The 72,089-nt window shown below is 39.6% G+C and overlaps 1 long non-coding RNA gene and 1 pseudogene across 1 annotated transcript; one reads left to right on the forward strand and one right to left on the reverse strand.

The window, feature by feature from the left end:
• The first annotated feature begins 13,950 nt into the window (after nt 1-13,950).
• Nucleotides 13,951-14,690, forward strand: LOC145535551 (uncharacterized). The gene is made up of 2 exons (XR_014075466.1): nt 13,951-14,093; nt 14,276-14,690. It is a non-coding gene; the product is annotated as an uncharacterized LOC145535551 (long non-coding RNA).
• A 33,963-nt stretch (nt 14,691-48,653) lies between these two features.
• Nucleotides 48,654-50,304, reverse strand: LOC145535853 (oxidative stress-induced growth inhibitor 2 pseudogene; annotated as a pseudogene).
• Nucleotides 50,305-72,089: the final 21,785 nt, after the last annotated feature.

Consider the following 72,089-nt stretch of genomic DNA (forward strand, 5'->3'; position numbering starts at 1 on the left):
ATCATGGTGTTATATTCAATATGTCAGCAAATCTGGAAGACCCAGAAGTGGCCACAGGACTGGAAAAGGTCAATCCTCATCCCAATTCCCAAGAAGGGTAGTACCAAAGAATGTTCTAACCATCAGAGAATTACACTCATCTCCCATGCTAGTAAGGTCACGCTTATAATCTTGCAAGCTAGGCTTTAGCATTATGCAAACTAAGAACTTCTAGATGTTCAAGCTGGGTTTAGAAAATAAAGAGGAACCAGAAATCAAATTGCCAACATTTGCTGGAGTATAGAGAAAGCTAGGGAGTTCCAGAAAAGCATCTATCTCTGTTTCATCAACTATGCCAAAGCCTTTGACTGTGTGGATCATTATAAACTGTGGAAAGCTCTTAGAGAGATGGGAATACCAGACCATTTACCTGTCTCCTGAGAAACCTGTATGCAGGTCAAGAAGCAACAGTTAGAACCCTGTATGGAACAACTGATTGGTTCAAGATTGAGAAAGGAATACAACAGGGTTGTCTGCTGCCACCTTGTTTGCTTAATCTATATACTGAGCACATCATGAGAAATGCCAGGCTGGATGAGTTACAAGCTGGAATCAAAATACGTGAGAGAAACGTCAGGAATCTCAGCTATGTGGATGATATCACTCTAATGGCAAAAACAAAGAACTAAAGAGCCTCTTGATGAGGGTGAAGGGGGAGAGTGAAAGAGCCAGTTTAAAACTAAATATTAAAAAACTAAGATCATGGCATCTGGCCCCATTACTTCATGGCAAATAGAGGGGGAAAAGGTGGACGTAGTGACAGATTTCCTCTTCTTGGGCCCCAAAATCACTGCGGATGGTGACTGCAGCCATGAAATCAGAAGACATTTGCTTCTTGGCAGGAAAGCTGTGACAAATCAAGACAGCGTGTTGAAAAGCAGAGACATTACTCTGCTGATGAAGGTCTGTATAGTCAAGGCTATGGGCTTCCCAATGGTCACATATGGTTATGAGAGCTGGACCATAAAGAAGACAGAGCGCCAAAGAATTGATGCCTTCAAACTGTGGTACTGGGGAAGACCCCTGAGAGTCCCTTGGACAGCAAGATCAAACCAGTCAATCTTAAGGGAAATCAACCCTGAATACTCATTGGAAGGACTGATGCTGAAGCTGAAACTCCAGTATTTTGGTCATCTGATGCGAACAGCTGACTCATTGGAAAAGTCCCTGATGCTGGGAAATATTGAGGGTAGAAGAAGAAGAGGGCATCAGAGGATGAGATGGCTGTATGGCATCACCAAGACAATGGACATGAGCTTGGGAAAATTTCAGGAGATGGTGAGGGACAGAGAAGCCTGGCGTGCTGCAGTCCATGAGGTCACAAAGAGTCAGACATGACTGGGCGACTGAACAACAACAATCCTAAAATTTGTTTGGAACCATAAGAGATTCCAAATAGCTAAAGCACTTTTGAGCAAGAAAAGCAAGGTTTGAGGCATCACACTTCAATTTCAAACTCTATTACGAAGCTGTAGTAATCAAAACAGCATATGGTATTGGCATAAAAACAGACACATAGGCCAACTGAACACAACAGAGAGCCCTCAAATAAACCCAGTTATATTAGATCAACTACTTTTTGAGAAAAATGCCAAAAATACACAGTGGGGAAAGGATAGTTTTTTCAATAAATGGTGTTGGGGAAAGTGGATATTCACATGCAAAAGAATGAAACTGGGCCCTTATCTTAAACTACATAAAGAATCAACTCAAAATTCATTAAAGAGTTTGAATAATACCTCAAACTACAAAACATCTAGAAGAAAGCATAGGGGAAAAGCTCCTTGACTTTGGTCTTGGCAATGATTTTTTTTTTTTTTTTTGATTTGATACCAAAAGCACAAACAGCAAAATAAAAAATAAACAAGTAAGACTACATAAAACTAGAAACATACTGCATAGCAAATGAAAGAATCAACAAATGAAAAGACAAAGAAAATATTTGCAAACTCCATATCTGATAAGAGGTTAATGTCCAAAATATCCAAGAATATCAGATTTCATATATTCTAGTGGTACAGACACTATGGTAGTAAGTGCTATGGGGGAAAATAAGGTTGAAAGGGGAACAGGAAATGCGTGTGTGTGTGTGTGTGTGTGTGTGTGTTTCTTGGAGAGGTTGCAGCTTAAAATTGGGTAGCCAGAGAAGCTCTTCGTGCCCTTTATTCTTGCCTTCCTTCATGATGTTCTTTCAATATAATATCTAAAGAGGAAGTCTTGTAATATATCAATGTCAACTTGCGTTTACTGTTTTGTAATTTATCAACATCAAGTTGCGTTTACTAAATTAACATTATCAACATAAGGAATTTGTCTTGAGATTAAATGTTTATAAATTCAAATAATTAGGCCTGATTGCTATCTTACAGTTTAAAACAAGCTGGAAAGAAAGTGACTCATTGGAATTACTATTTGCATTAGGTTCTTTGTACTGATACACGGCAATATGTTTGGTAGTTCAGAACATTCCAGATTAATACTTCTTTCCAGACTAATACATTTTGAAAGAGGAAAGTTTATTTAAGTGAAATCATTTTCTTTTTAAATATAAAATGTATTGCTTTTTATAATTATAGAAATATTTGACTTTTGGACAAAATAAAACAAATTAGAAAAAAATATACAAGGAACTCTTACAACTTAAGAGGAAAATGAACAAACAAAAAACCAAATAATCCCATTAAAAATAGTCAAAGGACTTGAATAGACATGTTCCCTATATATATAAGTGGCTAACAGGTATATTGAAAGGAACTTAACATCATTAATTATCAGAGAAATGTAAATGTAAATCAGAGACACAGTGAGATTCATCTTACACCTGTTAGGCTATCTACTACTGTGAAAAAGACAAGAGATAACAAATGTTGGTGAGGATGCAGATAAAAGGAAACTCTTGTATACCATTGGTAAAAATGTAAATGGTATAGCCATTATGGAAAGGTTATAAGATGAATGAGTTCTGAGGACCTACTGTACAGCATGGTGATTATAGTTAAAAATACTATATTATATATTTTAAATTTGCTAAGAGAGTGTATCTTCATTCTCAGCCCCCTCAAAATTGGTAACTGCACGAGGTGATGGTTGTTTTAATTAGCCTATTGTGCGAATCATTTCATGAGAGATATGTATATCAAATCATCACGCTGTACACTTTAAATGTATTACAATTTTGTGAACTATAGCTCAATAAAGCTGGAGAAAGTATTATAAGCAGTTGAAGCAGTTGAAAATTTGGTTCAAGTTTTGTTTTTTTTTCAGTTCTGTAGGTGTTAGACCAGTAGCTTGGTAAGTCTTAGATATTTGGAAAAGTAGGACACATGAGAGACTTAAAGTTGGATTAAATTCAATTTTGAAGTTGCTATGAGTCTTTGATGAAACATAGGCTAGGCTATATTCACTGAAGGATGAACCCAGACCAACCAGACATCTAAGTGAGACTATTCTTCATGGGTTCTATGCAGGTGATAAAATGGTGAATGTAAAGTTTAGGAGTTACTACTTCCCTCTGGGAGCAAAAGAAAGAAATCCACATTCCGTTAAAAGTAGAACAAGTTTTAATGTGCTATCAAATGAGCTTTTATTACTTCTTCAGACTCTTCACAACTTTCCTTGCAACAGAGTTTCTCTGATGGCTGGTGATGCTAGATCCTGGGGACTGATGGATTGGGGAGTAGAGCTTGAAATCATCCCATTTGCCAAAGTGTATTCTCAGGTGAATCCAGAGAGAAAGGCAAACAACATTCCTGATATACTGCCTGCTCCAAGTATGATGGTGCTGGGGCTGTGGGTCAGTTACTTGATTAGCATGACCTTGGATTGTCTATCTTGTCTGGGAGTGGGGGTGGAGATGTCAACATGAAAGGCTCTCTGCCCAAGCCCCTGTCACTTCCTCTCCACTGATTACTAAATGATTCCACACCACACATAGGAAAGGGCCTGAAGATATAACAAGTGACAGAAACATTTGAGAAAGGGTTAAGAGGACAGTGTGATTTTCACTTTTGTTACCAGGGACAGATGATAATGGGATTCTTGTCATTATGGCCCATAGAGGAGAAATGACAGAACTCCAACTACGTTGACTGCTTCATTACCAGCAAGAGTGGTGGAAAGAAGAGAAAGACAGCTTGAAGAATTCATTTCAATCAGCTCTTTCTTGGTTTGGCTGTCAGTTTTTGTGCCAATATAATCACATTTTTGAAGAATAGTTAATGACAACTGACAGTCTTGTGATATAATCTTAAATGTCAAAAAAGGATGCAAAATTTTATTCACAGTATGATCCCATGAAGAGGGAAAATCATTTAAGGAACTGTAAAATAATGGGATCTCTCTGTGATTAGAATATTTTTCCCTTTTTCTTATGTTGATATATTTTCCAAATCATCCATATCAAAACTTCTGTTTTTCAATCAGAAAAATAAAAACCATCATTTTTTAATGTCAGGTTTTTTTTTTTCCTTATTGAAACCACAGGGTTCACTTCCAGGAGTACCTGAAATTAGACAAGTAAAAGGTAAGAAAGGGAGGATGGGTGGATGGGTGGGGGGTGGTTTTCTCTTCTTGCTTTCCATTGAGCTCTTTTGGCAGTTCAATTTGAATGACTCAACTTGATGGATTTTATTTTAACCATGTCTAACAAACAGAGAAACACAAGGGATAAAATAAATGGAAGGGCAAAGTATAGGGTTGGCTTGAAATTCCATTATAATAAAGAATTAGAAAGAAAATGTCAGCATTGGAACAGATAGCGAAGTTTATTAATTCTTAGGAAAAGTGGAGCTTTTCATCCCTTTTTTGAAATTATCAAAAGTGTCCTGGCAATAAACAGTGCTCATAGCTAGTCTGTACCATGTAACAAAACAAGAAATAATGACAACAAAGAAAGCTATGAAATGAACAATATTTCATCAGCTCATTACTACATTTCCCTATGTCACTTTTATAGTTTGGTTACTCTTTCTCAAGTTTAAAACTTTAGATTTCAATTATTTTAGACTAAAATAATAATATAGCAGGAAAGAATTTCAAACCTCCTATGGTAAATTCAGGATTACTGAACCCAAATATTCATCTCCAGGGAGTTCCTGGTTTTCAAGGCTACAAATGCTGTCCTTAGCAGATAATTCTACATTGGAGGGATTTTTATGCCTACTGTTGGAGTTTCCCTGGTGGCTCAGATGTTAAAGAATCCACCTGCAATGCAGAAGAACCAGGTTTGATCCCTGAGTCAGGAAGATCCCCTGGAGAAGGGAATGAAAACCCACTCCAGTATTCTTGCCTGGAGAATTTCATGGACAGAGGAGTCTGGTAGCCTACAGTCCCTGGGGTCCCAAAGAGTCAGAAACAACTGAGCGACTTTCACTTCACTGTGTCTGTACAAATTTATTATGGAAAGAAAAGAAAATTCATTGAATCTTAGAGGCAGAAGTTATCTTATAAACATAACAAAAGCCAACCACCTCACTTTTCAGATTAGAAAATTGAGACTGAAGGGGAAAAGAATGTTTGTAACCTCAGACTGGTGTGCTGCAGTCCAGGGGGTCACAAAGAGTTGGACATGACTGAGTGACTGAACTGAACCTCAGACTAAATTCACCTGAAAGTGAAAGTGAAAGTCACTCAGTTGGGTCTGACTCTTTGTGATCCCATGGACTATAAGTCAATGGAATTCTCCACACCAGATACTGGAGTAGGTAACCTTTCCCTTCTCCAGGGGATCTTCCCAACCCAGGGACTGAACCCACATCTTCCACATTGCAGGCAGATTCTTTACCAGCTGAACCACAAGAGAAGCCCTTTGCTATTGCACTGTGTTGTCTATTCAACTGGTCAACCATCTGGGATTATCAATGCTTTTATCTAAAAGTTCATCAGAATCAAAATGGATCAACATGATATTTTAAATCTTAAAAATTTCCAGCTAACTCTGGGCTATGAAATTTCTTCTCCAGCATTCCTGACCAGGTGTCAGGAAGTTACTACTTATGAGTGGGAAGACAGGCTTAGAAGGCTTTAAAAAGTAAAATATGCTGTTTGTGAGTGTGGATAATAAAGAGATTGCCAGACAAAAAAGGATGCAATGCTTTTTTAAAATATTTCATTCAGTGAGTATAAATTTCACTGCCTCAAGAGTTAAGTTTCATTTACCTGAAAACTGATTTTTAAGATGATGGTGAATGAGTAAGTAGCTACAGTACTCATTTCTCTTTTTAATTTCATGACACATAATACTTCTCTCTCTCTTTGACTTGCTGATGGATTTAGTACTGCTTTCATGTTTCTATGTTTTTTTTTTTATTAAATAAATTTATTTATTTTAGTTGGGGGCTAATTACTTTACTATGTTTTGATTAATTTGTTATATATACTTTTCTTACTTTTAAAACCATGGTCATGAGATTTTTAGTTATTTTATTTTTGTCACTGTGTTCAATGATTGATATTTTTGGTTGCAATGGGAAACAAAATAACCATAAAATCTGTTCTTTTGACCAACAAATAAACGAACCCCTAAATGATCACTCTAAATCCAAATAAAGTTCAAATCCAAGGGCTTTGGTTGAACACAGACTTTCTAATAAAATTGTAAGGGAGGATTAAATTCTCTAATGCTATTTCAAGCTTCTAATTTGACATACGAGGCAGTACTAACTGAATTCATTAAACATATTATAGCGCATATGATACTTAAGAACTCCATACAAATATAATTCCACTTTCATTACCTACTTACTGCTCTAAAGGAAGCACATGTTTAAGGACCAGTTAATGTCTTATTTTTTATATGACTTCCACTTAATAGTTGTGTTTGTAATATACTTTTTTCATTTATTCCTTAAATATTAATATTTACTGAGTCCCTCTATGTGTCAGTCACTATTATAGATTCTAGGATATTGATATGAGATACTCTGTTTTCATTGAGTTTATATTCTAGTGGGGTGTGTGGGGCAGATCAGTTCAGTTCAGTTCACTTGCTTAGTCATGTCCAACTCTGCGACTCCATAGACTACAGCACCCCAGGCCTCCCTGTCCATCTCCAACTCCTGGAGTTTACTCAAACTCATGTCCACTGAGTCAGTGATACCATCCAACCATCTCATCCTCTGTTATCCCCTTCTCCTCCTGCCTTCAATCTTTCCCAGCATCAGGGTTTTTTCCAATGAGTCAGTTCTTCGCATCAGGTGGCCAAAGTATTGGAGTTTTAGCTTCAGCATCAGTCCTTCCAACGAGTATTCAGGACTGATTTCTTTTAGGATGGACTGGTTGGATCTCCTTGCTGTCCAAGGGACTCTCAAGAGTCTTCTACAACACCACAGTCCAAAAGCATCAATTCTATTTAAATAGATGCTGTAAAATCATTTGGCAAAATTCAATATTCATTCATTACAAAAAGTCTCATAATACTTGATATGGAGGGAATATATCTGAACATAATAAAGGTCATTTATAACAAACATAACTAATATCATGTTCAGTGGCAAAAAGCTGAAAGCTTTTCCTCTAAAATCAGGAACAAGGCAAGGATGCCCACTTTTGCCACTTTGAAAATAATGGAAGTCCTAGCCACAGTAATCATTCAAGGAAAAGAAATAAAAGCCATCCAAGTTGGAAGGAAGAAGTAAAACTGTCACTATTTGCAATTGACATGTTCCTATATACATAAAACTATAAACTATCACCAAAAAACTATTAGAATTAATAAATGAACTCAAAACGAATTAAAGCCCTAAATGAAAGACTGGAAACTATGAAACTCCTAGAAGAAAAATGTAGGGAGAACACTCTTTGACATAGTTCATAGCAATATTTTTTTCATTTGTCTCCTAAGGAAAAGAAAACAAAAGAAAAAAATGAGATCTAATTAAACTTAAAAGCTTTTGCACAGCAAGCAAAAACATTGACAAAATGAAAATACAATCTACTGAATGGGAGTAAATATTTGCAAATGACATGACAATAAGGGGTAAACATACAAAATATATAAACAGATTATACAACACAATATTTAAAGAAAAAAAAAAACCTAAACAATGGAAAGATCTGAATTTCGCCAAAGAAGATATGCAGATGACTAATAGGCACATGAAAAAATGCTGAACATCACTAAACATCAAAGAAATGGAAATCAAAATCACAAGGAGATATCACCTCACAGCCATCAGAATGGCTATCATCAAATCAAAATGGCTGAAAATACAAATGCTGGCAAGGATGCGGAGAATAGGAAGCTCTTGTACTTAATTGGTGGGAATGTAAATTTGTGCAGTCACTAGGAAAACATCATGGAAATTTCTCAAAAAACTCAAAATAGAACTACCATGTGACCCAGAAATCCCACTTCTAGGTAAATATAAGAAGAAAATGAACACTAATTTGAAAAGATACATGAACTCCAATGTTTATTACAGCCTTATTTACAGCAGAAAAGATATGGAAGCAACCAGTGAACAAGTCACACATGGTTCCTGTTTTAATAGCACTAATATGGGATAAGCAAGTATTTAAACACTATAGTAATCCTTAGAAATAATGGCAGATACATGTTCACTGAGATGGAAAAATTTTCCCAGAATATTATATAGAAAAGGATGTCTACAATATAGCATATAGTTTGATTCAATTTCTATAAATTAAAAAAAAAATCACTGATATATATGCTCACCCAAATATATGTGTATTATATATATATTAGCATTATACAACATACATAATATATATGTTATAAATATTTAGATAGAACAACAAAGACAAAATATTAACAATATATATTTCTATTGACACACTTATTGGTGCTCTCTAATTTCATTTTTATACTTTCTTTTGAATTTCTATATAGCTGTGCCTCGAGTATATATTTACAATTAGAAAACATTAATAATGCTCCTTCAAAGCAGAGTAACACAGACATTAAATTAACATATGCCCAGGTGTCCCTTCAAGTTCTTCTCTCTTCCTCCAAGGCCATGTTTCTTCACAATTTCCCCATCATACCTTAGATACCAGTCATAGTCAATGCATGTATAACCAGCTTTCTTGGGTCTTGGTGCCTTTGCAGGTTCTCCCCCACTGTCTGGGAAACACTTTCACAACTTTTCACCTGGTGATCTATCTACTTTAGGTGGCTCAGGATTCATCTCGGGTGTCTTTACTTAAAAGTACCCTTCCTCCACCTCCTTGCCATCAGACTATGACAAATGCCTCTCGTCTTTACCACCACAGCCCAGTGCGGTTTGTGTACTGTGAACCAATTCATCATATAAATGGAAAGATAAGTTTACTATTACATTCCTCCTTTTCCTGCCCTGCTCTCTCTCACCAGCAGCTTGTCACTTTCTAGTCTCGTCCTCACTCACCTGGTCCCACTTGCACCAGCCTCCTTGTTTTATTGAAAGGGCACAGACAATACCAATCGGGGGCTTTTGCCCTGGCTATTTCCTCTCCCCAGACTTTATTGCCCAAGATAGCCACAAGGTCAGTCCCTCGTGTCTTTAATTAAGTCTTTCCTCAAATGTCCTGGAATAAAAAGGCCTTCCCTTACTAACCATTGGGGAGGAAAAGCTCCCCATTTCTCATAACTCATAAGGTTCTCTCTATACTTTATAATTCACTATTTTGTTAATGTTAACCTTCCATCTTCCCTGACTATAATGTAAGCCCCATGAGAGCAGGATCATGGATATTGGTTAGCAATGTGCCCCTTGTACCCACAACAGTGCCTGAAACATTGCAGGGGGTTAATTAATACCTGTTAAGTTGGAAATGAACATCACAGCAAATAATTTATGTCCATTTTTACAATTTAATAGAACAAATCCAAACTAATATAAGAAGAAATTGATTTGAAATGACTATGGTGATAGGGTAATCTCTCATACTACCAAAGTAATGCTGCAAATTCTCCAAGACAAGCTTCAACAATACTTGAACCAAGAACTTTCAGGTGTTGAAGCTGGATTGAGAAAAGGCAGAGGAAGAAGAGGTCAAATTGTCAACATCCTTTGGAACATAGAAAAAGCAAGAGAATTCCAGAAAAATATCTCCTTTGCTGACTACGCTAAACCATCTGACTGTATGGATCACAAGAAATTGCAGAAAATTCTTAAAGAGACGGGAACACAAGACCATCTTACCTGCCTCTTGAGAAATCTGTATGCAGGGCAACAAGCAACAGTTAGAACCAGACATGAAACAACAGACTGGTTCCAAGTTGGGAAAGGAGTACATCAAGAACGTATATCGTCACCCTGTTTATTTAATTTACATGCAGAGTATATCCTGCAAAATGTTGGACTGGATGAAGCACAAGAAGGAATGAAGAGTGCTTGGAGAAATATCAATAAACTTAATGTGAAGATGACACCAATCTTAAGGCATAAAGCAAAGAGGAACTAAAGAGCCTCTTGATGAGGGTGAAAGAGGAGAGTGAAAAAGCTAGCTTACCTCAACACTCAAAAAACGAAGATCATGACATCCAGTCTCATCACTTCATGGCAAATAGATGGGGAAACAATGGGAAAAGTGGCGGACTTTCTTTTCTTGGGCTCCAAAATCACTGAAGATGGTGAGAGCAGCCTGGAAATTAAAAGACGTTTGCTCCATGGAAGAAAAGCTATGACCAACCAAGACAGCATATTAAAAAGCACAGACATTACTTTACCAACCAAGGTCTGTAGGTCAAAGCTAAGATTTTTTTAGTAGTCATGTATGGATGTGACAGTTGGACAATAAAGAAAGCTGAGTGCCAGATAATTGAGGCTTTTGAACTGGGCTGTTGGATAAGACACTTGGGAGTCCCTTGGACTGAAAGGAGATCAAACCAACCAATCCTAAAGGAAATCAGTCCTGAATATTCATTGGAAGGATTGATGCTGAAGCTGAACCTCAAGTAATTTGGCCACCTGATGTGAAAACTGACTCACTGGAAAAGATCCTGATGCTGGGAAAGATTGAAGGCCACAGGAGAAGGGGACGGCAGAGGATGAGATGGTTGGATGGCATCACCGATTCGATGGACTTCAGTTTGACCGAGCTCTGGGACTTGGTGATGGACAGGGAAGTCTGGTGTGCTGCAGTCCATGTTACACAGAGAGTCGGACATTACTGAGCGATTGAACTGAACTGATTGCAATAGGGAGAATGCTCTGACTACAAGTTCTTCACATGTCTCAAAATAAGACAGAAAAGGATGTTTAATTAACATGGAAGGATAAGCAGAGCAAGCAGCAACTCTGTGTGTGTGTGTGTGTGTGTGTGTGTGTGTGTGTGTGTGTGTGTGAGATGGAGCAAGTGGTGGGCATGGATGAGCAGACAGCATGATGGAGCAGTTTAACAGGAAGTGTTTCTCTCTGTAGTGAGTTGATTCCCAAAATGAGCTATTAAGGGAGACAGAAATGTCTGACTCTTAGGGCTTGCTCAAGCTTGGGGGAAAGCTGAAGTTCGGAGGAGAGAAGATTGGCTAAAGTTTAGCCAACCTAAGTCAGAGGTATGTTATGGATCATGGTGAGCACTTGGCCAGTCTCTGCTGTTGTTTAAGAGAAGCAAAATCTGTCCTTAGACTGTATTGTTGTTACTGAAATTGCAAGTCCATTGCCTGATACAAAATGAGGCCCTTCAAAACTAAACATTAGAGTTTGGAACAGAGAAAGGTTTATTACAAATTCATACAAGGAGATGGGTGGCTCATGCCCTAAGAACCCAAAGTTATTGAAAGTTTTCAGTAAGCCCATTCAAAAGCAAATGTTGGAGAGAGGTGTGGTTAGTTGTTGCCGACTTCTTGGTGTCAGACCCTTTGTTCTTAAGGTCAGGTCATAGTCAGGTAATGATGTTCCTGTAAATCTCTATCAGATGAATGTTATTCTCTGTCCTGACAAAAAAGGGCAAAGTCTCAAGGCACAGTTCTCACCCTGAAATGTCCCAGTCCTGGTTAAGGAGAAGCAGATCTCAGTCAGCAGCTCCATCAGGGCCAAGTTCTCACATTCTCTCCAGCTCTCATTCTTGATGGAGCCAGGCACCCAACCCAACAGGTCCTCAGTCTCCTCAGGCTGTCCAAATAGTGAGACCAGTTCTCACAGACTGAGACCCAGAAAGACGGCCTCTGCTAATAGGTCGCAGAGACAGGGATGGGGGAGAGGTTCATCGCTCCTCAAGGCCTGGGCCAAGGCTTGTGGAGGGCCTTAGTGAGGGCTCTGGAGCACTACAGGATGTAATCCCCAGTCTGTTCCCTGGGCACTCGAGCTCTCCTGCTGCCCCAAGGCTGGATGAGCTCCAGGGCCTCTAGAAGAAGGCCTGAATCTGCCTATCTTACTCTCCACCTGATAACAACCACACCACCCTTGACTCAATCACTTCACCACTGGTCCCTCATTGACAGTAATTTGTGGGTAGGGCCCAATGTGGTGCTGACCAACAGCTGAGCAGGACAACTAATGGCTACTCATTGACAATTGGCTGCTTGTGAGTGGGGCCCTCTGAGGCACCAAGCAAGGCTGAGCAACACCTGTTGCCTAGGAACAGTGTGGGTTGAAACGAAGCACATCAAAGGCTATCTTCTAAGGACTGTGCTCATCCTGCTCTGTACAACTGTGAATAGAGTAAGAATCACTGTGACGTTAAGGTTGGTCAAAATAGTTTTAAAGGTGGTCTGGCCTTCGCATTCTTGTTAGCTTTGAACTATTAGCTATACTGTATGCTGAGCATGTGGTCGAGTGACAGTTGTTGCAGGGGCATAGAGATAAGCCCTGGTGACAGGTATGCCTGGGAATACAATGAAAAGAATGAGGTGCAAAAGTTAAATTAGCATGTGAAATCAAAATCTGAGGCTGGAAAAGAGTCAATCAAAAAGATTCCAGCACACTGGACCCAAAGTGTCCTTATGTAAGAGAGTAGCATGAGCATAGCCCTTAGCAGGTACCCGTCCTGTGCCTTATTCACCGCATCCTGTTACTAGGCAATAGCCCTTGCTCAGCCATTAGTCAGTGTCTCACTGGGACCTGCCCACAAGCAACCAACTATCAATGAGGTGCCCCCTGGTACTTGTCCTGTTCAGCGATTGGTCAGCACTGCAGTGTGCCCTGCCTCCTGGTAACTGTCAATGAGGGACCACTGGGGAAGTGATTCAGTCAACAGCCAGTGGTGTGGTGGTGATTTGACTCTTGCCTTTGAGCACCTTACGTTTTGTTAAAAAAAATCAGGAATGTATTTCTGGTAGATGGGGCAAGTTGAGTTTCCCTACTCAATATGGGAGTTGAAGTGTCCCCAACAATATTAGTGGAAGAGACAGTTAACACTTTCTTTGCTCTGATGTATAATCTTATGGAGACTGTGTATTGACCTCAGGGCAACAGACTGAGGATTAACCAAGACTGGCGATCTCTAAAGCTCACTGGAGAAGAAAAAAACATCCAACCTCTTCTTAATTACCTTTTTCCACCTTAAGTGCTTGCTCTTAAGTTCCTTAAGCCCCTCGAGAACACCCAACAGGAAGAGGGTGGTCTAGAGATGAAGTGACTAGAGGATTCTGAAATGCTCCAATGGGATCAAAAGTGTTTGGCAGAGGTTCAAAGAGGGGTGGAGGAGGCAGGAGTGTTGACGTAGCACATATAAGTCAAAGAATAAAGGGTACTGAAGGAAAGCCTGAAGGTCATGGAAGAAACACCATGTCCCTGAATCACCACTCCCCAGAATCAGCTACACAGAGATTGTCAGGAGTGAGAAAGTTGTATCATGGCCTCCCTCAGCATCCGCTAGCCCGTGCTGATGGGCACAATGGTACAGTGTGACGTCTAAGACCCCAAAGCCACCATTGGCTGGGGGAGTGCCTAGCTGACCAATCAAATTGAAGGGTGTGGCTCCTCATTGTCCTGAGAGGGTATAAATAGGGAGGTCAGAGGCAAAGATTCTGCGTTAGGCCACTTGTTGGCATAATCATGACTAAGGGAACCAGGAAGCGACGGCAGTCAAGAAGAATCGCAATGCAGTCTGCTTCAAGGATGGAAGGAAGAAAGAAGGCCCCTTGTCATCCGATGTGCAGAGGCAGTGTGAAGGTAAGATGACTCCAACTAAGCTCCCCATGTACTCCATTGACTTTGTTGCCCAAGGCCTCTATGCCGCCCTTGCCTGGCACAAAAGCCCTCATCAGCCCACATCCCTTTTTCATGAAATCTCTCTTCCAACTCAGTTTTTATACTCTTTCCTCAAGACTAATACCCTTCTTTTGTCTTTCCAGCCACGAAAGGTGACCATGAGGGTCAGAAGATCTCTACAAGGCACCTTGAGAAAGAAAATCCAATCAGATGCCACTCAGTCGAAGATGGTGAAGAAAACAAGAGATCCAAACTCTTGTCTCTGTTCCTGTGCACGTAAGAAATTGAATCAAAGTGGAAAAAGATACCAAAATAGAGTCAGAGTCAAAGAAGGAGGCAGAATCAAGAGAAGATAAGCTCAGCCACCCCAGAATAAGAGACCCTGGAGAAGTGCAACCTGGCAGCCAGTAATGGAATAGAAAAGGCCAGACAGTTTAGAACTGTGTCTCCAGAGGTCTGCTTTCTTAGAAATGGCCAACCAGGAAAAGACTGACTCTCACTCTAACATAGTGAACTGATGGCTGCGATTAAAATAAACATCAAATGGTGAAAAGATGATATTTGTGTGTGTGCGAATTTTCTGATGGGAAGGGAGGGAAGGGAGAGAAGAGGCGGGCACCTGAAAAGGGAGGGACATAGGGTCCCGGGAGATTGGGGAACAGACCCTCAGGTCCCCAGTTAGCCAGAGAGTGGAGGGCTGGACTGGGTCAGGAGTCTGCACTTAAGATGGATAACCCTGCTTAACAATTGATCTCAGTGGCAAGGAGTAGTGGTGTGGTATTACTGCCTTTGTTTGGGGTGTGGAATGACATTAGGGTCTAGATTGCCAGAACCCAGATAGGAAGAGGGTATCTCATGGGGATGGCGAATGTCATACTTCCCCTGAGAATGGCAAGCAGAAACCACCTCCTGGCCACCTACCTCATAATGGGGTTTGTTGCATCACTCGCCTATGCTGTCAGCTAAAGGTGCTCAGGAGGCACAAAATGATGATACAACTAAAACCCTTAACTATCACTCCCAAGGATTAAAATAATGTTTGGAGGCAACAGATCAAATATCGCTCAGGCCACTGTTATGCTAAGAAATTGGCAGGAGCAGTGTGTTCCCAAGGGCAGGGCAGTGGAGGTGGCCCAATCCCAGTTGAGATGACAAACAGGATCACCACACACAGATTTCATCACCACACACATGGTGGCGGGGGCCACCATGCAGGTTGTGGGATCTTAGTTCCCTGACCAGGGATTGAACCGGTTCCCCTTCTAGTGAAAGCATGGAGTCCAAACCACTGGACAGCCAGAGAACTCAGGACAGAGACTTTTGATACAAGTATTAATATAAGACTGAGTAAAAGCTGGTCTTTTATTTATCACCATCCCCTAGCATTTCTAAATAACTAGAGTCGTAAAACATTCTTCCCCAATAAAGGCTTTTGTTCGTCCAAGGTCTACAAGTTTTCATGGTTTAAAAGTAAGAGTATGGAATACTTAATTTGGTGTTAAGTTTCATTTTGAAATGTTTAAAAGGGTACCAGGAGTAGTCACTCAAATATGGAGATATATAAGGCAAAGTCTCTGACCAGAGGCATCCTGTCTGTCTTCAGAAAACATTTTAGAAAAAAACTAAAACACAGAGTTTCACCATCAGCATCAAAAGAGTTGAGTTCAGATTTTAAGTCAATGATATGGTATCTTTTATTGGGACTGCAGCTCTCTAGTTAAATCTTTCTGGCACTTTAACTCCTGGGAGCCTCAGTTGATGATTCAAAGTCAGTCACTGAATGTGATTTAAAATCAATAAGAGTGTTATCGTTATCATCTTTCAAATTCCATATATATGCATTAGTATACAATTTGAAAGATGGTAATGATAACCCTATATGCGAGACAGAATAAGAGACACAGATGCATAAAACAGTCTTACGGACACTGAGGGAGAAGGTGAGGGTGGGACATTCTGAGAGAACAGCATTGAAACATGTATATTTTCATATGTGAAACAGAACGCCATTCCAGGTTCGATGCATGAGACAAATGCTCAGGGCTGGGGCAATGGGATGACCCAGAGGGATGGGATGGGGAGGGAGGTGGGAGGGGGGTTCAGCATGGGGAACACATGTAAACCCATGGCTGATTCATGTCAATGTTTGGCAAAAACCACTACAATATTGTAAAGTAATTAGCCCCCAACTTAAATAAATAAATTAAATTAAAATAATTTTAAAAAATCACTAAGAGTGAAAGACACTCTGGATGTGCTGTCTTTCAAAGGAAGTGGGAGCACTATCATGCCTTGCCTGCAGAAAATTAACTACCTAAAGCAGCTACCAGGATGATATGGACAGATAGACCTTATATCTACATATAGGTTGGTACTGTGATGTCAGATCTGCATATATAATCACCATTTAACACTATAACACTTTATCACCCTGCCATTGGACTTATTGAAATGCTTGCTGTTATAGGGGAAGGTAACAGATTGCTAGGCCTGAAGAGCTGAAAGTGAAAGTCGCTCAGTCCTGTCTGACTCTTTGTGAGCCCATGGACTATGCAGTTCATGGAATTTTCCAGGCCAGAACCCTGGTGTTGTCAGCCTTTCCCTTCTCCAGGGGATCTTCCAAACCCAGAGATCGAACCCAGGTCTCCCAAATTGCATTTGGATTCTTTACCAGCTGAGCCACAAGGCAAGCCAAAGAATACTGAAATGGGAAGCCTATCACTTCTCCAGCAGAACTTCCCAACCCAGTAATCGAACTGGGATCTCCAGAATTGCAGTTGGATTCTTTCCTAACTGAGCTATCAGGGAAGCCCTGAGGTGGACCAAAATCTGATGTTAGAAGGCCTTGTTTCCCCAAAGTAGCCCTGGTATATATTTAAAAATACACCAATACACTGTCACTTTCCAGAGAGAGGTGAGGATGCATAAAGTTTAAAAAGGACACATAGGGTTAAAAGAGAAAAACATAAATAATAAGTCATGAGTTGAGAAAGATATATCTAAGATGGATAACACAAAATATCAATATCGGTTGACTGTAGCTCTCCTGGAAAAGGATGGTATATTGTGATTCAGACATGTCACGTCCTATTGCAAATGCTGTTTGGGGTTTTGGGGTGGTGGTTTTGCTCATTAGCACTTATAAAGAGTAGTACAAACTCTTTAGACTTCCACTTTTACAGGTTCCCTATGAATAGATTCCAACTGACCTCTCTAGCTGTGTCCATAACAGCCTCTATTGACTAATAAAATGATTTCCCTAAGACCTCTGCTTTCCTCTTTGCCTGTGTCCATGTTATCTTCTGTAATCAGAAACTAGCAACAATCTGAGGCCAGCCTAATGATCACCTCCCAAAGAAATTTTCTCATTCTCTTGAGTATTAATTTCTTCATGTTTTCTAATCACTTAATGTTTATTACACACAGCTTTTATGATAGTTTTTGAGCATGTATCTTATCAGAAACATATGCCAGAGAGGTAAACAGATTAGAAATCAACAGTGTGGTGATATAAATATCATCAGAAGAGGAATTATCTAAGACTGTAAGGGAGAGAATCACTCTCTTCATCCAAGTATGTCTAAGAATCTGTTTGAAAATATAGTCAAAACCATAAACCAGAGAGTGGATCAGAAGTCAAAGGAATTTAAATGAGAAGCTTCTTTTATCAGTGGTCAGGAGGAACATCATTTCCTTGTATTAAGGACACCCATTTGAATGACACCGAAGGCAAAACCCAGAACAGTGCCCATGGACTCATGATAAGAGCACAATACTGCTGGCCCAGCGGCTTCTCTTGCTTGGCAGAGGTTTATGTTCTAAGAGTGAGAACACATCTATACAGGACCACATCCATATATCAGCAGGAATCAAGTGGGAGTCCCCAAACTTTACATGGTCCTGGCAGGTCCCTCACCCCATTACCTTTCCTTCAGGCTTGTCACCCATTTCTGCCTTGAGATGATCATGATTAAATTTCAACTTGCCATCTCTTCAATTAATCACAGTGGGCAAACTAGACATCTGAATGCAAAAGAATGAAGTTGGACCCTTACTTTATACCATGCACAAAACTAAACTCAAAGTTGATTAAAGATTTAAATGTAAGATCTGAAACTATAAAATTACTAGAAAAAAAATCTTAGAAATTGCTTATTGTATGTGACACCAGAACACAGGCAACAAAAGGAAAAGTAGAAGTAGGACTCAGGTTAGTTCCATCGCCCAGTCGTGTCTGACTGTTTGCAACCCCATTGACTGCAGCACGCCAGGCTTCCCTGTCCATCACCAACTCCTGGAGTTTACTCAAACTAATGTTCATTGAGTCTGTGATGCCATCCAGCCATCTCATTCTCTGCCGTCCCCTTTTCCTCCCGACTTCAATCTTTCCCAGCATCAGAGTCTTTTCAAATAGGTCAGTTATTCCCATCAGGTGGCCAAAGTATCAGAGTTTCAGCTTCAGCATCGGTCCTTCCAATGCATATTCAGGACTGATTTCCTTTAGAATGGACTGGTTGGATCTCCTTGCTGTCCAAGGGACTCTCAAAAGTGTTCTCCAACACCACAGTTCAAAAGCATCGATTCACTGGTGCTCAGCTTTCTTTGTAGTCCAACTCTCACATCTGTACATTACTACTAGAAAAAAACTGGGGCAGATAACAGAAAACAAATGAATAAATGAGATGAGTTTAATTAGAAATACTAGAAAGAAAATAAATTGGAAGAAGCCTGACAGAAGATAACTGGAGGAGGGGAGCAAATTTAGAGTGAGGGGTTAATACCCTCAAGGAGGGTATGTGATCTAAAATATGAATGACAGAAGATTCAAGGATGGTGAGTCACGTCAGGAGACATTGGATATGGTGAGGGAGCAAGTACTGTGAAGGTCCAGTGGAACAGTGTTCTAAGGAACAAGACAAACACCCTGAGGAGAGAACGGACTTGATACATTCAAGGATTAGAAAAGAATCCAGTGTGGCTGGAATGTATTTACTGATTAAGTTAATGGTGGAAGAGGGACTTCCTTGGTAGTCCAGTGGCTAAGACTGTGCTGTCAATGCAGGGGGCCTGGGTTCCATCCCTGGTTGGTAAATTAAGATCCTACATGCCGCACAGCATGGCCAAAAGATTTAAATAAATAAATAATTAAAATGAATATGAGGAGGAAAGCTTTTTTAAAAAGTATAAAAAATATTAATGGTGGAAGATAAGGTGGTCTAGTACTGAACTACAGGATACCTCCGCATTAAGAGTTAAAGCTGAGGAGGAAGAGACAAAACGAGAACTGAAAACAAATAGCCAGGGAGCTAGGGGGGAAAACATGTGATTTCATGGAAGCCAAGATATTTAAAGGGGTGCTGGGGGGAGGATCAGTTGCATGAAACGAGGCTGAGGGGTCCATCAATATTAGGGCAGAAGAATGATCATTGCCGTCACAGAATGGAGGCCATGGTGACTATGATCAGCGCAATTTTAGGGGAATGGTAGGAGCTGAAGGCAGGATTGGAAGGGTTGAAAAAAAGAAGAGCAGATGATGAACTGCTGACAAAGTGTACACAGAGCATTTTAGACAAGTTATTCCGTGAATACTGGGAGAGAGACGGGACAGTAGCTGGAAAGTAGGCAAAATGAGGTCGAGGGAGGTTTGGTTATTATTTTTTCAAGATGCAAGATATTTGAGCATGTACCACATTTACTTCATCCATTAACCTGTTGAAGGATATTTGGGTTGTTTCCAGTCCCTAGATGTTAAAAAATAATGCTGTTGCAAACATTTGTGGAAACATTTTTGTGTGAACATGAGTTTTCATTTTTCATGGGTAAATGCCCAGGACTGCAGATACTGGGTTATATGGCGGCTTTATGTTTAATTTTTAAAGAAAACTGCAACCCATTTTCCAGAATACTACTTCACACTCCAACCAGCAACGTATGAGTGGTCTAGTTTCTCCACATGCTCACCAACATTTGGGGTCGTCACTTTATTTCAGTCATTCTGACAGATGTACAATGATATTTCATTGTGGTTTTACTTTGAAAAAGTGAAAGTGTGAAAGTGTTGGTTGCTCAGTCATGTATGACTCTTTGCAACTCCATGGACTGTAACTTGCCAGGCTCCTCTGTCCATGGAATTCTCCAGGCAAGAATATTGGAGTGAGTTGCCATATCCTCCTCCAGGTGATCTTCCCAACCTAGGGATTAAACCCAGGTCTCCTGCATTGCAGGCAGATTCTTTATCATCTCAGCCACCAGGGAAGATTTGCATTTCTATAAATGGCTAATGAAGTTGTATGTCTTTTAATGTGCTTATAGCCACCTATATATCCTCTTTGGTGAAATATGGATTTTGCCCATTTTAAAATTAGATTGCTTGCTTTTCTTCTGTTGAGTTTTGGGAAATGTGATATAGTCTAGATCCTAGTCTCTTGATATATGGCTTGCAAATATTTTCTCCCACTTGCTAGCTTGTCTTTTCAGTATTTCACAGAGGAAATGTTTTAAATTTTCATGAGGTAAAATTTATCAATCTTTCTTTTTCTGGATCATATCCCTGGCTTCAAGTCTAAGCCCTTTTTGCATAGCCCTAGGCCCTGAAGCCCTAGGTCTCTTACGTTGTTATCTAAAAGTTTTATAGTTCTACGTTTTACATTTAAGACCATGATCCATTTTGAGTTAATTTTTCTATAAGGTGTGAGGTTTAGGTTTAGAAAACATTCTTTTTTTTCCCATAGATGCACAATACATGATATTCACTTAATCCTTGAACAACATGGGGTTTAAGGCCTCAGACCCTCTGCACTGTTGGAAATCCATGCATAACTTATGGTTGGCCCTTTGTGTCTGGTTCTTCTATTTCCTCAGATTCAACCAACTGTGGATCATGCAGTACTTACTTACTATCAAAAAAAATTCGAGTCTAGGTAGACCTGCTTGGTTCAAGCCTATGTTGTTCAGGGGTCAACTGCATTCTAATTAAAATATTTACTTTATATTGCAAGTGGAATAATAATTGATACATTTAATTTCCTCCATTAATTTTGATATTTTCTATTATAAATGGGAGATACTCCTAGAAAAGCCATTTGACATAGCAGTATAAAGCAAATGTTTTCATGAGCAACATTCAGTTCCATTCAGCCACTCAGTCATGCCCGACTCTTTGCGACCCCATGAACCACAACACCCCAGGCCTCTCTGTTCATCACCAACTCCCGGAATCCACCCAAACCCATGTCCATTGAGTCGGTGATGCCATCCAACTATCTCATCCTCTGTCGTCCCCTTCTCCTCCTGCCTTCAATCTTTCCCAGCATCAGGGTCTTTTCAAATAAGTCAGCTCTTCACATCAGGTGGCCAAAGTATTGGAGATTCAGCTTCAACATCAGTCCTACCAATGAAAACCCAGAACTGATCTCTTTTAGGATGAACTGGTTTGATCTCCTTGCAGTCCAAGGGACTCTCAAGAGTCTTCTCCAACACCACAGTTCAAAAGCATCAATTCTTCTGCGCTCAGCTTTCTTTATAGTCCAACTCTCATATCCATACATGACTACAGGAAAAACCATAGGCTTGACTAGACGGACCTTTGTCAACAAAGTAATGTCTCTGCTTTTTAATATGCTGTCCAGGTTGGTCATAAGCTTCCTTCCAAGGAGGAAGCATCTTTTAATTGCATGGCTGCAATCACCATCTGCAGTGATTTTGGAGCCCTAAAAATAAAGTCAGCCACTGTTTCCACTGTTTCCCCATCTATTTCCCATGAAGTGATGGGACCAGATGCCATGATCTTAGTTTTCTGAATGTTGAGCTTTAAGCCAACTTTTTCACTTTCCTCTTTCACTTTCATCAAGAGCCTCTTCAGTTCTTCTTCACTTTCTACCATAAGGGTGGTGTCATCTGCATATCTCAGGTTATTGATATTTCTCCCGGCAATCTTGATTCTAGCTTGTGCTTCATCCAGCCCAGCATTTCTCATGATGTACTCTGCATAGAAGTTAAATAAGCAGGGTGACAATATACAGCCTTGACGTACTCCTTTTACTATTTGGAACCAGTCTGTTGTTCCATGTCCAGTTTTAACTGTTGCTTCCTGACCTGCATACAGGGTTCTCAAGAGGCAGGTCAGGTGGTCTGGTATTCCCATTTCTTTCAGAATTTTCCACAGTTTATTGTGATCCACACAGCCAAAGGCTTTGGCATAGTCAATAAAGCAGAAATAGATGTTTTTCTGGAACTCTCTTGCTTTTGCAAAGATCCAGTGGATGTTGGCAATTTGATCTCTGGTTCCTCTGCCTTTTCTAAAACAAGGTTGAACATCTGGAAGTTCACGGTTCACATATTGCTGAAGCCTGGCTTGGAGAATTTTGACCATTACTTTACTAGCGTGTGAGATGAGTGCAATTGTGCAGTAGTCTGAGCACTCTTTGGCATTGCCTTTCTTTGGGATTGCAATGAAAACTGACCTTTTCCAGTCCTGTGGCCACTGCTGAGTTCTCCAGATTTGCTGACATATCGAGTGCAGCACTTTCACAGCATCATCTTTCAGGATTTGAAATAGCTCAACTGGAATTCCATCACCTCCACTAGCTTTGTTCTTAGTGATGCTTTCTAAGGCCCACTTGACTTCACATTCCAGGATGTCTGGCTCTAGGTGAGTGATCACACCATCGTGAATTATCTGGGTCTTGAAGATTTTTGTTGTTGTTGTTGTTGTTCAGTTCTTCTGTGTATTCTCGCCACTTCTTCTTAATATCTTCTGCTTCTGTTAGGTCCCTACCATTTCTGTCCCTTATTGAGCCCATCTTTGCATGAAATGTTCCCTTAGTATCTCTAATTTTCTTGAATAGATCTCTAATCTTTTCCATTCTATTGTTTTCCTCTATTTCTTTGCATTGATCGCTGAGGAAGGCTTTCTTATCTCTCCTTGCTATTCTTTGAAACTCTGCATTCAAATGGATATATCTTTCCTTTTCACCTTTCCTTTTTGCTTCCCTTCTTTTCACAGCTATTTGTAAGGCCTTCTCAGACAGCCATTTTGATTTGTTTTACATTTCTTTTCCTTGGGGATGGTCTTTATTCCTGTCTCCTGTACAATGTCACAAACCTCCGTCCATAGTTCATCAGGCACTCTGTCTATCAAATCTCGTCCCTTAAATCTATTTCTCACTTCCACTGTATAGTCAAAAGGGATTTGATTTAGGTCATACCTGAATGGTCTAGTGGTTTTCTCCACTTTCTTCAATTTCAGTCTGAATTTGGCAATAAGGAGTTCATGATCTGAGCCACAGTCAGCTCCCAGTCTTGTTTTTGCTGACTGTGTAGAGCTTCTCCATCTTTGGCTGCAAAGAATATAATCAATCTGATTTTGGTGTCGACCATCTGGTGATGTCTATGTGTAGAGTCTTCTCTTGTGTTGTTGGGAGAGGGTGTTTGCTATGACGAGTACATTTTTTTGGCAAAACTCTGTTAGGCTTTGTCCTGCTTCATTCCTTACTCCAAGCCCAAATTTGCCTGTTACTCTAGGTGTTTCTTGACTTCCTACTTTTGCATTCCAAGCCCCTATGATGAAATGGACATCTTTTTTTGGGTGCTAGTTCTAGAAGGTCTTGTAGGTCTTCATATAACTGTTCAAATTCAAGTTCTTCAGCATTACTTGTCTGGGCATAGACTTGGATTACAGTGATATTGAATGGTTTGCCTTGGAAACGAACGGAGAGCATTCTGTCGTTTTTGAGATTGCATCCAAGTACTGCATTCCGGACTCTTTTGTTGAGTATAATGGCTACTCCATTTCTTCTAAGGGATCCCTGCCCACAGTAATAGATATAATGGTCATCTGAGTTAAATTCACCCATTCCAGTCCATCTTAGTTCACTGATTCCTAGAATGTCGATGTTCACTCTTGTCATCTCCTGTTTGACCACTTCCAATTTGCCTTGATTCATGGACCTAACATTCCAGGTTCCTATGCAATATTGTTCTTTACAGCTTCGAACCTTGCTTCTATCACCAGTCACATCCACAACTGGGTGTTGTTTTTGCTTTGGCTCCATCCCTTCATTCTTTCTGGAGTTATTTCTCCACTAATCTGCCATAGCATATTGGGCACCTACCGACCTGGGGAGTTCATCTTTCAGTGTCCTATCTTTTTGCCTTTTCATACTGTTCATGGGGTTCTCAAGGCAAGAATACTGAAGTGGTTTGCCATTCTCTTCTCCAGTGGACCACATTCTGTCAGACCTCTCCACCATGACCCATCCGTCTTGGGTGGCCCCACATGGCATGGCTTAGTTACACTGAGTTAGACAAGGCTATGGTCCGTGTGATCAGATTGCCTAGTTGTCTGTGATTGTGGTTTCAGTCGAGCAACATTATTTGTTCAGTTGAACATCAATTGTTCAGTTGAGCAACATTAACAATTGTTATTTCCAAAATGGGGTTATCTTAAGCAACAGTGAAGGTACTTTTAACTTAAATGTGTGACCAGTGATCATTTGGGGGTTTCACATTAAAAACTAGAGTTTCTAAATTTCATTTTAAGGGGAAAAAAACAAAACAATGTGTTCTTTTGGTTGCCTTGAAATGCAAAGATAAAATGGAAGAACGCCATCAGTACAGGTGTTCAATAAACTTTTTAGAATTAACAGTACCGTGTTTTCCCCTCAAATTATCTGGAAAATAACCTTAACCTTGCACTCAATTTCATATGCACTATAGTCACAGGTTTCTAAACTCCATCCCCTGAATCCAGTTTCATATAAATTGAGCTCATAATATACCAGCAAAATCTTCTTTAAAACTTATTTGATCATATTTCTTTCTGCTCCCCACTCTCACAGTCAGCATCTCCTCATTTACTCATAAATAGCCCAGATTTCTTACCTTTGTATCGCAGGCTCTCCCACTCTGGCCTCTACCATACATCATCATGTAAACTAGTCTAATTCTATCTTTGTACCTTCCATGAACTGCCTGCAACCACGCTTTTACTCATGTTATCCTATTATATCTGACGTTCTATCTGCTGAGTACCCTCTTTTTTTTTTTTAATGAAAATGAAAGTGAAAGTCACTCAGTCCTGTCTTACTCTTGGTGAGCCCATGGACTATACAGACCATGGAATTCTCCAGGCCAGAATACTGGAGTGGGTAGCCTTTCCCTTCTCCAGGGGATCTTCCCAACCCAGGTATTGAACCCAGGTCTCTTGCATTGCAGGCAGATTCTTTACCAGCTGAACTATCAGGGAAGCCCTGATTTTTTCTAGTCAGCAAGAATGCTAACTTCAATCAACCAACACTGCTCATTCCAGCTCAAATATTCCAAGCATCCCCTTTATCATCCAGAATAAAGTGCAGGAGCCTTTCCATCACCTAAGAGATGCTACCTGATCTGGCCAGTGTTCTCTTTCTGACCTTATCTCTTATGATGATTTCCCTGCTCACAATGGCGTCTTTCTCCATCTTCAAAGTCAGGAGCCTCACATCTTCAAAGCTCTCTCTGACCAACGGTTCTGTCTCCCTCTTTCACTTACAAGGACACTTTTGATAACATTGGGCTCACCGGGATAACCCAGAATAATCTCCTTATCTCAAGATTCTTAATCATAGCTACAAAATTCCTTCTGTCAAGCGAGATACCATGTTCACACCTTCCAGAGAGTGGGACACTGACACCCTTGGGGGTCATTATTCTGCAAACTATGCCTCCCAAATCTTCGTGTGTTATTTCCTCGTTTCATCCAATTTCCTCATCGAATTTCACCTAATCATTGATATCTCCTCCGAGTGCCCTAAGTAAAATATCATACCTTCATGTCCCTATATATTCCTATTCCTTACGTTCCTTTCCTTAATAATATTATTACCTCAGTTCAGTTCAGTCGCTCAGTCATGTCCAACTCTTTGCGACCCTGATGTATAATTTTCTTTTTGTTTATTGTTTGTCTCAACTAAAATACAACTTCCATGAAAGTAGACTTTTTGTCTGTTTTCTTCACTGCTGTATCCCTGCCCCCCACTCCATCTAGAATAATGCCTGCCATAGAGAAAGTGCTCAAAGAATGGTTATGGAAACAATGAATACTGAATTTCTGAATGTATTACTTTTCTACTCCAGTTACTTTCCTGGAGGTTAAGAACTCTGTTTTGTGTCAAATTCATAAAGTCTATGTATGAAGAAATCTAATTTCATTATTAGGATTCTATCTTGCCCAGCAAGAAGTGAGAATCATCACATTCCTATTCTGACCCTGCTATCTCTACTCATTTTAGAAAATTCCATTCAGTTATCTTCTATACTAGAGCTTTCTCTCACTCTTCTCATGAGATGGAACAGGCAGGCAACAAAGTTTTCTTAAAGGTAGTGGGCTCTAGCTTTTCTACACAGGTAGGGAAAAAAAAAACCCTTGGAAACAGTAGTAAATTAGACATCATATTACATAATTGGAAATACATTTTATTTTATTATTTAAAAAAAATTTGGCCCCACTGCACCACATAGCATGTGGCATCTTAGTCCTCTGACCACGGATTGAACCTATGCCCCTTACATTGAAAGCACAGAGTCTTAACCACTGGACCACCAAGGAAGTCCAAGAAATATATTTTAAATAAACATTTGCTTAGAAGCATATTTTTAAAATAAATAAAGTTTTTTTTCCTGTGGTCTTAAAAGTCAAAATAAGCTTAATACATTCCACAAAAATGAGTGAAAGCATATGGTATTTGTCTGTCTCCATATGATCTATTTCACTTAGCATAATAGCCTGAGTTCATCCACATGAGCCCTCTGTAGTGTACACAAAAGTAGAAATATAATGCTGCATTCATGAAATTTATAATAGTATAAATCCATGTTATATCTTTAAAATGTTTTAAAAACTTAATACACATTTGACTTTTATGGATATTCTAAATAAAAAAATAGAAACATCAGTATCTGATACAATAGGGTTAAAGGAAGAAACATAGGAGAGAATCCTACTGTATCATCAACTTATTATGTATTATTATATCATTTTTTTTCTTAGAGTTTCATTTTCCTTATTTACAAAACAGTGATAATAGAAACAGCATTATTTACCTAATATCACTTGAAAGAAAAAGATGATGATATGGTGAACAAGTCAGATATGGTTCCTAAAAAGAAGTTGTTATAAACCATGACTCAATACTGGTCACATCAAATGCTTGGAGGAGGATGGAATTGGGATCGGGAGGAGGGTGGAAGAGAATGGAGGCAGACCCAGGGGAAGAAGCCAGAGAGCTCCCTCCACTGGTGGAATAAACAATCTTCTTTTCTCTTGGAAGTCAAAGGCCAGAAAATCTTATTAATAACACAATAATCTTCCAGAATATTAAACTTGAGTAGCATCCTGAGGAGAGGTCAGAAGCTAAGGGAGTTGAAAGTCTAGAAAAAAATATTGGGAATAAAGTTTCAAGACTGGGAACAAAGATGGCAGTGGCAGGAGAGCTCCTGGAGGGAAAGCTGACAGTAAGGAAGGGATGGAGAGAATCAGGCACAGCCTCTACCACAGGCTAGCAAACAGGAGGAGGCAACAAGCAGGCCTAGGTAGTCTGGTGTATCAGACACCATGTGATAGGTAAGGAACCGGTCTGCTGACGTCCTGGGCAGTCATGAGGACCACCGACTTCCCAAGGGCTAAGCCTGCTCCTACTCCTGCAGCCTGAGCTTCTAGGCCTTTGCTGCATCACACAACAGTACATGATAATATTCTCTCGGCAGGTGAATCATTCTAATAACTTGTCAGGCTAGGCTCCTAATCCTGCTTTTCCAAAGCACAACAATGTCTGGGGCTAGGCCTGGGTAGAGACTGACAGATTCATGACAGCTGATGATCATAAAGTGACTGATCACTTCTAACACATACAACAATAAGCACGGTAATGGTATTTTTGAAAGTCACATACAAACAAGACCCAAATAAATGTGTATTTTACATTGAGGTGTTTTTTTTTTTTTCCCAAAAATACCCAAATAATTACACAGGGACAGAAGAGAGACTCCATAGCTATCCAATGGCTACTCTGATTTGTCCCTGAGAAACAGCATGATGCTAACACTCTAGCTTTAACAATGCTAAAAATAAGACTGTTCTATGCATCTGTGTCTCTTATTCTGTCTCACATATAGGGTTATTGTTACCATCTTTCAAATTCCATATATATGCATTAGTATACTGTATTGGTGTTTTTCTTTCTGGCTTACTTCACCGTGTATAATGGGCTCCAGTTTCATCCATCTCAATAGAACTGATTCAAATGCATCCTTTTTAATGGCTGAGTAATAGTCCATTGTGTATATGTACCACAGCTTCCTTATCCATTCGTCTGATGATGGACATCTAGGTTGCTTCCATGTCCTGGCTATTATAAACAGTGACTCTGAGGGAGAAGATGAGGGTGGGACATTCTGAGAGAACAGCATTGAAACATGTATATTATCATATGTGAAACAGAACACCATTCCAGGTTCGATGCTTGAGACAAATGCTCAGGACTGGGGCAATGGGATGACCCAGAGGGATGGATGGGGAGAGAGGTGGGAGGGGGGGTTCAGGATGGGGAACACATGTAAACCCATGGCTGATTCATGTCAATGTATGGCAAAAACCACTACAATATTGTAAAGTAATTAGCCTCCAACTAAAATAAATAAATTAAAAAAAAACAATGCTAAAAATACCGTCACCATCCATTTCAAGAGTACAGAAGGAAAAATGAAGAAGATTAACCGATGATGTGTTAGCAGTGATTGAAAAGAATACAGACGAATCATTTGGAACTGTCACTTATGAGAAGCAGGCTTTCTGATATTTTGGCCTGTTTCATAAAGGCCTCTATCATACATACACCTACATATATATCAAATATTTTTGGTATTATGAAGCCAGCTTGAGATGCTAAAACAACTGGTATTTTGGGGCACATTGAAGAATGAATTCATTTGTTGAAAATAGAAATGTAAATTGTTTACTAGTGTGGCTATAAAAGCCTTAAACCTTCCACTCACAACTCATGCCATCAAATGCTTATTTGACTAATTTTTTCCTTTTTTTCACTAGTGGGTTGTCTCATTATAGATCTAGTGCAAAAAGATGCCACAATTAGCTTATCTCCATGGATTAATTCACTTATTCAATAAATTGTTGAGTCTTTACTAAGTGATGAATAATCTGCTAAGCCCTCAAATACATATGTGAACAAAAACTCCTGCCCTCAAGGAATTTAGAATCTAGCTCCCAGACTGCACCCAACTGCCACCTCCTAATACAGACCCAGGTACTGAGGACAAGGAAATCAGTCCCCGCTGTTTTATCTCTGCCAGTAGGCCTTGTAGAAATCCATGGTGCCAGTTGGCATAACAAGTTGGGCTGTCTGTTAACTAGGGGTATCCCATTAGGCTTTGAGCACTTTGGGACAAGCTGGGGTGCTGTCTAAAGAGAATCCTCTATGTCTGTGTTGGTATTCCTGCCCTGCAAATAGGTTCTTCTGCATCATTTTTATAGATTCCACATAGATACATTCATAGATACCTAGTGGGAGCCCAGAGTATAGCACAGGGAGCTCATCTCTGTGCTCTGTGATGACCTAGAGGGGTAGGGCGGGAGGGTGGTGGGAGGGAGGCTCAAGAGGAAGGAGATAGATGTTTACATATGGCTGAAATTAAAAGACGCTTACTCCTTGGAAGAAAAGCAATGCCAAACTTAGACAAAGTATTAAAAAGAAGAGACATTACTTTGCCAACAAAGGTCCATCGAGTCAAAGCTATGGTTTTTCCAGTAGTCATATATGGATGTGAGAATTGGACCATAAAGAAGGCTGAGTGCCAAAGAATTGATGCTTTTGAACTGTGGTGTTGGAGAAGGCTCTTGAAAGTCCCTTGGGCTGCAAGGAGACCCAACCAGTCAATCCTAAAGGAGATCAGTCCTGAATATTCATTGGAGGGACTGATGCTGAGACTGAAGCTCCAAAACTTTGGTCACCTGATGTGAAGAGCTGACCCATTGGAAACCACCCTTATGCTGGGAACGTTTGAAGGCAGGAGAAGGGGACTACAGAGAATGAAACGATTGGATGGCATCACTGACTCAATGGGCAGGAGTTTGAGCAAACTTGGGAAATGGTGAAGGACAGGGAAGCCTGCTGTGCTGCAGTCCATGGGGTCGCAGAGTTGGACGTGACTGAGTGACTGAACAACGATAACAAATGGCTGATTCACTTTGTTGTACAGCAGAAACTAACACAATATTGTAAAGCAATTATCCTCCAACTAAAAAAAAAATACATAATCCTTCTTCAACTGAGATCCTGGGGAGGTATTAATAACTGGATGTATCGCTTACTCACCTGGAATCTAAGCTATAAGGGCAGGAGCCTTGTCTGGTCCATGGCTGTATCACCAGCCCTGAGGACAGCATAAATAAATATAAAAGGCACTCAATAAACATCTGTTGCATTAATAAATAAACAAAAGTTAGCTTTTCTGATTTCTAGATTCTGATTCTTTTTACTACACCATACTACTTTGTGCCCTAAGGAACTGTGTTATAATCATTTCAGAGGGTAGGTGGCAAAATTCCCAAAAGGGAGGCTATTGCTGCTTCCCCTGCCAGAACCTTGGCACCAGCATGGTTAGTAAAACCAGATTTGATGCTGGCCCATTGTCTGCTCAGGGCTCTGACTCTGATTCATCCCTGTACAGTCAGCACCCAGCAAGAGAGAGTTCCAAACCCCTGAGCCCTATTCATGACTAACGTCCTTGACCCTTTCTCCTGATGTCACTCTGTCTCCTGACTTGTCCCTCCTTTCCCCCAGTTTCTTATTTCCTACATGAGTTCTCATTTTGGACCTTGAATTCACCCTCTTGGATCTGCAATTGCTGTTCCATCTTTGAAACTCATATGACAGTGCTGAAATTGCCTTGTGGCCTGCCCAGTCTTTTCTGGCCACCCTTATTAGCTATGTTTCTTGATCAGGCTACCAAATGCCATAATCCTCTTCAGAGTTTGCTCCCATGGCTGGCATCTACTCATACTGGCTGAATCCAATTCCTCCAAGAGGAGGAATCAGACACAGTTCAGGTCTGTTCAGCTTAGTCGTTCAGTTGTGTCCGATTCTTTACAACCCTATGGACTGCAGTATGCCAGGCCTCCCTGTCCATCACCAACTCCGGAGTTTACTCAAACTCATGTTCATTGAGTCGTTGATGCCATCCGACCATCTCATCCTCTGTTGTCCTCTTCTCCTCCTGCCTTCAATCATGCCCAGCATCAGGGTCTTTTCAAATGAATCAGGTCTTTGCATCAGGTGGCCAAAATATTGGAGTTTCAGCTTCAACATCAGTCCTTCCAATGAATATTCAGGACTGATTTCTTTTGGGATGGACTGGTTGGATCTCCTTGCAGTCCAAGGGACTCTCAAGAGTCTTCTCCAAAATCACAGTTCAATAGTATCAATTCTTTGGCACTCAGCTTTCTTTATAGTCCAACTCTGACATCCATACATGACTACTGGAAAAACCATAGCTTTGACTAGACAGCAAGTATTCAATAAATGTTTGTTCATTTGAGTTCATTCATAATAGTAGAGGATGTAAAATGGGGTCACATCCTGGCTCACAACAATCCTCAGACTGTGTTGTCCTCCCTTTGGATGAATTCTCCTTTGCCCCTAAACACATAATGTACACGGAATGTACTACAGTTGACCCTTGAACAGCATGACTTTGAACTGTGCCAGTTCACTAATAGGCAGATTTTTTTTCAATAGTAAATGCTACATGTATGCATGCTAAGTTGCTTCAGTTGGTTAGTCAGACTCTTTGAGACCCCATGGACTGTAGCCCGCTAGGCTTCTCTGTCCATGGAATTCTCCAGGCAAGAATGCTGGAGTGGGTTGCCATGCCCTCCCACAGGGGATCTTCCAGAGCCAGGGATCATCTAATCAGTGTCTCTTACGTCTCCTGCATTGGCAAATAGGTTCTTTACCACTAGGGCTGTCTGGGAAGCCCTGTAAATACTACAGTACTACACAATCTGCCATTAGTTGAATCCACAGATGCAGAACATCAGGAATGGATAAGGAGGTCCAACTCTAAGTGGCATGTGGATTTTTGACTGCAGGGAGGGTCTGTGCCCCTAACCTCTGTGTTGTTCAAGGGCCAACTGTATTTTCTTATATCACATACCTCCTAATCACAGTTTATGATCAATGAAGGGAGAAATTGACCAAACCTTAAAAAAAGCATGTGGCCTAGAATTAACCCTAATTCTTTTTATCAGGAACATCCTTGGAAGACTTGGAAAATGGGAGCAGAACCAAGAACCATGAGGTTGCCTGATGAAATAATTTCTTTTCCAGTCAAAAAATTGATCAGCAAAGGAATGTTTCTGACTCAATTTATTTTCAGTGTCCATCAAGGTAAAGTATGTACACCCTTTGTGTAGTAATTATATATGTTATCTTGTGATGGTTAAGTGTATCATTGAATCATACAGTATATGACTGTAAAGAACCACATTTGAACCTGGTCCAGAGGAACAGGTGTCATTTTGAGATCCTAGACTTGAAGATGATGCTGTGACCATGTCTAACCTGGATTGTGTCCCATTGCAGAGACTGAGGCAAGATTATGGTTGCATGTGGGAAAATTGCATTATTCTTGGTGCTAATGATACTGGGAAGAGGAATACTTTTAAAAGAGCGTTCTAGAAAGAAGGTATATCTACGCTAGGCAACTGAGGAGTGTGATGCGTTTTTTTCCTAAGCAGACATTTTTATCTGGCTTCCAGTGACTCTCTTCATTGTGACATTTCTGCTATCATCTCTTTGGCACAGAAACTACTTCTTGCACCCTGAGTACTGTCCACGGTTTAGACAACTGCTTCTGTATCCTTACAGGACCTTACCAAGACAGCCACAAGGATCAGTGGTCAGTTTGGGGAGAGGGCAGATGTCCCAGAGTGCTTTGGTTATTGCCTTCTTGAAGCTTGGTTGTTCACTTCATCATTCATTTTTACGAACACTTTTCAGCCCTCTAAAACATACTCCCTTTACCCAGGCTATGTTAAATGAGATTTCTCTTGCCTAATGATAACAGGCCACAGTCACCGATACCATGCGTTTGTAATCCACTCTTCAGTGATGAAATAAAAAAAAAATTAAAAATAATTAATGGAACAAAATAAATATAATAGTTTTGAGTGTGTCACATGAAGTGAAGGTAAGCATTAGTCTGATGTTTTGGTGTGTGTATGTGTGTGTGCAGTCATGTGCAGGCACACACACTGGGTCACTGGAGAGTTATGCCCCAAAAGTGTGAAAGCCAAAGCATTCAAATCTGTGACTCAGTGAGACTGCTCTAAGAGTGTAAGAAATCAGTCCAGATGGGTTCATTTTTAATGAGCAGCCCAGGATGTAGGAGGTGAAAAAACCTCGAGAAAGGTGAGTCATTAAAGAAGCTTCTCTGTACACGAAGGAAAATACTCTCCCCTAAGTGATACTCTGTGGAATAATTCACACTTATGAATTTGGTGAGGACTGTAAACCAAAAGGCTAGAAAGAAGTTCGTTTCAGTACCTGCAGCCTCATAAGCTGTAGAAGAGTTTCAGTTACCCAGGAGATTGGCTTAGTGTGAAATCTCCATATTATGCAAAATCTGATGGAGGATCAGAGAAAGTTCTAGAATCAAGGCCATGATGATGGCACGATCATAGCAGGATAGTAGGTGTGCATTTTGAGGAAGAAAGCAACATATCAAGATGACTGAGTTCTGACTGGACACCTAGGCTCATTTTTGTCAGTGTGGCTGGAATGACAAGAGCCTCCTGTTCTGCGTAATTCCCCTCGAAAGGAAGGATTCAGTCCTCAATAGAACCTGCTGTGAGATAACAGCCTTATTACTGAAGTGGATAACTTTAGTTGAGTGACAGTTACAGTTGCTCTCTGGTGAAGGGATAGAAAATGAATCAGTTCCAAGTTGAGGCCAGAATACAGACACACGGAGGGCTGTCTCCCCTGGAGGGGGAAGTGATTCCTGGCACCGGTCAAATTATCTGGAGGGAAAACCCAATCTTCATAATAGAAACTAGAATTGTTGGAGGGATTTTGGCACGCTTGAGGGTGGAAACAAACTCTTGGTCAAGACCCTAGAACAGTGAGACGTGCCTAGATAGCATTGGGATGTGGTTGCCAGAAAGACCAAAATATGATTATAAGGTTGGGAGGGGAGAAGGGCTGCAGATTGTGTTAATCAACAATGACCGGTGATTTGATCAATTAGATCCGCATAATAGAACATCCATGAAAAATTCTAAATGACAGGGTAGACAAAGCTTCTGGGTCAGTGGTCACAGTGAGTTGCTGGGAGGGTAGTGCACTCATGGACGACACAGATGCTCAGTATCCTTTCATTCCACACTTTCCCCCGTACAACTCTTTCATTTGACTATTTCTGAGTTGTATCCTTTGTCTAGTAGTAAATAAGCTGTTTTTCTGGATTCTGTGGACGATTCTAGCAAGTCATAAAACCTAAGAAGTCATGATAGTAGCTGGTCCATCAGACGTATGGGAGGCCTGAGAGACTTGTGAACTGGTGTCTAAAGTAAGAGGTAGTCTCATGGGGCTGAACCCTTCACCTGTGGAGTCTGATGCTAACTCCAGGTAGTTATTGTCAGAGTTGAGTTGAATTGTCGGATACACATGTGGTATCTGGAGAGTCAGAGAACTGGTTAGTGTGGGGAAAAACCTCACACATTTGCTGTCAGAAGTGTTTTCAGGTAGAAAAACAGACCAGAGTATTTGCTAAATGACATTGGCTCCTGAGCTATGAAAGATGCCAGCAATGGGGGGGCACTGAGGTTGCTCTCAAAAGGCAATAAAATGTGTACATGTAAGGACTGACTCATATAAAAATTCTCTAGTTTTATATGAGAGATTGGATTATTTTTCTCAGTTTATATTACTATCTTGTGCTCTCCCTAATGGCTAAAAATCAAAATCAGCTAAAACTTATACATGACTACAGTGAATCAGAGAAGTCAAGTTTTTATCAGCACTGTAAATGCTCAAAGATACTTAAGAAATAGTATAAGTGGAATTCAGAAAAATGGTGGCCAGAGGGATATCATGTGGGCATGTCTATTTTTCAATTCTGTTCTTACGCCCTGCTTATTTTAATTAGCAATTGAATCAAATACTGACATATGTGAGACTATCCATTGTGTTTGCCTTTCCATTTGGAAATGCAGGCGTATCTGCTGAGAAATCTCTGGTGTGACAGTGCAATCGGGACTTTAGAAAAGCGTAGCCACCTGCAATTTATACCAGTGCTCAGAGAAAATTGATTGTGACATCACTTACATCATTTTCTCTGCATTCATTTCTCAATCCATGCCTATAAAAATGTTACTTTCTAATGCATGTACCATCGACACCATAGATTATACGAAATTGGCCATACATTTAAGATGTTAGAATCTTCGGGGGGAAAAAAACATGTTCTACATAGTAATCCATCTTAAATAAAAATATCCATATAAAGAGAATTGATGCCTGTTGGTGCTCCCACTAGGCAAAAAGGAGCCTGCCCTGTACCCTGCTACACTAGCAGGGAATGCTTGCTGCACTCCAGTATGGTGGGCGGCCAGCAATGGTAGCTGCGGCTGTTGGAGGGACTAAGCTGCGGGTGAAATCTGCATCTGTACTTCTCAATCAGCCCCTCGGCTTCCTATCTCTATACGGCCAACGTGGTCGCAGAATGGGATTCTGACCTCTGTCTGGAAGAAGGAAATGGCAACCCACTCCAGTATTCTTGCCTGGATAATCCCACAGACAGAGGAGCCTGGCGGCTATAGTCATGGGGTTGCAAGTGTCGGACAGGACTTAGCGACTAAACCACCACCATCTTTGTCTGGGAAGGGTCCCCAAAGGCAGAGAAAGGTCTTGCAAGAGATCATGTTAATACAAATAATCAGCTTTCATCAGTTCATATCCTCATAAATGAATTCAGTTTTTATAACATGATATTTCTGTGGCAAAAATCTCCTCATTGCTGCATAGAGAAACAGGGCCTAAGAGAACCATCTATGGTCATTAAATCCAAAAGGTGCCAGACATTGAAAAAATGAGCCTCAAGATATGAAAGAATCCAGTCTGATCCCTGACCTCAGGGTTCCCAGGGATGGAATGTCTTTTTTTCTTTCTAACAACTTTATAGAGATACAATTAATATACCTTACAATTCATTCATTTAAAGTGCATGATTCAATGGTTGTGAGTATACACAACAAAACAAGAGACGACTCTACAGAAGGACATCACCAGATAGTCAACACCGAAATCAGATTGATTATATCTTTGCAGCCAAAGATGGAGAAGCTCTATACAGTCAGCAAAAACAGGACCAGAAGCTGACTGTGGCTCAGATTATGAACTCCTTATTGCAAATTTCAGACTGAAATTGAAGAAAGTAGGGAAAACCACTAGGCCATTTAGGTACAACCTAAGTAAAATCCCTTATGATTCTACAGTGTAAGTAACAAATAGATTCAAGGGACTAGATCTGATAGAGAGAGTGCCTGAAAAACTATGGATGGAGGCTCAACACATTGTACAGGAGGCAATGATCAAAACCATCCCCAAGAAAAAGAAATGCAAAAAGGCAAAATGGTTGTCTGAGAAGGCCTTACAAATGGCTGAGACAAGAAGAGAAGTGAAAGGCAAAGAAGAAAAGGAAAGATAAATCCATCTGAATGCAGAGTTCCAAAGAATAGCAAGGAGAAATAAGAAAACCTTCTTAACTGAACCATGCAAAGAAATAGAGGAAAACAATAGAATTGGAAAGACTAGAGATCTCTTCAAGAAAATTAGAGATACCAAGGGAACATTTCATGGAAATATGAGCACAATAAAGGACAGAAATGGTATGAACCTAACAGAAGCAGAAGATATTAAGAAGAGGTGGCAAGAATACACAGAAGAACTATACAAAAGAGATCTTGATGACCCAGATAACCATGGTGGTATGGTCACTCACCGAGAGCCAGACATCCTGAACTGTGAAGTCAAGTGGGTCTCAGGAAGCATTACAACAAACAAAGCTAGTGGAGATGATGGAATTCCAGCTGAGCTATTTCAAATCCTCAAAGATGATGCTGTTATAGTGCTGCACTCAATATGCCAGCAAATTTTGAACACTCAGCAGTGACCACAGGACTGGAAAATGTCAATTTTCATTCCAATCCCAAAGAACAGCAATTCCAAAGAATGTTCAAAATACCACTCAATTACACTCATTTCACATGCTAGCAAGGAAATGCTCAAAATTCTTCAAGCTAGGCCTCAACAATACATGAGCCAAGAAGTTCCCAGATGTACAAGTTTGATTTAGAAAAGGCAGAGGAACCAGTGATCAAATTGCCAACATCCATTGGATCATAGAAAAAGCAAGGGAATTCCAGGAAAACATCTACTTCTGCTTTATTGACTATGCTAAAACCTTTGACTGTTTAGATCACAACAAACTGTGGAAAATTCTTAAAGAGATGGGAATACCAGACCATCTTACCTGTCTCCTGAGAAACCTGTCTGCAGGTCAAGAAGTAACTGTTATAACTGGACATGGAACAACAGACTGGTTCAGAATTGGGAAAGGACTACGTCAAGGCTGTATATTTTCAACTTGCTTATTTAACTTATATGCATAATACATCATGTAAAATGCCAGCTGGATGAAGCTCAAGCTGGAATCAAGATTGCCAGGAGAAATATCAATAACTTCAGATATCAGATGATACCACCCTAATGGCAGAAAGTGAAGAAGATCTAAAGAACCTCTTGATAAAGATGAAAGAGGAGAGTGAAAAATCTGGCTTAAAACTCAACATTCAAAAAACTGAGCTCATGGCACCTGATCTCATCACTTCACGGCAAATATATGGGGAAACAATGGAAACAGTGACAGACTTTATTTTCTTGGGCTCCAAAATCACTGTGGACAGTAACTGCAGCCATGAAATTAAAAGATACTTGCTCTTTGGAAGAAAAGCTATGACAAACCTAGAGAGCAAATTAAAAGGCAGGACATTATTTTGCCAAAAAAGGTCCACATCTTCAAAGCTATGGTATTTCCAGTAATCATGTATGGATGTGAGAGTTGAAGAATAAAGAAGTTCTGTGCACCAAATAATTATTGTTCTCAAACTGTGGTGCTAGAAGAGATTCTTGAACATCCCTTGGACTGCAAGGAGATCAAACTAGGCAATCCCAAAGTAAATAAGTCCTGAATATTCATTGGAAGGACCAATGCTGAAGCTGAAACTCCAATACTTTGGCCACCTGATGCGAGAGCCGACTCATTAGAAAAGACCCTGATGTTGGAAAGGATTGAAGGCAGGAGGAGAAGGGGACTACAGAGGACGAGATTGTTGGATGGCATCACCGATACAATGGACATGAGTTTGAGCAAACTCCAGGAGATAGTGAAGGACAGGGAAGGCTGGGGTGTGTTGCAGTTCATGGGGTCGCAAAGAGTCAGACACGACTGAGCAGCTAACACATACGTAAAAAATAGATAAATAGTGAGAACCTACTGTATAGCACAGGGATCTCTAGTCAATGTTCTGTAGTGACCTAAATGGGAAAGAAAACTAAAAAAGAGGGGATATATGCAGATGTATAACTGATTCACTTTGCTGTACAGCAGAAATTATGGGCCAAAAAATGGGCCAAAGAACTAAACAGACATTCCTCCAAAGAAGACATACAGATGGCTAACAAACACATGAAAAGATGCTCAACATCACTCATTATTAGAGAAATGCAAATCAAAACCACAATGAGGTATCATTTCACACCAGTCAGAATGGCTGCTATCCAAAAGTCTACAAGCAATAAATGCTGGAGAGGGTGTAGAGAAAAGGGAACCCTCTTACACTGTTGGTGGGAATGCAAACTAGTACAGCCACTATGGAGAACAGTGTGGAGATTCCTCAAAAAACTGGGAATAGAACTGCCATATGACCCAGCAATCCCACTGCTGGGCATATACACCGAGGAAACCAGAATTGAAAGAGACGCGTGTACCCCAATGTTCATCGCAGCACTGTTTACAATAGCCAGGACATGGAAGCAACCTAGATGTCCATCAGCAGACGAATGGATAAGGAAGCTGTGGTACATATACACAATGGAATATTACTCAGCCATTAAAAAAAATACATTTGAATCGGTTCTACTGAGATGGATGAAACTGGAGCCCATTATACAGAGTGAAGTAAGCCAGAAAGAAAAACAACAATACAGTATACTAATGCATATATATGGAATTTGAAAGATGGTAACGATAACCCTATATGCGAGACAGAATAAGAGACACAGATGCATGGAACAATTTTATGGACTCTGAGGGAGAAGGTGAGGGTGGGACGTTCTGGGAGAATAGCATTGAAACATGTATATTATCATATGTGAAACAGAACACCATTCCATGTTCGATGCATGTGACAAGGGCTCAGGGCCGGGGCAATGGGATGATCCAGAAGGATGGGATGGGGAGGGAGGTGGGTGGGGGGTCCAGGAAGGGGAACACATGTAAACCCATGGTTGATTCATGTCAATGTATGGCAAAAACTATTACAATATTGTAAAGTAATTAGCCCCCAACTAAAATAAATAAATGTATAAAAAAATAAAATAAAATAAAATCAACTAAAAAAAAAAAGGAATGGAATTGGGTCATTTGTCAAGATGTGGATGGATCCACTTTGCTTTTTAACTAATAGGCTTATATTTACTTCAGCTTTCCAACATAGCCTGGCATCAATGCAATACTCATTCACATGGGGCTGGAAAAGACAGGTTTTGTTGATAATACTGTATTTGGGGGATTCCATTTGATAATATTAGCTGACAATTGAAATTATTCAAAACCATTGCTGTCAATCTAAATAGAAGTTAAATAAATAGCAAAGTACACTATTTCCTTAATTTTTCTCATATTTTAGCAACTTTTCTTTTTAACAAAAATAATGTAAAAACATCTGTCTCAAAGGCAAGATTTATACTTATTTACCATTCCTTTTCTATTAGAAAACTCAGTTTCAATAGTTATATTAAGTCAGCAGTTTCAGGATGTATCTTTATTTTACAATAAAATTAATAATTTAACAAAATATCCAGCCTTTTTCACATAAAATAAAATATTTAACAAAATGCCCTGAAATTGCTTAAGCAACAATTACTTCCAAGTAATTTAGAAATGTGATCTATGGAATTAGCAAATAATGAAAGATACAAGTTTATAGCAAGGCATTTCTAGGTCGAAATTAAGTAAATTTCAACTGGAAATTCTCTTTGTATATTTCAGTTGGAAACTATTTCTCTAATAACTCAATTTTCCTTAAAGACTTAGCTAGAAATTTCCTTTGGCCATTGTGCTGTTCTTAATACACTGGGCTGTGCCACTACAGAGTTGTTTGCATAACAGTTACAGAACTGAGTTTTGTAGAATCACAAAAACTTCCTCTTTTATCTTTTTAATACATTAGGATCCTGGGTAAGACTCCAGTGGAAAATAAGGTACTACTACTTGAACAAAAGTTTACAGCTGCTCCGTTCTGCCTTTTCACTACCTACCTACACCTTTGAAGGAGGTGTCACACTTTTCAGCACTCACCTTTCTCTCTCTTTCCCACAGCTTCTCTTGTAACCCACTGAAACTTCTAATTTTGAACCTTTAATCCTTCTGTCCTGTCTCCTCCAAGACCAGTTGAGAAGAAACACAAATAAAGGAAACAAACTCCATTTCCCCATGAGAAGTCCCTCCAACTGTGTGGGTGTCCTTTTGTAATCAGCGTTTCCCTGACAACTCGAGCATCTCAATAAATGGATAAAAGAAGGAACTAATATTGACAAAATGTCTCCTGTAGGAATTTGCGTGATATTTATTCTCATCGTGCTAGGCACTTCCTATACGTTCCCTCATTTCCAAGTACTACCTTTCTCTCCACTCCAATAGGTGGACTAAAGGAATTCTGTCTTTTTATTTGCTTCTTGGAATGTTGAAAATAACTGTGTCACTGACTAAATTAACTCAGCAAAATTCTAAGGTACTTCCCTCACATATATTCCCTATCACCTGTGTGGAAACAGCCTTTATAAGGGATGCAGCAATGGGGCTGAACTCATGTCTCCCCGAACATAGCTAAGCCAATTACAAAAATATTCTGCCTTCCAGAACTTCACGGACCACATCAAACACGTGGTTTATATTTATGTGTTTAGAATGGTCTCTTAGGAAGCACATAGCATTGCTCCTGATATGACAATTTTCCTCTGTGAAATCCAGACCATTTACTTGGAATAATTTTAAATATTATGCATTCATGCTCACACCTTTTCCCTGACAACTGCATTCTTTTTCATGACCAGGAAAATGTGAGTTTTATAGGAAGAAAAATTCAAGCTAGTAAAAAGCTGTTTTTTAAACATAGTTTTCGGAGAACCATATTTTTCATTTCTTAGGCAGAAACACAATTTCTGTGATGCATGAATAATACTACCAAAGACTTTTAGCTCAGGCATTTCAAGGGCATAACCTAAAAATACAATTCTAAAAAAATTTGCTCTACCTGTAAAATGCATGAAAAGCCAATATAAACTAAGAGTTGGTTGTTGTATGTTTTTCTGCATGGGGAACTAAATAATAAATTCATAAGTGATCAAGTACCCAGACATATTGATGCATGTGTCTTATCTCATGTTAACATCCTAAACTACACTGGAGGGACATAATATGTCTTTCAACATTGTTTATGACTATTTGTTTAAAGCTTACTGTGTGCAGGTGCTGAGTTAGCACCTGCAGTGCTCCATATGATCTGGTCCCAATCTCATACTTTAATTGCATCTTGCTCCATTCTCTCCCTTGTTCAGCTCATTCCAGCGTTACTCACTTTCTTTGCTTTCTGCCTAAGTCAGAACCTTTGAAACATTGTTCTATCTTCCAGGAACGTTTTTCCTGCTTTCCCCACTGTTTTAGTTAATGTTTCTGCATCTCTCCGATCTCATCTCAAAAGTCACTTCTTCATGGAAACCTTTGCATAACTCCCAGATCCACAGGCCCTGGGGGGATTTCAGTTTCTGTCCTAAAAGCAGTGGAATCCATTGAAGGGTTAAATGTTGAGAGGTGAGTGGGCAGCAGAGGACAGGGTGTGGCAGATTTGTTTTGAACTGATTTTTCAGGCATCAGCGGTCCTCTGATTAGATGGAGGCAAGTGTGCATGTAGGAGCCTGGTTAGGATAGAACTGGAGTTGTCCAGCCATAACGTGGTGGCAGCGTGGGATAGTCTCAAGTGCTTTGATTCCTGCCTCATGCCTCTATGCAAAAACAGTGACCTCTCACTGGATGCTAATTCATCCCCCAATCCACTTTACACCTTTTTCTGCTTGTGTTGTGTACTGGGTATGGAAACTTGCTCCCTTGCTGCCTCTTTGGGATGGGTTTTAGCCCATTGGAGGCACCAATTGGACACTGGGGGATGGGAGGTGAGAAAGGTAAGAGTCATGTTTCTTCGCAACCTCTTCTTGGCTTCTGCACTGCTTCACTTGCAGCAGTTGCCTTCCTTCACAATGACAGCTACTGGGGGAGCTCCAGGAGCTCCCCTCCCTTAGCCCTTTCAGCCCTAAAAAAGGTAATGGCTTCCTGTTATTGCTAGTCTCTGGATGTCTCAACCTCCATCATTGGTTCTCGTAACCCTGCTTCTCATCTCTAAGAAATATTTCCATTAAAGTGGGTTCATTTGAACCACGATAGGTGGAAGATTATTCCCTGCTGGAGCCATGATTATATAAAATGAAATCAAAATAATCATTTTAGAAAGAAATTTCTGAGCATTGGAATAGACCATAACCACAGAATGCCACATGTCTCTATAAAATGTGAATGTGTTCTCCTAAACCACCTGGAAGTGAATCCATACACAGTGAAGATGGAATTAAGTAGAAATGTAATTTTATACAGCACATACCAGGGATAGAACACGGGGCTGCTTAAATCCCATAGGAATATCTAGGTGCTTGGGACCATCTAGAAATGGCGTATCTGGTTTAGTCCCTGAGTCCCACCTCCTCCTATACAGATTTTGGCCATGTAAATAAAATGTCCATTTGATCAATTATTTCCTCAGATTGACACATCCCCAGGCTGCTGAATAGGAATAGAATCTTTTTTTTTCAGTTTATGCAGGGTGATGATAGGTAATAAAGGAGTAGCGTCTGCTATAGGCAGTGGTGTAACATTAGAAACATAATGACCCCAGGTCAGCCTTATAGACAAAGAGAAATAAATGGGCCAATTGTATGTGAATGATCTCAGAGTTCAGTTTCTATGTGCATGCCATTCACATTGCTCAGTCCCCCCATAAATGAGTACATTTCTTTTCTAATTCAGTGTATGGATATTCTCTTGGCACACACATTCCCAGATACTATACTAATTCCTTCCAAGACCTCACTAATTATCCAAAGCAAGACATAAACTGTTGATGAGAAAATGAACTGCTTTAATAATATATGCTCTATCTATGGCAGTTCCTTTTGCTTGTCAATAGCTATACTATATTTCAACAGTAAACAGAACATGAGACTGAAGTACTGACAAAAGGTCAATACATGCTGTTCTCAGCATAGACTGTAAAGCACTGTTCTTGCATTCCATTATAAAGTGGTAATGAAGGAAGAATACAACATTGGCAGAAGACCTCAGTCTCCATTTCACTACCAGTTGCCTATATTTTTTCAGGAGACTTGATTTCATGCAAAGAAAGCTTTCTAGGGTCCCAAATTCCCGAGTGAGTACTTCAGGACAATACAATAGTGACAATGTCCTTGACAATTGTGCACCTCAGAAAAAAGATTAGCCTTAGTACAAATCAAAAAGCTATTGTTAAAGGCCACTATTCTTCCCTGTGACAAAAATATGCTTACTTACCCTTCAATTTTATGGAAGAAAATCAAAAGGCAACTATTAAGATGAACCTTCTAATGCGATCTATATAAATGCTATTGAATATACATGGACACTTTCTAAGGCCTCTCCCTACACATGCACTCTCAATCTAGAGAAAATTTACCTCTTTAGGAGATTTGCTCATTTGAACTTGCACCGTGGAACCTTGGATATGCTAAACGGAGGCTGTGCTTTGTTTTTATCTGTTTACAGTCACAGTACTAGTCATTTATCTCCACATACAAAGTCATCTTCCAAGAGCAGAAGTCCCTAGAAATATCTGTTATCCCAAAGGAAGATTTACATACAACCAAAACCAGCATTCTAATATACTCTGGGTATACTCTGGGTCTGTGAGTTGAGGCATATGAGCATAATGCAGAGGGGGCCATTTAGTCCACTCAATTCTTTGGCCACAACCTGAAACCACTGGCCCAGCCAAACAATTAAACAGAAACCAAGTGGGTTAAACACATCTTCTTCTGCTGCACATACTCAATAAGAGGCTATGAGCTGTGTCAAGTTTAAAGCAATAAGAAACTACTTTATCTAAAGGAGGAAATTTTCAGTTTACTGAAGTCTTTTTTTAATTAATTAATTTTAATTGGAGGCTAATTACTTTACAATATTGTGGTGGTTTTTGCCATACATTCACATGAATTAGCTACAGGTGTACATGTATCCCACCATCCTGAACCCCCCTCCCTCCTCCCTCCCCACCCCATCCCTCTGGATTGTCCCAGAGGACCGGCTTTGAGTGCCAGCTTCATGCTTTGAACTTGCACTGGTCATCTATTTTACATATGGTAATATACATGTTTCAATGCTATTCTCTCACATCGCCCCACCCTCACCTTCTCCCATATAGTCCAAAAGTCTATACTTTACATCTCTGTCTCTTTTGCTGTCTTGCATATAGGGTAATTGTTACCATCTTTCTAAATTCCATATATATGCGTTAATATACTGTATTGGTGTTTATATTTCTGGCTTACTTCAATCTGTATAATAGGCTCCAGTTTCATCCACCGCATTAAAACTGACTCAAATGTGTTCTTTTTTATAGCTGAGTAACATTCCACTGTGTATATGTACCACAATTTCCTTATCCGTTTGTCTACTGATGAACATCTAGGTTGCTTCCATGTCCTAGCAATTGTAAACAGTGCTGCAATGAACACTGGCGTACATGTGTCTCTTTCAGCTCTGGCTTCCTCGGTGTTTATGCCCAGCAGTGGGGTTGCTGAGAAGTCTACTGAATTATTTATGTTGTATCTTAAGTGGGATATAGCATGGAACACTCTATGTCAGTAAGGAAGAGAAGGAAACTTAAACTCATTAATGTTTAGAAACACACTGCTGTGGGACAAGGCTCAGAAGGAGTGAGTTGGAGATTAGCATACCTGGGAGAGTAATATACAGTTTGTGAAAAAGAGATGATGAAGGGAGAACTATACAAATTCATAATCACATTGGATATTTAAACTCCTTTGTTAGTAACTGATCAAATACATAGAGCAAAAAAAAGAAGATTTAGTTTTTTAATCAAAGATTTGAGCAGCCAATATGACGTATTTGATATGCATTGAACAGTATATATCCAAAACTGCAACATACATTCTGTACCATACAATCAGTTCCAATACATTTAAGAGAATTGAGATCATCCAAAATGTGTTCTCTAACCAAAATGGAATTAAATTAGAAATCATTAAGGTATTTTTAGTGCCTAAATATTCGGAAATTCACCAATATTATTCTGAATAACCCATACATCAAGGAAGAAATCACAAGAAAAATTATAAAATATTTGGAACTGAGCAATAATAAAATCCTTGCACATCAGAATTTGTAGGATACAGCTGAAGCAAAGATAAGAGGAAAACATATCTTTAAATGACTATACTATAAAAAGGAAGAAAAGTTCCCATTTTAGTGATCTGAGTTTCCACCATAAAGAGCTAGAAAAAGAGAAAATTGATCCTAAAGTAAGTAGAAGGGAGGAAATGCAAAGTTAAGAGTGAAAAATCAATGCTAGACAAAAATGGAGTCAAGAAATCAAAAATTTGTTCTTGGAAAAGTTGATTAAAAATTGATAAACAACTAGCAATATTAACCCAGAATAAAAGACGGAAAACAAAAACCAATATTAAGAATGAAAGAGGGGAAATTATTATAGATCACACAGATGTTAAAATAAAAATAAGGAAATATAAACAATTTTATGCCACTAAATTCAGTAACTTAAATGGACAATATTCCTTTTGGAATACCACTTGCCAAAATTAATAAAGTAGAAATAAAAATCTACATAGCACTATATCTGTTAAAAAAGTGGGGGGGGGCTTTCCTGGTGGCTCAGTGAAGAGTCCACCTGCCAATGCAGGAGACATGGGTTCAATCCCTGCTCCAGGGGGATCCCACATACCACAGAGCAACTAAGCCCATGCACCAGAGCTATTGAGCCTGTACTCTAGACCCTAGGAACCGCAGCTACTGAGCCCAGGCAGTGCAACTACTGAAGCTCACATGCCCTAAAGCCCGTGTTCCGTAACAATAGAAGCCACTGCAATGTTAAGCCCACACACCCACCATAACTAGAGAGTAGCCTCCCGTTCCCAGCAACTAGAGAAAACCCCGCACAGCAATGCAAATCCAGTTCAGTTCAGTTCAGTCACTCAGCTGTGTCCAACTCTTTGTGACCCTATGGACTGCAGCACGCCAGACCTCCTTGTCCATCACCAGCTCCCAGAGCTTACTCAAACTCATGTCCATTGAGTCAGTGATGCCATCCAACCATCTCACCCCCTGTCATCCCCTTCTCTTCCCACCTTCAATCTTTCCCAGCATCAGGGTCTTTTCCAATGAGTCCATTCTTTGCATCAGGTGGCCAAAGTATTGGACTTTCAGCTTCAGCATCAGTCCTTCCAATGAATATTCAGTACTGATTTCCTTTAGGATGGACTGGTTGGATCTCCTTGCTGTTCAAGGAACTCTCAAGAGTCTTCTCCAACACCACAGTTCAGCCATAAATAAATAAATAAAATTTTAAAAATACGTGACAGTACTTCTGGCCAAGATAGAGTAACAGAGACTGGATTTACCTTGCCACTTGAAACAGCAAACGAAAAACCTCAAAATTATACAAAATGATGGTTTTCAAGAGGATGACTATAACCGATGAAAGACAATGATCCCTGAGATACAGGAAACAATTGGGCTGAGTGCTATGATTGCCCCAGCTTAATACCTTGAGAACATTTTCAGGCCACAATGTAGGGAGAGGAAATAGAGGCAGAACCTAGAGAAACCTCTGAGTGGAGGAGCTAGAACTGAGTGCAAGTAGACCAAGACAAGGGCTTCCCTGATTGCTCAGTTGGTAAAGAAACTGCCTGCAATGTGGGAGACCTGGGTTCGATCCCCAGGTTGGGAAGATCCCCTGGAGAAGGGAAAGGCTACCCACTCCAGTATTCTGGCCTGGAGAATTCCATGGACTCTATAGTGAATGGAGTTGCAAAGAGTTGGACAGGACTAAGCGACTTTCACTTTCACTTTATTAGACCAAGACAGCTATAGTCCAGAGGACAGAGTCCTGGAGAGGAGAGAGCTACACAGAAAGAGAAAGGTAATACCTGCAGCTTACACCACGGAATACTCATCACATGTACGTGTGAAGGAATTCCCCAAGGGCAGGGAAAAACTCATATTGAAAGGATTAATGGTGCTAGTGCTCACTTTCACTCTTTTCAGTGCTCAGGATCAGGAATAGTTCAGTACCCACCAGCCAGCCTGGGAAACAGTCATGGTTCACAGGGCACTAAGTACTCAAAGACTTGCCCTAGGTAGTGAGGGAAAAATGAGCCCTATACAATAGAAAGTTAGAAAAACAAGACCTTGATGGATCAAACCATTTCTCAGAAACAAATATTTCAGAATACAAAAATAGTCATGCAAGTAAGTAAAATCCACCATGTCTGGCGTTCAATCACAGATTACCAGGCAGGAAAACATGGCTTACAGTAAGAACAATCAGTCATTTGAAACCAACATATAACTGACGCCAAGGTTAGAAATAGCAGAGAAGGACATTAAAACAGTTGCAACTGTGTTCCATAGGTTCTAAAAGTTAAGTATGTACATGAAATATGAAGAAAAACTTAATCAGAGATGAAAAATGAAAAGAATAAAGATGAAAAAAGTACAAATTTTCCATTACCAATTAATATTCCCACCAACAGTACATAAGTGTTCCTTTTCTTTATATACTTGCTGACACTTATCTCTTGTTTTCTTGATGATAGCCCTTCTAACAGGTATAAAGCATAGATTCAATTGGAATTTCCTTTATGATTAACAATGTTGAACATGTTTTCATGTACGTATTGTTCATTTGTATGTCTTCTTTGGAGAAATTTCTATTCAGTTCCTCTGCTCATTTTTTTTCTCTATTAAAAATCTTTAATGGTAAAGTGTCCATATAAATGTAAACCTGCTCTACGCTATGCCATCTCCTCCTCCTCTTTCAACAAATAAATGCTTTTTTCCCCTCTGTCTTATAGCTAAATAGCATGTAACACCCAGTGTCCCTCCCTTTAAAAATCGAACAAAATTGTCTCCAACCAATGGACCCAATGCAAAAAGGTTGGCTTCTTTAACACAATCATAGGTATATGCATCTATTTCCACAGGATTACCCTTACATGTGATTGGCAGGGTTGAGTTATGGCCCAGGTAATACCCTTGCTCCTTCAGAAGAGACAGATTGGGATGAGAACCTATCAACACTACTGCTGCAGAGAGCTTAGATATTTTCTTCAGTCCAGAGATATTCTGAAGAATGCATTTCACGTCTGACTTAAAGGCAAGCACGTGGTGCTCAGGAAAACTAGTATAATCAGATAAAAGATTTGAGTCTAAAAAATATGACTGAGTACACATCATATGATAGACTTTATGGTATTCTGGGTAAAGCTTTTTGGGAAGCTGCTTGAAAATTAAGTCTGGATCAGTTACTTGTCTGCGAAATACATGAATAACAGGGACATTATTGTTGTAAGCACATAGTACTGCATCAGCTGCGGTAAGCCCAGAACCTACAATTAACACTGGATCCACTTTGCCATGCAACTTTCCTTTGCTTACGGCAGCTCCAAATTCAGGCATTGAATGAAACTCAAAAGGCAAATCTTCCCCTTTGATTTCCAGACGGCCAGGAGAGTCTAATGTTCCAGCTGCCAGAGTTACATTTTCAGCAAAGAGACAGAAGGGAATATGAGAACCATATCCTACTTGCTGATAACCCCTGATTACCTAGTTTCTCTTGGTAAACTTTGACTTCTCTATCTGTAAATGCTGTGTTGAGATATTTCTGTTTTGGCCATCATTACCAACTTGATCTCTGTAGAGCCTTGATACAGAGGTAATGTAAGTATTCTCTCTGAAATTCTTCTAAAGACCCATAACTTTGACATAGTGTTTATAGCAGCGAGCTATTTCCTCTGGCATAACTCGATCCCCTTTTAGGTTCCTCCATTTGCTAGATACCCAGTCTTTAAATTTAAGTCCAGGTAGTTTCATACAATTTCCAAAGCTGATTGTCAACATTGAGCCTTCCATATTGTGCCAAACTCCACAAGGTGGACCTTTACCAAGAACTAAATGAGGGATATAATGATGCTGTTCTAATTTTCAATGCAAAACGGATGGATAATCATACCCAAAGTCAGCATCTGGATGAAGAAGTTTGTCGAAAAGTACTGCAACTGGATTGGATGATTGGCCCTCAAGGCCTTCAAACAAACATTCTAAGTCCTGATCAACAATGGAAAGATGTCTTGCTTCCTCTAATTTACTGTGTAAGATTGTATTTGGATGGATTTCTTCTGATGATAAATACAGTCTTTAGCCTGACAGCATGTAAGAAAGGCAGATTCCTGGGTCCATTTCCTATTACTACCACAGACAAAGTCACTGATGAATCTTCAAGTAAAGAAGTTTCTTCAACTAATGGCATAGCTTTAACTTTTTTCCCGAAATTATCACCAAAATATTGCATTAATGAATTAAAAATCTCTCCTTCAGTTTCAGTGTCGCTGTAGTTTCTGAAATGAGTGGCCAGGGAGCAGTGGCAGCACTACACGGGCATGGGTGGCGGTGTCCTGGGCACCTGAGCGCAGACATGAGTTTGAGCAAGCTCTGGGAGTTGGTAATGGACAGGGAAGCCTGGCATGCTGCAATCCATGGAGTCGCAAAGAGGCAGACACGACTGAATGACTGAACTGATAATGCTAAATTGTATTCTGTGAAAGCATGTGGCACTTTCAACACAGACCACATTAGAAAATTTTCCCTGGTTGTGCAAGATTGGTCTTGAGATAGTGAATGAAGTTTATTTGTATTACATACACTTCAGTTAAACACTGGAAGCAAAATGGAATGGGTTTTACATTGCAAATAAGCACATTTGTTCAAAGAGTCCTTTATGTATATCTCATATGGAGCCTGTAGAAGCATTAGGCTACTAGATAAGTATTCAGAGAACCCAATTCTGTCCACATTCATAGAAGATGTGCCTCTTGCCTGATTATAAACTATACATCCACTTAATGGATGTAGAACAATTCCTAGGGGCAAGCACATTAACTCAACAAATAATCATTTAATATCAAGTCCTGTATAGAATATAAAGATGAATTAGACATGGCCACAATACTCATGGAACTTATGAATTATGTTTGGCTTATGACATTTATTATCTGATATCAATCCCCATATTTTTATACCATGCATTTATTCTATTAATTATATCTTACCCAATTTCCATATCATGGAATCTATGTCCACATTTATTTCAGTGTATGATATCATTTTCTGACATGACATGCATTCCAAAACGCTCTGTTTAAATCCAAAGGACATGAGAGCTTAGTGCTGTGCAGAAATTTGCAGTTGTTTTTCAGTTGCTCAGTTGTGTACAACTGTTTGTGACCCCATGGACTGCAGCACATCAGGCTTCTCTGTCCCTCACCATCTCCCAGAGTTTGCTCAAATTCATGTCCATTGAGTCACTGATGCCATCCAACAATCTTGTCCTCTGTCATCCCTGTCTCCTCCTGTCTTCAATCCTTCCTGCCATCAGGGTCTTTTCTAATGATTTGGTTCTTTGCATGAGGTGGCCAAAGTATTGGAGTTTCGGCTTCAGCATCAGTCCTTCCAATGAATATTCAGGCTTGATATCCTTTAGGATTGACTGGTTTGATCTCCTTGCAGTCCAAGGGACTCTTGAGAGTCTTCTCCAACACCACAGTTCAAAAGCATCAGATCTTTGTTGCTCAGCCTTTTTTATGGTCCAACTCTCACATCTGTACATGATTACTGGAAAAACTTTAGCTTTGACAATATGGACCTTTGTTGGCAAAGTAATGTCTTTGCTTTTTAACACGCTGACTAGGTACAGACCTAACGTTATCTATGAGATAGAATTGCTAGTTTGTAAGTGTTTAAAAAAATCTCCATTAGCTTTCTGAGGGATGGGATCAACTGTTTCATGATTGACACATGAATAGTCTCTAGCATGAGAAAATATGCTGATGTGGTAACCAGGTAAACAAACAGAAGCACACATTGAAAAGATATTGGAAGAGCACAGACATCATTGGACATCCATGACAAGATGTGCAGAATGGTTTCAGTTCATGTTCCTGAGATTTCCTAACTCCACTAGAGGGTTTTTATAGCTAGTGGAATTTTTAATTTGCGTCTTACTCAGTTAAGCATTTTTTGGTAACTTGAGATAAAATTGAGTTTATCAAAATTCTCCCAAACCTTTAGAAATGCCAGTAATTTGAAATAAAATACTTAGCCGATTCCTTTTTCTGAAGTGGTAGGGTATGTAATTAAAATAAATCTCTACTCTAGATTATTGAGTCATGTTCTATATGAAGCAAGAAAACAAGAGAAGAACTAGCTCAGGTTAGTAAATAGAGTTAACTTGGGTACCATTCTGCCTCCATTCAAGCCCCAACTTAGTCATTTCTTAGTTGTGTGACTTTGTGCAAGTTATTTTCAGTCTCAATTTCATCATTTGTAAAACAAGAAAATAATGGTCTATATCTTATAAGATGGTAGTGAGGATTAAATGATATAATTCATGTGATCACTTAGTACAATACCTGGCATAAAGGACGAGTGCAGTAAATGGTGGTCATTACTATTTTTATTCTCTCCAAGAGACACCTCAGCAGAAACAAATAATTACTCAGATTATATGAGTCTTGCTGGCCCATTATCATTCACATAGAGGCACAACTTGGAATGGGAGGCCCATTTTAACTCTGCAATTTAAACTTCCCTGGTGTTAGTACAATGTTGGTGATAGCATTTTAAACTTATGGAATAGCAATTTGTGGCAGTTCCTGTCCTCCTAATAGATTCCAACTGCTGGTTTGAGCATATGCTGCTGTGGATGTTAAAAGAGCAAGCCAGTAAGATCCATTTTGATACAAACGTTAGGGAAAAAATAAACAACTTTTTTTGAGCAATATAACTTTTTTCACTTGTTTTGTTTCTTAATGTGTGAGCAGTTCCACATAGATATAATGGAGTAGGGAAGTAATTGTGTTGTTGTGTCACTCAGTCATGTCTGACTCTTTGGGACCCCATGGACTGCAGCACACCAGGCTTCCTTATCCTTCACCATCTCCCGGAGCTTGCTTAAACTCATGTCCATTGAGTCAGTGATGCCATCCAATCATCTCCTCCTCTGTCTTCCCCGTCTCTTTGTGCCTTCAATCTTTCCCAGCATCAGGGTCTTTTCCAATGAGTCCAAGTATTGGAGCTTCAGCTTCAGCAGCAGTCCTTCCAATGAATATCAGTGTTGATTTCTGAATCAAATCAACAAATATTTACAAAATGTCTACCATACTAGGTGCTGTTGAGAAGGCACTGATGTATAAGGCAACCCTTAGGAAGCTAATGATCTGGTTGGAGAGAGAGATACAAGGATTTATAGAAATGTAAGTAATAAATACTAAAGTTACAGTGTGAGAAATCAGATACATATTTCCAGCACAAAGGGAAAACTGGTGTTGGCTCTTAAACTATGTGGCTGGAGGAGAGGATAAGAAAGAAACTTCAGGTATGGAAATATATGGAAATAAATATACCAGGCAAATAGGAAGTATCAGAGTTTGAGTAGATTTATAGTTTATTTTTAGGAGCTATATGGGACCTAATGGTGGGATTGTGAAGGATATTTCATATCAGGATAAGGAATGTTAGTGAGTGAAGTCGCTTAGTCATGTTTGACTCTTTGAAACCTCATGGACTGTAGCCTGCCAGGCTCCTCTGTCCATGGGATTTTCCAGGCAAGGATACTGGAATGTGTTGTCATTTCCTTCTCTAGGGGATCTTCCTGACCCAGGGATTGAACCTGGGTCTTCCACACTTCAGGCAGACGCTTTACCATCTAAGCCACCAGGGAAGCTTTGCCCCTATTATCATGTGCCACTGAAAGCTTTATAGCAAAGGAGGAATAGGAAGAAAGTGAAAATTTAGAAAAAAATGATTTGAGCCCAATTTATAGGACTGACAGAAAGAAGGAAAGGCAAAGTTTACCAGTATGGAAATTATCAAAGGAATCTGAGGCCATTGGAAATGAGAGGAAAGGGGAGGTTGCAATGGAAAAATCAATGAGATTTGTTGACCTATTGGATAAAGATGGCAAAGGAAAAGAATGAGATAAAATTCCTGAATTTTGGAGCCGGAGAAAATGTTCAGTTCAGTTCATTTCAATCGCTCAGTCGTGTCTGGCTCTTTGCGACCCCATGGACTGCATTACACCAGGCTTCTCTGTCCATCACCGACTCCCAGAGGCTACTGAAACTCATGTCAATCACATCAGAGATGCCATTCAACCATTTCATCCTCTGTAGTCCAGATCCTGAGTCACTGCCTGAAGAGCAGTCTGATCCACATGGTCCTATGACGTGACTGACAAGACTTTGTTGAGTAAGCCCACTGAGAACTCAGGTTTGTTATCATAGCATATTTACTATTCTCGCCTACCCCAACTTATCTAGATGGCCATAGGTTTTGTCAGCTTCTCAATGATTTCATCAAGTTTCAAGAATCATTATACTACACACTTGGCTCTGCTGTTCTGTATGTGAACTTGTCCTCACTTTCAGCTTTGCATTTCTTATCTCTGTGAAGTGAAGTGAAGTGATGTGAAAGTCGCTCAGTCATGTCTGACTCTTTGCCCTGCCAGGCTCCTCTGTCCATTGAATTCTCCAGGCTAGAATACTGAAGTGAGTAGCTGTTCCCTTCTACAAGGGATCTTCCCAACCCAGGTATAGAATCCAGGTCTCCCACATTGCAGGTGGATTCTTTACCATCTGAGCCACCAGGGAAGCCCCTCTTATCTCTATACTGATCATCAATAGATCATATCCTTAAAAAAGGCTATGGAATAGAAAACATTTTAATTTGGTTCTAACCCAGCATATCTCAAAGCGTTTTTCAAAAAACATTACTTCTGGGAGATATTAATATGTGTACCTGAACAGAATTTCCAAGATTATACAATTTTGGAAGATAATTCTTTCTATACATCCCTCTTAGAGACAGACACTTGACATATATTACCATGCTAAAGACTGAGTACACCTAAAATATAAAAAGAGGCCAAAGTTACATTGTTTCAAGTGTTTCCCACATTTATTTGTCCATAACTTTTCTTTCCTCAAAACATGTCTCAGAAGTTGGTCCATTTGTGGAAAAGTAGTTATGGCGTTGCTGCTGCTGTTGCTAAGTCGCTTCAGTCGTGTCCGACCCTGTGTGACCCCATAGACAGCAGCCCACCAGGCCCCTCTGTCCCTGGGATTCTCCAGGCAAGAATACTGGAGTGGGTTGTCATTCCCTTATCCAATACATAAGAGTGAAAAGTGAAAGTGAAGCCGCTTAGTCATGTTTGACTCTTTGAGACCCCAAGGACTGTAGCCTACCAGGCTCCTCCGTCCATGGGATTTTCTTTTTTTTTTTTTTTTTTTGGGATTTTCTAGGCAAGAGTACTGGAGTGGGTTGCCATTTCCTTCTCCAAGTTATGGGGTTAGCCTGAGAAAAAAATCCTACAATTGCATTTACAAAAAATGCATTTTCACCAGAAGAATGTTGAATGAGTCACCGTTCTACCAAAGAAACAGAACTAATAGTTAAGTAGGTGTATTCATTTCAAAGGGCTGTTATAAAAAATTACCAATATATGGATGGTGGTATGCTTAAAAAAGCAAAATTTTATTCTGTCACACTTCTGGAGGCTATAAGTTCAAAATCAAGGTGTCAACAGGGTCATGTTCTCTCTGAAGGCTTTAGAGAAGAATCCTTCCATGCTTCTAGCTTTTAGTGGTTGCTGACCATTTGTAGTGTTCCCTGGCTTTCTTCCCTGTGTCTCTTCTGTGTCTTCAAATCTCCCTCTCCTCCTAGGGACACTGGACATCAGATTTAGGACCAACCCAAACCCAGTATTGCTGTTGTTCAGTCACTCAGTCCTGTCCAACTCTTTGAAACTCCGTGAATTGCAGAACACCAGGCTTACCTGTCCTTCACCATCTTCCGGAGCTAGCTCAAATTCATGTCCACTCAATGCCAACTAGCCATTTCATCCCCTGTTGTCCCCTTCTACTGCCTTCAATCTTTCCCAACATCAGGGTCTTTGCCAATGGTTCAGCTCTTCGCATCAGGTGGCCAAAGTATTGGAGCTTCAGCCTCAGCATCAGTCCTTCCAATGAATATTCAGGACTGATTTCCTTTAGGATGGACTGGTTGGCTCTCTTTGCAGTCCAAGGGACTCTCAAGAGTTCTCTCAAACACCACAATTCAAAAGCATCAATTCTTTGGTGTTCAGCCTTCTTTATAGTCCAACTATCACACCCATACATGACTAGTAGAAAAATCATAGCTTTGACTAGACGAATATTTGTTGGCAAAGTAATGTTTCTGCTTTTAAATATGCTGTCTAGGTTGGTCATGGTTTTTCTTCCAAGGAGCAAGTGTCTTTTAATTTCATGGCTGCAGTCACCATCTGCAATGATTTGGGAGCCGAAGAAAATAAAGTCTGTCACTGTTTCCATTGTTTCCACATCTATTTGCCATGAAGTGATGGGACTGGATGCCATGATGTTCATTTTCTGAATGTTGAGTTTTAAGCCAACTTTTTCACTATCCTCATTCACTTTCATCAAGAGGCACTTTAGTTCCTCTTTGCTTTCTGCCATAAGGGTGGAGTCATCTGCATATCTGAGGTTATTGATATTTGTCCTGGCAACCTTGATTTCACTTTGTGCTTCATCCAGCCCAGCATTCCGCATTGATGTACTCTGCATATAAGTTAAATAAACAAGGTAACAATATACAGCCTTGATGCACTCCTTTCCCAATTTGGCACCAGTCCATTGTTCCATGTCTGGTTCTAACTGTTGTTTTTTGACCGCATACAGGGTTTGCCAGAGGCAGGTAAGGTGGTCTGCTATTCCCATCTCTTTAAAATTTTTCCATATTTTGTTGTGATCCGCACAGTCAAAGGCTTTAGCCTAGTCAATGAAACAGAAGTAGATGTTTTTCTGAAATTCTCTTGCTTTTTCTATGATCCAATCGATGTTGGCAATTTGATCTCTGGTTCCTCTGCCTTTTCTAAATCCAGCTTGTACATCTGAAAGTTCTCATTTCACATACTGTTGAAGCCTAGCTTGAAGGATTTTGAGCATTACCTTGCTAGCATGTGAAATGAGTGCAATTGTGTGCTAGTTTGAACATTCTTTAGCACTGCCCTTCTTTGGGATTGGGATGAAAATTGACCTTTTCCAGTCCTGTGGCCATGGCTGAGTTTTCCAAATTTGCTGGCATATTGAATACAGCACCTTAACAGCATCATCTTCTAGGATTTTAAATAGCTCAGCTGAAATTCCATCACCTCCACTAGCTTTGTTCGTAGTGATGCTTCCTAAGGCCCATTTGACTTGGGACTCCATGATGTCTGGCTCTAGGTGAGTGACTACACCATTGTAATTATCTGGATTATCAAGATCTTTTTTGTATAGTTGTTTTGTGTATTCTTGTCACCTCTTCTTAATATATTATGCTTCTGTTAGGTTCATACCATTTCTATCCTTTATTATGCCCATCTCTGCATGAAATGTTCCCTTGGTATCTCTAATTTTCTTGAAGAGATCACTAGTCTTTCCCATTCTATTGTTTTCCTCTATTTCTTTGCATTGATCGCTGAGGAAGGCTTTCTTATCTCTCCTTGCTATTCTTTGGAACTCTGCATTCCGATGAGTATATCTTTCCTTTTCTCCCTGACCTTTCACTCCTCTTCTTTTCTCAGCTATTTGTAAGGATTCCTCAGACAACCATTTGCCTTTTTGCATTTCTTTTTCCTAGAGATGGTTTTGATCACTGTTTCCTATACAATGTCATGAACCTCTTTCCATAGTTCTTCAGGCACTCTGTCTATCAGAACTAATCCTTTGAATCTATTTGCCACTTCTGCTGTATAATTGTAAAGGGTTTGATTTAGGCCTAATAGTTTTCCCTACTTTCTTCAATTTAAGTCTGAATTTTGCAGTAAGGAGTTCATGATCTGAGCCACAGTCAGCTCCTGGTGTTATTTTTGCTGACTGTATGGAGGTTTTCCATCTTCAGCTGCAAAAAATATAATCAATCTGATTTCGGTATTGACCATCCGGTGATGTCCATGTGTAGAGTCGTCCTATGTGTTGTTGGACGAGTTTGTTTGCTATGACCAGTGCATTCTCTTGGCAAAACTCTGTTAGCCTTTGCCCTGTTTTATTTTGTACTCCAAGGCCAAACTTTCCTGTTACTCCAGGTATCTCTTGACTTCCTATATGGATCCAATATGACCTCATCTTAATTTGATTACATCAGTATGGATTCCATTTCCAAATAATTGCACATTCACAGATTCTAGGATTGGAGTTTAAGACCTACCTCAGCATAGATTTTGGCTTCCCAGGTGGTGCTCGTGGTAAAGAATCCACTTGCTAGTCAGGAGATGCAACAGACGTGGATTGTCCCCTGGGTTGTGGAGATCCCCTTGAGGAGAAAATAGCAACCCACTCCAACATTCTTGCTGTAGAATTCCAGGGACAGAAGAGGCTTGTGGGCTATGGTCCCTGAGGTCACAAAGTCAGACATCACTGAACGACTGAGCACACAATATATCTTTGGGGGCCACAATTCAACCCATAACAGTGTACACATACACACTTCTGATTTGAAAAGACCCTGATGCTGGGAAAAATTGAAGGTGGGAGGAGAAGGGGACGACAGAGGATGAGATGGTTGGATGGCATCATTAACTCAATGGGCATGAGTTTGGGTAAACTCCCGGAGTTGGTGATGGAGAGGGAGGCCTGGAGTGCTGCAGTCCAGCACATGACTGAGTGACTGAACTGAACTGAACTGACACATACACACACATATATACATACTCACACACATCTCAAGGAATTGGCTTTTGTGCATCTGTGGCATCTGGTTATGCAAGTCAGAAATGTATACGACAGGCAAATGGGCTAGAAACTCTTGGATTGGAGCCGAGACATTGTTCACAAACAGAGTTTCATCTTCCTCAGGGAACCTCAGTTTTGCTCTTAAGGCTTTTAAATTGATTCGATGAGGCCCACACAATCAAGGGTAATCTCCTTTATTTGAAATAAATTTATTGTAAATGTTAAGTACGTTTATAAAATGCCTTCACAGTAACATCTAGATTAGTGTTTGAATAACTGGGTGTTTTGGCTAGCCAAGTTGACACAGAAAGCTAACCATCATACACATAAAATTAAGCTGTCAAGTGAAGAATTTTCTGATGCTCTAGCATATTCTAAAGTGCTCAACAGAGAAAGCTTATTGTTGTTTTTCTCAAAATTTTCTTGTGTTGCCTTTATTGGACATAGATCCAGTAAAGTTCAGTTCAGTTCAGTCGCTCAGTTGTGTCCGACTCTTTGTGACCCCATGAATTGCAGCACGCCAGGCCTCTCTGTCCATCACCAACTCCCAGAGTCTACCCAAACCCGTGTCCATGAGTCGGTGATGCCATCCAACCATCTCATCCTCTGTCGTCCCCTTCTCCTCCCGCCCCCAATCCTATCCAGCATTAGGGTCTTTTCCAATGAGTCAACCCTTCGCATGAGGTGGCCCAAGTATTGGAGTTTCAGCTTCAACATCAGACCTTCCAATGAACACCCAGGATTGATCTCTTTTAGGATGGATTGATTGGATCTCCTTGCAGTCCAAGGGACTCTCAAGAGTCTTCTCCAACACCACAGTTCAAAAGCATCAATTCTTCGGCGCTCAGCTTTCTTCACCGTCCAACTCTCACATCCATACATGACTACTGGAAAAACCATAACCTTGACTAGACGTAGCCATTTATTAATTAGTCCTGTCTCTGAATGGAAAGGAGAATTGATGAGAGGCAATTTAATTTTCTTCAGATATTTAAAAAAATAAATCAGGACACCTATTTGGGTGTTTTGAAATCTAACTTTAAAAATGTCTTGAAAAAAAGTGAAAGTGTTAGTAACTCAGTCTGTCTGACTCTTTGGGACCCCATGGATGGTAGCCCACAAGGCTCCTCTGTCCATGGAATTCTCCAGGTCAGAATACTGGGGTGGGTAGCCATTCTCTCCTCCAGGGGATCTTCCCATTCTAGGGATCAAACCTGAATTTCCTGCATTGAAGGCAGATTCTTTGTCATATGAGCCACCAGGGAAGCCCCCAAAGATCTTAGATAGCAGTGAAGCTAATAGTCTTAGTTTATCAGTGGGCAAACGGGGCCCAGAGTATATAAACACCTTGCTCAGATTTACCTGGCAGATTCAGACCCAACTTGAGATGAGAACCCAGTCCAGTTTTCAATCCACAGTACTTCTCAGGCAACTGTCAAAGGGCCATACTAGGCTATGTTGATAAAAAAGATAAATTCACTGGCCCGGCTCTTCCAATCATTATACTGTGGGAACACATGTGCACTGAGGAATCTTCACATGCCCCTACACCAGTGCAAACAGCTCACAGCCAGGAAGTGTCTGTATGATTGGAAAAGGAGGGTGCCTGGGCATGAGAGTAATTTTACCAGCAGAAAGTTTTTCCAGCACCAGACCTCTCAGGCCCCTCTTTAAGTGTAGGTCATGTCCTTCATCTGCATCTCATTTGGAACTCAATTTTAGCCACTCTGAGTATACAAGGTTGGCCTGCCCCTGCATTCAATGACACTGTATGTTTTGATATCCTAGGTGACATGTCTGCATAAATACATTAAGACAGAAATGGCAAAGGTCATAACTTCCCTTATTATTGAAGATAAAATTTAATGAGCTAGATCACAGGATACTTTAAGAACTGCTGTGCCAGGTTAATGGGGCTCTGCCACTGAAGCCAATTACACTGGGTACAATTACATCCTATTCTAATAGCTGTAAGTCAGGATTACACAAAGATTCTGTCTCTGGGTAATTACTAGCTAGGAAGCAGGTGAGGGAAAACTAAGCAAATTGTCACTGATCATACAAGAGACACACAGAGAGCACAGAGCTTGTAGCTATTCCGGGTACGTGTGTGTCATCTGTTGCTAAGAGTAGCTGGCTTCACAGTCAGAAAGCCCTCTTCTTCTAGCACTAACCGAAAGGATATGTGATTTCAAAGACACTTTTAGAAAAGTAGCTGAAAAGTGAATAGTAGGAGAGGGGGAGGAAGAACTCAGAAAGCCCTTCTCTAATGAGACTGTTTCCCTAAGGATTTTGCAAGATTTAGTGGGCTGACATTATTTATTTTGTTTTTTCATTTGAAATACAGGAGAGTGTTACCCAAACCCAAAATAATATAGTAAAATTTGAACAAACCTCCAAGATTGACTTAATAAAAGAGCTCCTTTAGTTTCTCTGTTATCCTTGCCCTTGTGGCTATTTACATATTCCTTACCAGACATGACTAACAGGGGCCATTGAAGAGCCTTCTGACAATTGAAGATCCATCAGAAATATAGATGAAAACACTTTGAAATTTCAAAGTAACAGAATTTCCCCATGATCTCATGGATCAATTTGCACACTATTGATTTTTGAAAAGCCTTTGAGGAGCCAGCCCATCTCATTCAAGTGAAACACATGTGTTATCAGTGAGTAAATATTTCAAGATCTGGGGAGCAGGGGGGAATGTTTTAAGGAAAGCATCAGTGACATTTATTGAAATCATAGGAAAGTCATTGCAGACAAGGGCAGCTATATTTCTGAATGCTGCCTTTTCAGTAGTATGATGCTTACAAAGGAAGGAGTATTCGATAAATGACACAAGCAGTGTCAATTTATTAGAATATTCTTTGTTTCTTTTAAGAGGTTAAAGTTTTAAAAAAGTAGTTCCTAATATTGGTTGTTCAGACCACAATTGGAAGACTTTCAGAATGACTCAAGACATTGTCAAGATCCTTTCAAAGTAATGAAGGAATTCGTGGGAAACTGTGAGGTCAGATCATCAGATCATGTCCTTACTGCTTGCCCTGAGACTGCATTTTGGTGATATTGCTGTTATTATCATTAGAAGAAGAGAAGGAAGAGGCTTTCCAGTAATTATATATTCATTCCATCTCTTTTCTCTCTCTAAACAAAATTCATTTCTCCAAATTCTTCCGTTGTTGTCTATACTCTCCAAAATGCCATTTGTTTTACTCCTGATTTAAAATTTCTATCCTTTTCTTGGTGATCTTCCTCAGAGACTGTCCTTAAAGAATGGTGTAAGTATGTGCTCAATCGCTCAGTCGTGTCTGATGCTTTGTGACCCCATGGACTGCAGCCCACCAGGCTCCTCTGTCCATGGTATTTTCTAAGCAAGAATACTGCAGTAACTTGTCAGCTCCTTCTCCAGCTTGTAAGCATGCTTAATCATTTAAAAGAAACTTCAGTTGCTCTTATTGAGGCCACCAAGAGCCTTCAATAAATCAAAGGACAGAATTCTCTCTAGTTTGTTTTTCTAATTCTTTCACTATTCAGTTGTAAATAATGTCATCTCACAAAGAAAGAACACCCCTCTGAAAGTGTATTATAGTTGAGAGTTACTCAGGAAATAAGTCAGCCATTCTCTCAATCAAATAGACCAATGTCAATTTCTCTTCGATAACTTCAGTGCTCCAAATGTGTCAATAGATTGCTGTTGTTGTTCAGTTGCTCACTCACGTCCAATTCTTTGCGACCCCATGGACTGCAGCATGCCAAGCTTACCTGTCCTTCACCATCACCCGGGACTTGTTCAAACTCCTGTCCCTTGAGTTGGTGATGCCATCCAACATCCACTGTTGTCACCTTCTCCTCTTGCCTTCAATTTTTCCAAGGGTCAGTGTCTTTCCAATGAGTCAGTTCTCTGCACTAGGTAGCCAAAGTATTGGAGCCTCAGCCTCAGTACTTCCACAGAATAGTCAGAATTGATTTCCTTTAGGATGGACTGGTTTGATCTCTTTGCAGTCGAAGGGACCCTCAAAAGTCTCCAACACCACAGTTCAAAAGCATCAATTCATTGGGGCTCAGCTTTCTTTATGGTCCAACTCTCACATCCATACATGACTAATGGAAAACATTAGCTTTGACTAGATAGATCTTTGTTGGCAAAGTGATGTCTTTGCTTTTTAATATGCTGTCTAGGTTGGTCATAACATTCCTTCCAAGGAGTAAGCGTCTTTTAATTTCATGGCTGCAGTCACTATCTGAAGTGATTTTGGAGCCCAAGAAAATACAGTCTGTCACTGTTTCCATTGTTTCCACATCTATTTGCCATCAAGTGATGGGACTGGATGCCATGATCTTCGTTTTCTGAATGTTGAGGGGTTTTTTTTAATTAATTAATTTATTTTAGTTGGAGGCTAATTAATTTACAATATTGTAGTGGTTTTTGCCATACATTGGCATGAATCAGCCATGGGTTTACATGTATTCCCCATTCTGAACCCCAATCCCACCTCACTCCCCAGCCCATCCCTCTGGGTCATCCCAGTGCACCAGCCCTGAGCACTTGTCTCATGCATCGAACCTGGACTGGGGTTCTGTTTCATATATGATAATATAAATGTTTCAATGCAATTCTCTCAAATCATCGCAACCTCCCCTTCTCCTGCGGAGTCCAAAGACTGTTCTATGCATCTGTGTCTCTTTTTCTATAGAGCATATAGAGCTATTGTTACCATCTTTCAAATTCCGTATATATGCGTTAGTATACTGTATTGGTGTTTTTATTTCTGTCTTACTTCACTCGTATAATGGGCTCCAGTTTCATCCACCTCATTAGAACTGATTCAAATGTATTCTTTTTAATGGCTGAGTAATATCCCATTGTGTATATGTACTATAGCTTCCTCATCCATTTGTCTGCTAATGGGCAACTAGGCTTCTTCCATGTACTGGCTATTATAAACAGTGCTGCGACGAACATTGGGGTACATGTGTCTCTTTCAATTCTGGTTTCCTCAGTGTGTACGACAGAGAAGGCAATGACACCCCACTCCAGTACTCTCGCTTGAAGAATCCCAGGGATGGGGGAGCCTGGTGGGCTGCCATCTGTGGGGTCGCACAGAGTCAGACACGACTGAAGCGACTTAACAGCAGCAGCAGTGTGTATGCCCAGCAGTGGGATTTCTGGGTCACATGGCATTTCTATTTCCAGTTTTTTAAGGAATCTCCACACTGTTCTCCATAGTGGCTGTACTAGTTTGCATTCCCACCAACAGTGTAAGAGGGTTCCCTTTTCTCCACACCCTCTCTAGCATTTATTGCTTGTAGACTTTTGGATAGCAGCTATTCTGACGGGCGTGAAATGGTACCTCATTGTGCTTTTGATTTGCATTTCTCTGATAATGAGTGATGTTGAGCATCTTTTCATGTGTCTGTGAGCCATCTGTATGTCTTCTTTGGAGAAGTGTCTGTTTAGCTCTTTGGCCCATTTTTTGATTGAGTCATTTATTTTTCTGGAATTGAGCTGCAGGAGTTGCTTGTGTATTTTTGAGATTAATTCTTTGTCCATTGCTTCATTTGCTATTATTTTCTCCCATCCTGAAGGCTGTCTTTTCACCTTGCTTATAGTTTCTTTTGCTGTGAAAAACCTTTTAAGTTTAATTAGGTCCTATTTGTTTATTTTTGCTTTTATTTCCAATATTCTGGGAGGTGGGTCATAGAGGATCCTGCTGTGGTTTATGTCAGAGAGTGTTTTGCCTATGTTTTCCTCTAGGAGTTTTACAGATTCTGGTCTTACATTTAGATCTTTAATCCATTTTGAGGTTATTTTTGTGTATAGTGTTAGAATGTGTTCTAGTTTCATTCTTTTACAAGTGGTTGACCAGTTTTCCCAGTACCACTTGTTAAAGAGATTGTCTTTTCTCCATTGTATATTCTTGCCTCCTTTGTCGAAGATAAGGTGTCCATAGGTATGTGTATTTATCTCTGAGCTTTCTATTTTGTTCCATTGATCTATATCTCTGTCTTTGTGCAAGCACCATACTGTCTGGATGACTGTGGCTTTGTAGTAGAGCCTGAAGTCAGGCAGGTTGATTCCTTCAGTTCCATTCTTCTTTCTCAAGATTGCTTTGGCTATTCGAAGTTTTTTTATATTTCCATGCAAATTGTGAAATTATTTGCTTTAGTTCTGTGAAAAATAACATTGGTAGCTTGATAGGGATTGCAATCAATCTATAGATTGCTTTGGATAGTATACTCATTTTCACTGTATTGATTCTTCCAATCCATGAACACGGTATATTTATCCATCTATTTGTGTCCTCTTTGATTTCCTTCATCAGTGTTTTATAGTTTTCAATATATAGGTCTTTTGTTTCTTTAGGTAGATATAGTCCTAAGTATTTTATTATTTTCGTTGCAATGGTGAATGATATTGTTTCCTTAATTTCTCTTTCTGTTTTCTCATTGTTAGTGTATAGGAATGCAAGGGATTTCTGTGTGTTAATTTTATATCCTGCAACTTTACTATATTCATTGATTAGCTCTAGACAAACCGTTAGCCAGACTCATCAAGAAACAAAGGGAGAAGAATCAAATCAACAAAATTAGAAATGAAAATCGAGAGATCACAACACTACACAAAAATACAAAGAATCATAAGAGACTACTAGTAACAGCTATATGCCAATAAAATGGACAACTTGGAAGAAATGGGCAAATTCTTAGAAAAGTATAACTTTCCAAAACTGAACCAGGAAGAAATAGAAGATCTTAGCATACCCATCACAAGCACGGAAATCAAAACTGTAATCAGAAATCTTCTAGCAAACAAAAGCCCAGGACCAGATGGCTTCAGAGTTGTATTCTACCAAAAATTTAGAGAAGAGCTAACACCTATCTTACTCAAATCTTCCAGAAAATTGCAGGGGAAGGTAAACTTTCCAAACTCATTCTATGAGGCCACCATCACCCTAATACCAAAACCAGACAAAGATGCCTCAAAAAAAGAAAACTACAGGCCAATATCACTGATGAACATAGATGCAAAAATCCTGAACAAAATCCTAGCAAACAGAATCCAACAACATATCAAAAAGATCATACATCATGACCAAGTGGGCTTTATCCCAGGAATGCAAGGATTCTCTAATACCTGCAAACCAATCAATGTAATACACCACATTAACAAACTGAAAGATAAAGAACATATGATTATCTCAATAGATGCAGAAAAAGCCTTTGACAAAATTCAACATCCATTTATGATAAAAACCCTACAGAAAGCAGGAATAGAAGGAACATACCTCAACATAATAAAAGCTGAATATGACAAACCTACAGCAAACATTATCCTAAATGGTGAAAAACTGAAAGCATTTCCCCTAATGTCAGGAACATGGCAAGGGTGCCCACTCTCACTACTACTATTCAACATAGTTTTGGAAATTTTGGCCACAGCAATCAGAGCAGAAAAATAAATAAAGAAATCCGGATAGGAAAAGAAGAAGTAAAACTCTCACTGTTTGCAGATGACATTTTCCTCTACATAGAAAACCCTAAAGACTCTACCAGAAAATTACTAGAGCTAATCAATGAATGTCGAGTTTTAAGTCAACTTTTTCACTCTCTCCTTTCACCCTCATCAAGAGGCTCTTTAGTTCCTCTTTGCTTTCTTCTATAAGGGTGGTGTCACCTGCATATCTGAGGTTATTGATATTTCACCCAGCAATCTTGATTCCAGCTTGTGATTCATCCAGCCCAGAATTTTGCATTGATAGACTCTGCATATAAGTTAAATAAGCAAGGTAACAATATACAGCCTTCACATACTCTTTTCTCAGGTTGGAACCAGTCCATTGTTTCATGTCTGGTTCTAACTGTTGCTTTTTGACCTGCATACAGGTTTCGCTGGAGACAGGTAAGGTGGTCTGGTATTCCCATCTCTTTAAGGATTTTCCAGTTTGTTGGGATCCACACAGTCAAAGGCTTTAGTGTAGTCAATGAAGCAAAAATAGATGCTTTTCTGGAATTCTCTTGCTTTTTTGATGGTCCAGTGGATGTTGGCTATTTGATCTCTGGTTCCTCTGCCTTTTGTATATCTAGCTTGAGCATCTGGAAATTCTCAATGCACATTGAAACCTAGCTTGAAGAATTTTGAGCATTACTTTTCTAGCATGTGAAATGAGCACAACTATGTGGTAGTTTGAGCATTCTTTGTCATTGCCTTTCTTTGGGATTGGAGTGAAACTGACCTTTTCCAGTTCTGTGGCCACTGCTGAGTTTTCCAAATTGGCTAGCATAGTGAGTGCATCACTTTAGCAGCACTGTCAATAGATACAGTGTCAAAAGTGTCAATAGTCTTCTTTAGTATTTATATTGACTATGGCTATTCAGAGAACATAGTAGTCAGCTCTGGCTTTCACATAAGTGCTGATACTGAACAGTATGAGAGAAAGTAGAACATATACTTTGACATAAGAATTAATATAAGAAAAATGAAAAGGCATGTCTGTTTAGGAGCAATATATTCAATACCGTAGATTGCTTAAACCACCTAGAACTGATATTAGATTGGCTGAAAAGTTCATTCATGCTTTTCTGCATATTATGGAAAAACCCAAACAAACTTTCTGGCCAAGTCAATACAATCCAAGAATAATAAACAGCCAGGTTTCAGACAGATTAAAAAAAAAAAAAAAACTCAGATATTTTGGAGGTTTTCTCTAATATCAGTGGGTCCACATTTAGAAGCAAAGCAAAACAGGGTCATAAATGAGTTTTTCTATCACTGGCATCACTAACTTTCTTGAAATGAGATTCAAGAATGACCTAGATCAATTCATATTCTATAATCTTGTTATTCAGAGTGGTCCATGCACCAGAAATATCAGTATTACTTGGGAGTCTGTTAGAAATGCTAAAATCCCAGGCCCTACCCCAGACCTACTGAGTCAGAATTTGCATCTTATCAATCCCCATGTGATTTTTAACCACATTAAAACTTAAGAAATATTGCCCAAAACTCAACAGACCATGTGGTTCCAGTGTCTACTTTCATTATGGCTTTGCAAGAGCACATTTAAATCATTCCAGATACTGCTAGAGATTCAGTTTCATGAATCTCCCAACAGGTCCTCAGATTTGCCTCTATATTATGAGAAATGACATAAATTATTGGTAAATGGATATACTAATACAGCATGGCCCTAGTGGAAAAAACATGTAGCTTGGGGTCAAAAAAATTATCCTTGACATACTACTAGCTTCGTGAACTGAATGAGATGTTTATCTCTCTCGGTGTCATTTCTTTTCCTTAATGGAATTGGGTAAATACTACCTGCAACATAGTGCTGTGAAGAGAATGGACTGAGTGACGGAAGCAGAGTGCTTAAATAAATCAAAAATTGATCTGTTACCTGAGGACCATCTCTAAATTTCTTCCCAGAACCTCAATATCAATTTCTCTTCTCTGGTTAACTCTCTAACTTGTTGTACCAAAGGTATTATGCAAGTTCCTATCAACTAAAGTCTTTCATTTCCTAAAGGCATTAGCCTCTGAGGTCTCATCACAAAATCCTCATTACACTCTCTGACCATATTTAGTCCAAACAATAGCATTGAATACAGTGCAAATGACATGTAGAGTATTTCCAACACCATAATTTAAGTGAAACAATCTTGTCCAAGCCTGACTGCAATTAAAGGACTCCTGGAGAATCCCAGAGATATTTTATGACCATCTGTCAAACTGTGGCTTGGAGAATGCTGAGTTCTATCTGCAACACAAAATAATGGATCTAGTGGGCTTGTCTCATTTAGATAGCTTGACTGTTTGTCTTTGTTTGCCCAGCACAATCCCAGTTTACTCTTGTTTATCCAGGTGTGATTATTAATAGCCCCAATTTCACTTTAAAAGGTATCCCAGCTTGTATGATAAATTATACAGTCATCTATAATCAGATGGCTTTGGCTATCCAAAGTTAAAAAGGTAAATGCAAAAGAAATGTTGTGCTTATTCCCTTGTTTTACCTAAGAAGCTCTTATTTAAAAATTGCTTGTAGAAAATAATCTACAGCCCAGATTACTGTATCCTGCAAGAATCTCATTCAAATACAAAGGAGAAAACAAAAGCTTTACAGACAAGCAAAAGCTCAGAGAATTCAGCACCACAAAACCAGCTCTAAACAAATGCTAAAGGATCCTCTCTACACAGGAAACACAGAAAGGGTGTGTAATCTTGAACCCAAAACAATAAAGGAAATGGCAACGGGATCATACTTATCAATAATTACCTTAAATGTAAATGGGTTGAATGTCCCAACCAAAAGAGAAAGACTGGCTGAATGGATAAAAAAACAAGACCCCTATTTATGTTGTCTACAAGAGACCCACCTCGAAACAAGGGACACATACAGACTGAAAGTCAAGGGCTGGAAAAAGATATTTCATGCAAATAGAGGCCAAAAGAAAGCAGGAGTAGCAATACTCATATCAGATAAAATAGACTTTAAAACAAAGGCGGTGAAAAGAGACAAAGATGGTCACTATATAATGATCAAAGGATCAATCCAAGAAGAAGATATAACAATTATAAATATATATGCACCCAACATAGGAGCAATGCAATATGTAAGGAAAATGTTAACAAGTATGAAAGGGTTCAGGATGGGGAACACATGTAAACCCAGGGCTGATTCATGTCAGTGTATGGCAAAAACCACTACAATATTGTAAAGTAATTAGCCCCCAACTAAAATAAATAAATTTATTAAAAAATATGAAAGGGAAAATTAACAATAACACAATAATAGTGGGAGACTTTAATACCCCACTCACACCTATGGACAGATCGACTAAACAGAAAATTAACAAGGAAACACAAACTTTAAATGATACAATAGACTAGTTACACCTAATTGATATCTATAGGTCATTTCACCCCAAAACAATGAATTTCACCTTTTTCTCAAGTGCACATGGAACCTTCTCCAGAATAGATCACATCCTGGGCCATAAATCTAGTCTTGGTAAATTCAAAAAAATTGAAATCATTCCAAGCATCTCTTCTGACCACAATGCAGTAAGATTAGATGTCAATTACAGGAGAAAAACGATTAAAAACTCCAACATATGGAGGCTGAACAACACACTGCTGAATGACCAACAAATCACAGAAGAAATAAAAAAAGAAATCAAAATATGCATAGAAACGAATGAAAATGAAAACACAACAACCCAAAACCTATGGGACACAGAAAAAAAAAGTGTTAAGGGGAAGATCATAGAAATACAGGCTCACCTCAAGAAACAAGAAAAAAGTCAAATAAATAACCTAACTCTACACTTAAGCAACTAGAAAAGGAAGAAACGAAGAACCCCAGGGTTAGTAGAAGGAAAGAAATCATAACAATTAGGGCAGGAATAAATGCAAAAGAAACAAAAAAGAGACCATAGCAAAAATCAACAAAGCCAAAAGCTGGTTCTTTGAGAAGATAAATAAAATTGACAAATCATTAGCCAGACTCATCAAGAAACAAAGGGAAAAGAATCAAATCAACAAAATTAGAAATGAAAACGGAGAGATTACAACAGACAACACAGAAATACAAAGGAACATAAGAGACTATTATCAGCAACTATATGCAAATAAATTGGACAACTTGGAAGAAATGGATAAATTCTTAGAAAAGTATGACTTCCAAAACTGAACCAGGAAGAAATAGAAAATCTCAACAGACCCATCACAAGCACTGAAATTGAAACTGTAATCAAAAATCTTCCAGCAAACAAAAGCCCAGGACCAGATGGCTTCACAGCTGAATTCTACCAAAAATTTAGAGAAGAGCTAACACCTATCCTACTCAAACTCTTCCAGAAAATTGCAGAGGAAGGTAAACTTTCAAACTCATTCTATGAGGCCATCAACACCGTAATACCAAAACCAGACAAAGATGCCACAAAAAAAACAAAACTACAGGCCAATATCACTGATGAACATAGATGCAAAAATCCGGAACAAAATCCTAGCAAACAGAAGCCAACAACATATTAAAAAGATCATACATCATGACCAAGTGGGCTTTATTCCAGAGATGCAAGGATTCTTCAATATCTGCAAATCAATCAATATAATACACCACATAAACAAATTGAAAAATAAAAACCATATGATTATTTCAATAGATGCAGAGAAAGCCTTTGACAAAATTCAGCATCCATTTATGGTAAAAGCCCTCCAAAAAGCAGGAATAGAAGGAACATACCTCAACATAATAAAAGGTTTATATGACAAACCCATGGCAAACATTTTCCTAAATGGTGAAAAACTGAAAGCATTTCCCCTAAAATCAGGAACAAGACAAGGGTGCCCTCTCTCACCACTACTATTCAACATAGTTTTGGAAGTTTTGTCCACAACAATCAGAGCAGAATAAAAAAAAAAAAGTAAAAGGAATCCAGATTGGAAAAGAAGAAATAAAACTCTCACTGTTTGCAGATGACAGGATCCTCTACATAGGAAACCCTAAAGACTCCACCAGAAAATTACTAGAGCTAATCAATGAATAAAGTTGCAGGATATAAAATTAACACACAGAAATCCCTTGCATTCCTATACACTAACAACAAGAAAACAGAAAGAGAAATTAAGGAAACAATTCCATTCACCCCTGCAACGAAAAGAATAAAATGTTTAGGAATACATCTACCTAAAGAAACAAAAGACCTATATACAGAAAACTATAAAACACTGGTGAAAGAAATCAAAGAGGACACAAATAGATGGAGAAATATACCATGTACATGGATCTGGAGAATCAACATAGTGAAAATGAGTATACTACCCAAAGCAATCTATAGATTCAATGCAATCCCTATCAAGCTTCCAATGGTATTCTTTAGAGAACTAGAACAAATAATTTCACAATTTGTATGGAAATACTAAAAACCTTGAATAGCCAAAGCAATCTTGAGAAAGAAGAATGGAACCGAAGGAATCAACCTGCCTGACTTCAGGCTCTACTACAAAGCCACAGTCACCCAGACAGTATGGTACTGGCACAAGGACAAAAATATAGATCAATGGAACAAAAGAGAAAGCCCAGAGATAAATCCACACACCTATGGACATCTTATCTTTGACAAAGGAAGTAAGAATATACAATGGAGAAAAGACAATCTCTTTAACAAGTGATGCTGGCAAAACTGGTCAACCACTTGTAAAAGAATGAAACTAGAAAACTAGAACACTTTATAACACCATACACAAAAATAAACTCAAAATGGATTAAAGATCTAAATGTAAGACCAGAATCTATAAAATTCCTAGAGGAAAACATAGGCGAAACACTCTCCAACATAAACCACAGCAGGATCCTCTATGGCCCACCTCCAAGAATATTGAAAATTACAGCAAAAA

This window comes from Giraffa tippelskirchi, chromosome X, assembly GCF_054371585.1.
Source record: "Giraffa tippelskirchi isolate mGirTip1 chromosome X, T2T-mGirTip1v1.2.pri, whole genome shotgun sequence".
In the NCBI taxonomy this organism is placed as follows: domain Eukaryota; kingdom Metazoa; phylum Chordata; class Mammalia; order Artiodactyla; family Giraffidae; genus Giraffa; species Giraffa tippelskirchi.